General features: G+C 43.3%; 1 protein-coding gene across 1 annotated transcript; it reads right to left on the bottom strand.

The window, feature by feature from the left end:
- Positions 1-21,026: 21,026 nt before the first annotated feature.
- Positions 21,027-54,564, bottom strand: LOC119171635 (septate junction protein lachesin). Its single transcript, XM_037422422.2, has 6 exons — positions 54,241-54,564; positions 25,880-25,989; positions 24,936-25,167; positions 23,469-23,741; positions 22,178-22,465; positions 21,027-21,245 (listed from the first exon to the last, which is right to left on the bottom strand). Exons 1-6 carry the CDS (start codon positions 54,281-54,283, stop codon positions 21,112-21,114), a joined length of 1,080 nt encoding a protein of 359 aa, XP_037278319.2. The 5' UTR covers positions 54,284-54,564; the 3' UTR covers positions 21,027-21,111.
- Positions 54,565-72,089: the final 17,525 nt, after the last annotated feature.

Below are 72,089 nucleotides of genomic sequence, written 5' to 3'. Positions count from 1 at the left end.
AGAAAATAAATGTGCCTTTGTTAAAGTCCTAAACAACGAGAAGAAATACTCAAACCCATTTTATATAGCGAGTGAAGCTTGTTCCTCTCATTAGGATCTGAAAATCCCGACATTGATAATGGATCCCTTGCACTGGAGAAACTGACATACACCGAGCAGGTTGATAGGATTCGTTGTTTGAAATGTCCCACATAATCATCTTCTTTGACGACTGTTTATTGTTGTAGTTTCATGCAAGACTCTCCACCGAGCATAACCTCACAAATATTGAGTTTTTATAGCACCAGAACAGCTAACGGAAATCAGTGAAAATCCTTACCGGAGAATACGCATCGACAGGACGTTCAAACTTTGCTGAAGGAAAAATCCAACTCAACTTGGGCAAACGTCTGTGTGTGTTTGTGTGCGTGCAAGAGAGAGAGAGAGAGAATGTTGTCATCACCTTTTCGCAAATCACCTCCACAAGTACGCGTCCGGAATGGAAATCTTGAGCCACTTTTTGCGTGAAATGGGTTAACAGCTTTCAGAAGCAGCTTATTGAAACATGGAAAAACAAAATAGGCCAGCGACGCAGGAATGGTACGCATACTGGGAAGCAGTGTAGCCGTTTGTGGTGCCTCCTTCTTTTTCTTCTCCTCCCCCTCAATTTTTGTTTCCCACCATTTTGCTTGGAAAACTACGCTATGCTTTACCATCTTGCTTCCTCCTCTCTCTCCTCCTCCCCATGACTTTCGTTTTCACACCTTGCTATATTATACCATACATTGCTAGCGTAAGCGCCAGTGAATATTTTCTAAAATTTAGGAGTTATTGATCAATTGTTCATCTGTTTTCGATTGATTATCGCAACGCATAGGTACGTGCGTTCTGCAAGTTTTGAGCTGCTCCTGCTCGTCATTCTTCGCGTGCCTTTGCAAATCGTTGTTGCAGTATTCATTCCTTCGGCCTTGTGGTGAAACAATGAACGATAAAAGCTCAACTACGTCTGTGAAAGCACGCTTAATTTTCGTGCTTACCTAATCCTGAAAAGAGGGATCAGCCACATTTTTTTTTCCAATGCTCATACTCGTACAAGTTGTTCATTTTGTGTGACGACATGCAGTGTTTCATGGTGTAAAACTATTGCGTGGTTTATCGTTCGACGCTGAAGGCACACACACAATTCTAACAAAGCATTTGTGCACGCATGCATGACGCGCCTAGTTTTGGAATTTAGGCGAAGACAACCGATATCGATGGAATGGAGAATTACGCGTGTATTAAACACAGTTCTTTTCACCGAAGGCCAGATTATCATCGACCGACAACTGCTCTCGCCTCTGTGAGCGACATTTGTAACTGAAGAACACGGTCACCCGCTGAAGAGCTCAATTTTCGAAGCGGCTGTCTTAAAAGTCACGACTAAGTACCTGTGTGTTCTTCCCCACCATGTGTGATTCCGTCCAACTCTTGATTCCAACAGAACCAATATAAAAGAATGCTATGCCCGCTGCGAATCTCAGCGCTTCTTAGGAGCGAAGCTCCTTAATGTCGAGGCGTATGCTTATTGCGAAGTTCTGCTCGCGACACGCGCAGATGATGGCGCAATTTTGCATGGTACAGTGCTATTTATTACACAATTCTGAAATTTCATAACTTGGGGTCATTTTGACATCTAATAATTATTAATGGATGTTAATGTTAGTAAAGTTCATGTGTGAAAAATCGTCCCTCCTATTCAGAAGAGGCTCGTATACGAGCTGCGACTTCAATTCGTGTGAAGCCTATATAATGATTGACCGTTCGGTTTCCTAAGTCGGCGTGCGCTTCTATTTCTCAAATTAGGTTTTTAAGCATTTTTTCTCGTGACACAGTCGTTGCATACGGCTCTTCGCAGGCAGATCTTTGCTTGGACCGACTGCATGACTTTGTTTAGGCAAATCGATCTGCAAAGAAAAACTTGTCAGCAACTTTTTTTTTCATTCGAGCCATATAGATCTCTGAGAAACTATTCATTGCAAAGCCACTTTTAATGGTTTTCTTTTTCGTTTTCATTGCTCTCTCAAGCAATTTTAATTAACAATGGAGGACAAAGTGGCTAAAGCTGGTTCTTATTATATATTTTACTACTATCTTTCTCTTGCGCTCATTATAACGTTTTGCATACATCGTTTTACTTTATTTCTGAACTCTGCTGACTTTTATGAAACGGATCTTTCATGAAACGCACGCACGCACGCGCGCTTACAACGTGACGTCAAACTACAGAAAGACTCATTATTTTTACGTCTTGTGTTTTTTTTCGGCGCCTCAATAAAAAATTGATGTGGGCACTTAATACCCACCGTGATGCAGCGCCGAGTAGGCATGTGTCAGCAGCACGTTATTGTGGAAACTTTAACGCCGTTTACACATATTTACTCAGGAAAAGTTGTTACTGGGCTAAATGGTTCATAATGGTTAACATGCAATGTGCAAATAACGTACAATGTAGAGAGCAACACACACATGACATAATACGGGGCTCTTGTTTTTAGCAGTGTGTGTTCGTCTCTGTCCCTAACGTTGTTAGCGCTCACCCCTTCACAATCACAATACACCTGTTTAATTATAACCAAACGTATTTTCATATTAACGGTTTCCTTGTCCAATAAACTTCTCTTAAGTACAGAAGTTTTGGCTTTCGTAACCTTTCTTTTTGCCTTTCCAGTTGCTAATTTCTTTTTTTCGTATAGAAGTTTCACCTGCACTCGATGAAAGCTTATAGCGCTTTCGTCTTCCTTCATAAAATGTTTCTTGTAGGATCGGGTTTACATATCTGGATACCCGAGATCCCTTTACTCAGGTGCCGTCCGGACTTGGCAGAGATGCTTTGAAATTGCTTCGCCATATAATACAAGATATTCGGGCAATATATATTCGAGATACAGATGCGGGTTACTTCCCAAATAATTGTATGTGATGTGATACTTCCGAATTCTAGCATGAGACAATTCGCTACATTTTCGAATTTGTTTATATATTGTATATCGGTATAACGCTGCAAGAAACTCCTATATCCAAAAAAGTTAGCTTGGAAATTGCTTAACTGTTGCCGACTTTATCTTTTACGAAATGTATGTAATAGTTTTAATACTAAGATACATACAGAAAAAAATCTTTCTGCTGCTTAACATGGAAGCATTTATTGAGCTGCGCTATCGCTGTTTTTTTCTTCTTGAAAGTTCTGTGATGTGCCCCCCACAGCTAGTGAAGGGCAACCCACTAGCTGTTCTGCCCATTTGCAGAACAGCTAGTGGGTTGCCATATAATTAAAAGAACGCGATTTTGAAGGTTTCGCACGATGGCGAAAATACCACTTCGCTGTGCGACCTTGTTGCTTGTTGCTTTTGCAATAGCTGCTTATTCGACAGGCGTACAGCAGCAAGAAAGCTGGTCGCGATATTTTTTGTGACACATCCTGTACAGATTCAAGACATAACACTGCAATCACTTCACATATTCTACTCATCTGCCGGTGTAAAGGGTTCATTGACAATAAATTCACGTAAGCGCAGTTTAATAATAATAATAATAATAATAATAATAATAATAATAATAATAATAATAATAATAATAATAATAATAATAATAATAATAATAATAATAATATGTTATTATTATTATTATTATTATTATTATTATTATTATTATTATTATTATTATTATTATTATTATTATTATTATTATTATTATTATTATTATTATTATTATTATTATTATTATTATTATTATTATTATTATTATTATTATTATTATTATTATTATTATTATTATTATTATTATTATTATTATTATTATTATTATTATTATTATTATTCATAATGGGATGAATAAACGACAAGACTAGAATCATAGAATTGCAGCGAAAAATAAAGCCGAACAAACACAACTCTGCGAAAGGCTTCCCGAAAAACGGAAAAAGAAGAATCAGTAAGCTATCAAAAACTATTTTTAGACAGTTAAAATATGAGATAAAAACAACGACAGTGCAATGTGAAAGATTATGAAAGTGAACGTTTTATAGACTTTGCATTCTGTGAGCAGTAGGGTTGAAACAAGTTGGCAGGTACATGAAATGGTCGATTTTCTATCTGGTTAACTTACGCGAAATCTGAAAACTTCTACAACTGAGAAGCAAACGACAGTATATCACACCGTTGGCTAGTTTGTACAGAAATAAAGAGGCCGGCGTGATTTTGTAGGCAGTGGAGTGAAGGCAATGATATTAATCTGGCATGCAGTGTTAAAACGAGATCCAGAGACATTTCTTGCAAAACGATGATTTTAAATGCTTATGAATTTCCTGTGTACTTGCTCGATAGTGTCCCTGTCAGATTTAACAATGCTATTCCAAATCACAGAGGCATATGCAAGTTGAAAAAGACATAATGCGGTGTACGATTTCTGGAACGCTGTAGGAGAACTAAATTCTCGAAAGAATCTGCAAAAACAGCCTAGAGAATGAAGGCCTCGCGTAAGAGTGCGCTTAGTGCGAGCTGAAAAATTAAGCATGCTGTAAAAAGCGAGATTAATGAACTCATAAACCTTAAATAACAATGTAACAATGCGGTATTGATTAATTGATTTGTCTGAGGGGCTTAACGTCTCAAAAGCACTATATGATTATGAGAGACGCCGTAGTAGAGAGCTCCGGAAATTTCGAACACCTGGGTTTCATTAACGTGCACCCAAATCTGAGCGCACGGGCCTACAACATTTTCGCTTCCATCAAAAATCCTGCCTGTCTTCGATCCCGCGACCAGCGGGTCAGCAGCCTAGTACCTTAGCCACTAGACCACCGCGGCGGGGAAAAGACGCGGTATTACTGAGTACGGAAATGACACGATGAATGTATTGTGAGATACACTCGTGAACCTGGTCTTTGAGGTATTCAAAAAAGCTTTATTGTCACACCATTCAGAGAAACAATACAAATCTTACTGTAGCAAGTGACAGCGGTTAACTGAATGAATTTCCTGAAATATCTTGATGTCATCGGCATACAAAACAAATCAATAATAACGAATTGCGAAAGAAAAGTGTTACCATAAATTGAAAGTAAATAATAATAAACTCGTTATTGCAGATCCAGAAATAATACACAGAGATGGGCTTCCTAATTATAGTAAAACTTGATTGAAGAGTCCCGTCAGTAGAGCGATGTGGTTACACGGCGACAAAATAACTTTTTTTTTGCCAACGAACAAACCAGTCATTGACAATAAAGCTAAGTAAAAAAATAAATGCAAATAATAAGCTGAAAAAGGCCCAATAGCTTATCTTACCTGGAAATAACCCATATAATAACTGCTGCGTTTTTCGAAGTAAAAATAAAGACCTCTTTGGGTAATTCATTCAGCAGTTTGCGAATACTAAAAATAAAAATATTAATATTAATAATAATGTAACAGAACTTCACTTCATCACTGAACACAAAATACTCCATCTTCTTCTATCTAACTTCTTCATTCTTTTCACCCCTTCCTGCCTTTTGCCTTGTCTTGTTTTGAAATATTCTTCTTCAAAGCGTAGGCAGCACAACTTGCTTCGTTTTGCTCAGCATAGTTTACGTCCGTCATGGGATGATATTTTACTATATTTCCAATAGCAGATGAATCATATGTGTAAAAAAAAAACATTTGCCTTTTTTTAATGTGAAGCATTTCTTAGTGAACTTTGGCGACATTGAGCGTATCTATCTATCTATCTATCTATCTATCTATCTATCTATCTATCTATCTATCTATCTATCTATCTATCTATCTATCTATCTATCTATCTATCTATCTATCTATCTATCTATCTATCTGCTTACGTTTGGGTGCTCTCGTGGTCACCCCCTTATGCTGTGAACCTCAATTAGTATGGAAGGGTAGGATGGTTTGACGAATATGACGCACTGGTCAAGACATGAATATGGTGACAATCCCGTCGTGTACGTCGCCCAGCACTTCCCGCCAGACAGTGCCACATACCCACGGGCGGGTATGTGCCGCTGGTATGTGGGTATGTGCCACAGGTTGTTGATATACTTAGTATCTACGCAGGAACGACGAGAACCCACAAGCGCAATTTTAACGCGACAGCGCTAAGCACTACCTGACATTGGTAGCATCGACCCAAAGAAGGCACAGAATAAAAGAAAAAAAATGGCAGCATATCCACGGAGTGAATGATGGAGAGTGGGGCGAAGCATTCGTCCGTCCATGCGTCCGTCTGTGTGACCGTCCATGCGTCTGTTTGTGCGCCCGACCCTGCGTTCTTTCATGCATCCGCCCCTGCGTCCGTTCATGCGTCCATCCATGCATCTGTTTGTGTGTCCGTTCGTTCATCTATTCAACACTCCAAGTCCCACCATCTCGCATCTTTTTATCATATATTCCCCATATAGAAGCACCGCCATCCAGCAGACATTCCAAGGACTAAAAGAGAGGTGGCTCACGCACACTTTCTTACGGCTTGCGCTTCGCGTCTACTTCCCACCTTTAACCACCTCGAGTTCATGGTATATACTAGTTCACTGTATTCATGGCACTGCGACCAAACGCTCGCTAAACCTTTCGAAAACCAAGGAGGTTACGCCCAGCGAGTATAACGTAGCAACCTTTCCCTGTCAGATAGGGCTCAATTTACATGCCAATGGCTGCTAATGAGAAATGAGAGACAGGAGAATTCGGCTTTTACTTTCTTACGGCTTGCGCTTCGTATCTACTTCTCATTTTTAACCACCTTGAGTTCATTCATGGTATATACAAGTTCATTGTATTCATGGCGCTGCGGCTCAACGCTCGCTAAACCTTTCTAAAGCTAAGGAGGTTACACCTAGCGAGTATAATGTAGCATCCCTTTCTTGTCCGATAGTGCTCAATGTACATGCCAATGGCTGCTAATGGGGATCGCTGCGTGCGCGTTGACTAAAAGCCGAATGCTCATGTCTCTCATTTCCCATTAGCAGCCATTGGCATGTACATTGAGCACTATTTTTTGTTGTTAAACAACGCACAGAAGAAATCTCTCACTGGCGCCACCTTGGAGGTCAGGTGTTATACCTATTTCGGGTATGTGCCACTGGTGGTTACATACGTGGAACGCCCAAGCCAACACTAGTTCCCAAGAAAGACCCAATGTCCACGCGACCAGAAGATTGGCGCCCTATTACCCTGCTCAATGTAGATTACAAGCTCTTGGCTAACATTTTGGTGCGCCGAATCAGTCCATTTCTTGCAACATTAACCGCTCCCCACCAGGTCTGTTCTGTTCCGGGCAGAGAAATACACACCCATACGTGGTTAACGCGTGACATCATTCAATACACCATTAGCCGATGTGCGCAAGGACTGTTGGTTTCATTAGATCAAGAGAAAGCTTTCGATTTCATAGAACATGGCTACATACTAAATGTTTTACATGCATATGGATTCCCGGATAAGTTCATTGATCTTATTAACGCGATGTACACTAATTTAGAAAGTACCCTTTACTTAGATTCCCGTGAGAGTCACGCATTTAGAGTCACGCGTGGGGTCCGTCAAGGGTGTCCCCTCTCCCCAGTGTTATTTATCCTTGCAATAGAGCCCTTCTTAAGGGCCGTTGAACATCACCCGCAGATTCGTGGCTTACCTCTACCCGGTAACACTCAAGTAAAAGTCGCTGCATATGCAGATGATATCACTCTATATGTACATAATGAACAGTCGCTGCAGCATGCTCTTGATACATTCCATGATTTCGGTATTATCTCCGGTGCAAGGTTAAACTTTTCTAAAAGCCAGTATTTTTTCATTGGCAACCCCAGCGGTCGTATCAACATCACGTCGCCTTTACAGTGGTCTCCTGAGATTTCAATACTCGGAGTTACTTTCACTGTATTTGGTATACAGGATAGCATCTGGTCATCCGTTGTACAAACTCTTCTAAATGATATCAAAGCAGCCAGGTACTTCGAATTCCCCCTCTTGGAACGCCGATACTTAACACAAACGGTGTACCTAGGAAAATTTTGGTACCTTTGCCATTCTGTTAAACCACCGCTCTACGTCTGCAGGAAAGTGCAAAGCTGCATCAGTTCATTTTTTTGGTCTGGTGGCACAGAATTGTTATCGCGTCCAGCGTTAGCTCAACCGCGAGATCAAGGCGGTTTTGCATTCCCCGACGTTTCCGTCACGGCTTCTACATTGTGCCTCCGCACTCTATTGCGAATACTAAGCAATGATGACGTGCCCGCTCATACACTGTCTCGTTACCATCTGGGGCCATCACTACGTGTCTTCTTGCCGGATAGCCAAATAAACAAAGGTCCCCAATCAACTGAATTACCATCTTTGTATCGAGCCCTTCTGGCATTTCACCGACGTTTGGAAGCTACGTGCCCAGAGATAGAGGTGGCCGATGCTAAAGTTGTGGACACAATGGCCGCCCTTCTACGGCCCTTGGTGCCCCAGCATCGTCAATCTGTATTGAACCGTGCTTGGAAACCAATAACTGCCGCAGTGTTGCCAGGGCATCTCAGAGACTTTGTCTGGAGGTTGGGCTGGGGCTTGCTCCCCACGCGAGATTGGTTGCAGCGATGGCAGGTGGTTCGCACTTCCACTTGCCCCAACTGCGCCATGGTAGAGACCAATCGACATGTGACATTTGAATGTGTGGTTTCCCGCCTTTTTTTGGCGTGCGGTTAATGCTGGTTTTCGGGGACAGGGTGTGCGAACTTTCGTGTCCAACGGCCGATTTCCGCGTAGCCGCTTCTCCGCTCTCTTAATAGTTGCGGGGCTGTTCAGCCTTTGGAGAAACCGATGTGAGGCCGTAGCTGCCAATTGCCGCCGGCGTGCCTTGTGGCCGATACTGGGGAGATTGAGACGAGAGATCCTCGCGTTCCTCTCCGAAGAGCTTTTCTTCCTCGGGGAGCAAGAGTTTCTGCGGCATTGGTCGTGCCCTTTCGTCAAAGTGGAACACGAAAGGATACAACTCATTTTTCGACCGACTTGGTGCTAAGCAGCGCCCGTTGAGTTGTTGTATATGATTTCATTTGTTACAAATTGTGTTTCATTTGGATCTATTGTATCGTTATACCCTTGTATCGTTATATCACATTGAATTTTTGTGTACATGTATGCCAACATAATCATGTATATTAGAGCAAATGTCTTCACTGTAACGTAGTGATGTTAGTCGTGAAATATAGATGTGCAGAAGTGTATGTGCCCTGTTACTGGAATGGTATGAAGCCTTTGTGTTCTGTACATGCTGTAAATAAACTTTTTCTAAACAAGGGGCTTCGCCCCTAAAACTAGACTTAGGCAACGTTGACCCCCCCCCCCCCCGACAAATGCAAATAATAAATTTCAGAGCCCCAGCAGAAATCGAACCCAGGCATTCTGCGTGGCAGTCAAGCATTCGACCACAGAGCTATGCCAGCTCTCAGAACTACTTTTGAAATAGACGCTTATCTTCGTGAAACGTCAGTGGTTGCAGTGATGCTTACGCAATTTTTTAAACATGACATATGTATTCTTGCGACACAGCCGTCCTGTCAGGTTAACCTCAATTGTGGTTAAGTGCAACGCGCTGAAGTTGATTTATGTAGCAGTGTCCAAGGCCAGCATCTTCGCGAGCGTCAGCGCTTCATATCAGCTTCTGGTGTTGCTAATGCACATGTTCCAGTTGACATCGTCGCGCGAGTGCAAACAACTGGTTATATAAACATCTGCAACCCTTCAACATATGTCTGTGTGCGCAACATTTGTACATATATAGCGGCATTTCATGGCGTGTAGCTCAATACAAAAATTGGCCCCTTATCTGCATGTTACACTGCAGATGTCGTCGAGTTAACGACGATAGTCTTGCGTCTGGAGAGAGTGAACAGAACGTTCATTTGATGTATTGCGCAAGAAAATTAGTGAATGTTATTCTGGAGACGCTGCGTTAGAGTGCATCGCTACGTGTTGCGGAGGTGAAGGAGTTCATCGATTCACTTCACACGTGAGACATGAGCACTATCTGACAGTTATATTGGTAAACGAAACGCGCGGCGTACGCGCCCATCTCGGAGGCGATAAGGTGTAGAACGCAAGGTGGCGGGTTGGTGCCACCACTGTATTGTCTTAGCTAAAGCTCCTTGATGGGGGCTTTAGTCTTAGCAAAGCGTTGGAAACACTTGCCTTTTCGTGCAGACGTTGCATTATCAGCACAGCGTGATAAACGCTACGGTCCTCAGAATTACTTATGTATGTATTTTCTAGTATAGAGACACACATGCAGAATATTGACGTGTTGCTATGGTGCCTCAGATATGCGCAATAATTGTTTTTATGGACAATCGCACGAACATGGACGCTCAACCTAAGGGATATCGGTGGGCGCTGACGATGGGGTCGACCGTTTGGTGTCGTTTAAGGTATAGTTATGGGGCACAAACAACCAAATGTACAAACACACCAAAATTTTTACGTCGAAGGTCCCCAAGAAAGACTATCGTTTTTAAAATTAAAACACGGTCACCTTCCTTCTGCATGCTTTGCATAGCGTGAATTTACAAGGTACGTGGAATCTGCCTAATTTTCGTTTGGGCTGTATGTTGGCCGCTCGAATTTTCTTCTAAAAAATACCACTCTCACACTACCAGACCCATTTTAAATAAAGTTTATTCATTCTTGCTTACTAAAAAGATGTGCCATGTGCATGCTTCTAGATGTTGATTCTTTTTTTTTTATTTCAGGTATACTATGCGAAAAAAATCTATTACTGTTTTTTTTTCTTCTTCTTTAATATGCAATGACAGATTTTCCCCTGCCCACCCTGTTATATATTGTGGTTTAGAACTAAGACAAAATCGTCAGCGAAACGTGCCGCACGCCTGATAACACCGACTCAAGCACACATCACCTGACTGCAAACCACTTTTTTTGCTTTACTTGAATGCGAATGTTGTCATGATATCCTTGCCGGTGTTTTATATATTTATTTTTTGTTCATTTAATAATATAGCTATGTATTTATATACTTATTTATTTATTCTCGTAAAAGATCTGATGGTGTACTTCAATTGTCCACTTAAAGTGCATCGAGAGTGCGTTTCCGTGAAACAAATGGTAGAGGTGCTGCACGCTACCACTAATACAAGTGTTGCAAAAGATGAATAAAACAAAATGCTATCTGTGGTTTGATACCTACACGAAAGTGACATCAGCCCAATATTGCATAGTTTGCAAAATTTCATCTAATTTAATAGAGTAAATTGATTTGTCTGTTTACTCTATTTTATGCCTTGAAAAAGAGAAAGAAGCTACTTTGTTTCTGATTGTTTTTATCTCTTCTCTAGTCATCGCGCCAGAATCTGCCAATTACCATATGCAACACGAAGGCGTCATTTGATGCATTGACCTGCTTGCCTTTCTTGCAGACCCTGTGATTGGCCACAACAGAGCCATAGATTTTCCCTAGCCATCGCCTCTCTATAGATTCAAATTCCGCGCCAGAATCTGCCAAATGCCCTACGCGACATGGTGGCGTCATCTGATGCATATATCTGTTACCTTTTTTGCAGATCCTGTGATTGGCCACTACAGAGCGCATATCTTTTCCCTGGCCATCGCCACTCTAAAGATTCAAGTTCCGCGGCTAAATCTGCCAAATACCCCATGCGACATTGTGGCTCCATCTGATGCATTCACCGGCTACCTTTCTTGTAGACCCGGTGATCGGCCATAATAGAGCGCGCTACCGTTCCTTTACCGACTTCAAGTCTTCAAGGGGTAGTGCTACAGTGTAAGTACACTCTAGTAGTGCTGTAGTGCCCAGAATATACTTACGAGTGTGCCGACTGCGGATCGTTTCTTACGGGAGACGCTGGCATTGCCGATGATGCCTTCCTCCTGAGGCCATCAGACGGCGACACGCTAGAATTCTAGCCACCTTGTCCGAGCGGCGGGGTGCACCAAAAGCGCGCGCGGGCGTTGCATGGGCGTCTTTCGCGCTGTGTATGCTCTTCGGATGCGCGTCCGCAAACCCAGTCGGTTGCCGTGCAGTTGCGGGGCATTTCTGCTGTTTAACAGGCAGCGCATGCCTCCGCATGCCATTGCTGTGTTTCTTTTCTGTGCGCGTTGTTCACCCTTGCGTCTGTTCACGAATCTGGGATGTCGTCGCAGAAAAGGAGGGGTGAATACAGGCCCCCGCCCCTTTTTTTTTTCGCCCTAACAACGAGCGGGTCTAATCATTTAGTACCCCTGCCTATCCCGAACATTTAGCCATGCGGGAGAACAAGATATAGCGAAAGGATCGTGTCTCCGGCGGCAGTCGTTTGTGAGAAACATCGTAGTAATTGCTATATTGAGCAATCGTCCAAAATTACAGTCTATAGTGTCATCAATTAAATTGCCCATTATAAAGTCGCACCAAATTTTTTATCCTTTACTATTTATTTGCAACACTCTCGATCTCTTTTTTCACGCGTACAAGATGACTTATCGCTGAAACCAGCGTCACTGACACCGGCATTTCTGCGATATGAGCTGTTTAATGCTATCGCGTTAATATATTGCATTATTTTTGTTGCACCACTCGACAATGTCCACATGTGTACCGGGTGTTTGAAGAAATGTGTCCAAACTCGACGAAAATCAAGAAAATGCTATATTTACTGTAGCACTTGGAGCATTAATATTGAAAGTTAAATTATTTACTTTTAAAGAGTTCAGCTTACGTTAACGTTTTCTCCAATTTTATTCTTAATTTTTCGGGTTTATGTGTTCATCTTGTACATTATTGTCATGATGTTGGGATAGCCGGCTCTAGCGTAGCCTATGTTCCCATATTCTGCCAAATATAAATAAAAAATAAAAGAATCGAAGTTCTTCATACGAAGAACTCCTTTTAGTAATAGAAAAAAAACGGCTTCAAATAAATGTTGTGGCATGATGAAATGGCCAAATGCCATGATTTTTACTGCTGAATTTCGTTGAACTTCATTACAGTTCACGTTCTTCCTCAAAAACCACGCATACTTATTTATTTATTAGTAATTTTTCCATCAAACACTCGATATCGTGTACCGTCAAGTGAAAACGGTACGTTCGTTTGTAAGTACTACGAAAAAGTATTGCTTTGATTACCCTTTGCCCCCAACCAGCGTTCCTTCGATGGAGGCGAAAATGCTGTAGGCCCGTGTGCTCAGATTTGGGTGCACGTTAAAGAACCTCAGGTGGTCGATATTTCAGGAGCCCTCTACTACGGCGTCTTTCACAATCATAGGGTGGTTTTGGAACGCTAAACCCCACGTATCACTAAAGCAAGCAGCGTCACACAGCTCTAAGCGGGCTGGGAGGATCCATTTGCGTCTGCCGCACGCGCGCGTTGGCTGGAGTATCGGTAGAGACGCCGCGACACCACTCCGCTCGGCATAACATGGTCCCTGCGGCTATCGCCGTCTGGTGGCCGCCGGTGGAAGTCATCATTCTCCGTGCCCCCACGGCGCCCGCAGTCGGCAAACTAGTAGATATACCACGGGGCATGGATATTCTAGCTAACCTAGCATGGAGGAAGGAAACACTTCCGCTACGCCACGGGGCATACTTGCGACCGCGATCACGATGTGGGCATTTTGCTGTGGTGCATTGAGAACGCGTACTTTGCCAAATCAATTGAGACAATTAGGGTATATATCTCCTTTCTTCAAGAGGGAAATAACGGAGAACAGTCCCATTACAATTAAGTATAGCCACACGGACATCAGCACCTGGGAAGTTTTACTACGAGTCTTTCATAGAGCATGCATTATGTTTTACATATTCTCTTCTTTTTTCTACCTGTAGCAATCAATTTTTAAAAAGTGTACCCAGCAAGGAGTGCCGGAAAATACTTGCTTCTTTGTGCGTGCACTTGCATGTTACGTAATTGATCTCCTGCAGGGAATATAACTAGTACAAGTGTTGCAGAATTTAAATAAAACAACATAATATCCGTGTGTTCATACTTTCACTAAAGTGACATATCTGTGCCTAGCTATTGCATAGTTTCGAAAATTTTATTGCATTTAATGGAGTAAATTAACACCTTTATTTGATTTTTCCGTTTTTGCACCTTGACAGAGAACTTTTGTTTTCGTCTTTGATTTTTTTTATGTTTCCCTGGCACTCAACTCTCCAGTTGCGCCCTGTGTTCTGTCAGATGCGCTATGTGACATAGTGCGTCATCTAAAGCACCATGTGCCACAAAACTTGAAGATTCTGTGGTTGGTCACGACAGTGCACGCAATCCTTCGCGGACCACGGACTCGCTTGCAAGGTGAAGCTTCTTTGTCGCCTTTAGTTGGGGGTTGCCTTCACAATAGCATATACAACCCTCATTGGAATGACCGACAGTGCGGAATGTGACGTCTGCAGCACCGAAGAAGACATCGACCATGTGCTACTTCGTTTTCCTTGATTTGCCTCTGAAAGACAGAAGCTTTCTGACGCATTGCGAAAATTGGATGATCGCCCACTGTCTATGCAGATGCTACTGGAGCACCGTCCTCCTTTTTCGTCGGCTGAAAAGGCAGTAAACGCGGTCGTGCGCTTTTTGGGGACTACAGGCCTATGTGAAAACCTTTAACTTTTGTGTAGTGTCACCACTGCATATGCGTCAGCCCATTAACTGGCAATTCTTTTTTTCCTCTTTCTCTTCCCTTTCCTCTCTCCCTTTCTCATCTTTATACTCCCCCTTGCCATTGCCCAAGCGTAGGGTAGCAAACCGGGCATATGCCTGGTTAACCTCACTGTCTTCTCTCTTGTTGTTCTTGTCCTCCTCCTCGAGGATGCACTGGTAATCTGTACTTACCCAAAATATATATAGTATCACTGTGCGTAGCTCCTTCCTTACTTCAGGAGGAGAATAATAGAGAATATTCGCATTATTAAAAAGTGTAGCATTATTGAGATCGGCACCTGAGAAGATTTACTTCCATAGAGTTGTCAACCATAAGCATAGTGCACAGTTTGAACTTGCACTTTCATCATGAACTCATTGTCACCTATGGACATTCACCCTAGCAATGAACGTTGTGCGTTGAACGCTTTGAAGGAAGACAACAAGCAATTAAGCAGAGCATGGGTCATGTAGTATACGAGCGAGATATTTTCGTTTGGGTATAAATGCCGAAAGGTAGGCCTGGATCGGTGTTATAACCTCATGAACAGCCTTGGGAAGAGTAACCAGTGCATGTAAATATATGAATAATGAGAAGGCACTAATCTCTTGAATCGCTGAAGAGTCCCAATACATTCTATCATATCTACTCTCATGCGAAAAGTTTGATCAGAGCCTCGGCAATATCGGGTTGTTGACGAAGATTCGGTCAAGGTTTTCACCATAAACGAAATGCCTGATGGTTCAGTTTTGCCGAGAGCTGCATCAGAAACTCTATGAACACAAAATATTGGGGAAGTCTGCCATTTTAAGGAAATAAGTTTAGAAAAAGGAATGGATAGAGTTGAGGAACGGATGTAGCTGCAAGTATTTGGAGTGCTTTAGGACGGTGCGGCAAAGTATAAATGTTGCTTGACAACATTGATTCGAAATTCAGTGATCTATAATTAAAGCCAGTTGGTCTACTCAGATCAGTGTAAAGGATCTGCCCAATAATTCGTGCTCACAGATAATTTTCAGGCCAGCAACTAAGTTGATTATGAATTTCATACGACATAGACTCACCAGCGAGATAAAATGTGGGTACCTGAATAGTACTGGCTGTATTCATTATGCCACAAATTACACTTTTTTAAAATTTGTGCTTTATTTTTTTCCAAAACATATTGCCTGTAAGATATGCCCAAAAACCCTTGAGTGTGAACTTGTCTCTTACGTAATAGCTGTACTGCACGGTATGGAGCTACGAGATGCAGTCAAAGCAATGTACATTGCACGCGACAGGGATCAAGAAACAATCTTATATAGCTGTCCTGTATGTTCCAGTATATGTTTAACAAAGGGACACATTGAACAGTGCGAACATTTATATTTCCACCTTTACTTCTTAAAAGCTATGAAAATACGAATTCATCTACTAGTGAAAATTTTTCTGAGCTACTGCTCAAGAAAATTTTTCTTTTCAATTTGTACATATACACGACATTGTCATTACATCATTAATATGGCGTGTCACCCGCATTTTATATCAATGAAAAATGGGGTCCCACATTCACACACCTGTGTCTGTACAAATATGTACAGAGATTGAAAAATTTCAGGAAGCAGAATGGGGAGAAATGTTGAAGCCTATTTCTTGACTACTCTTATGGAATTAGTAAGAGATATTACGCTGTGTTCCTGCAGTTTTATGTATAAAGAATGCTTATGAACGTTTTCCAAGTGAGTCATGGCATAAGTGAAATTCACTTATTTGTATTAGCACACTGATAGCCAACACTCTGCAAGTGCTTTCTCGAATATCTGACACCACCATAGACTTCGCGTACAGATTTCAATCGGACATTACCATGTATATTTCATTGTCGAGTTTTATTTAGATTAAGAAACGTGATTGTATATTATACATAAGGGCAATTGCAAAGGTATATTAAAATAATGCAACATCACCCTTTAGTATATGTTAAGCAGCCTCAATTTTGACAGGAACAAAAAAAAGCCAGCACAGCACATCTACTGTGCTGGCTCTTCCCAGTCAAAAGTAGCCTTGTTGAAGATTGACCATTGTCAATTGCCTAATTTTGAATCTTTATAAGATGCTGATCGACATTCAGCAGATGGGGGACCCTAAAAAATTCTCAGCAAGATTTCATTTTCAGAAACATGAAAGCACTTCTCAAAGAAGGTACTAAAATAGAATGAGAAAAGTTTATTCCAAGTAAAACAAAATGCCACACACTCATGTCGAAACCGCACTGCGGTCGTCTTAGTCGTCAATCCAGACAGTACAAAAATATACGCCTTCCACAGCTTGTTGTGAGAAAATACAAGCAGTTGATCACTGACCAGTTTTTAAGCAGTGTTAGAGGATAGCAGCCATTGGCTTTCATGGAGAAGTTTGACAACACGTGGGAAGAGTGTGACACTATAATTTGGGAAAAGGAGACAACGGGAACTCTGAGCTCGCAGACAAGTGAATATCATTGAAGGGTCCATATTTTTTCCGATTCCCCCCTCATTTTAACCACCCTAAACTATACCATTCACCTCTGTCTATGCTCTTACTTCCCCAGCATCTACTTCTAGGTAGGGCATAAAGTTGAAAAAAGTTTAGACAACTACTCTGCCTTTTTATTTCTAATCTCTTTCACTACACATCAAATATCTAGAGCTGTAATGCATTCAAAATGCCCACTATGTAATACTTGACCAAGCAAAAATAGATATTTGTGCTCAATGCTCTGTGTCCCCAAATTCACCATAGGCTGTGATAGACTTGTGCAAGTCTAGACATTTTAACAGATGCATTTCATTTGCTCTATGAAGTGCAGTGTACGAAGGAACATGCCCTAAATCAGAAAAAAATGTGGTACTATGAAGTTAGTGTCTCCTTGTCTCAAATCTTCAATTTTAGTGGTACTGTTGAAGCAGATAGCTCTGCTAGTATTAAGGAATGGCCACACTCTATTCCACTGTTTTGCAGATGTTAAAGGAATTGATTAAAGATTATTTTGTCAATGGTCGTCTGTTCAAGCGTGCTTTGCTTCACCTGTAAAAGCCACGTGGCAGGCTCCTCTACACAGCCAGTTGATTTCCACATTGCGACATATTTGAATGAATACATGAATGAAATGTGGCACCTCTGGTACCACGCTGATGTGTATATACAGCATGCAAAAATGAGATTTTCCAGATTATACATGTCCAAGAAATCTGATTGAGAGGACAACGTAAGCCAAAGTCGGGATGAGTCATTTGAACAGAACAAAGTTTTAACATAAATAAAACAGTGAAAGTTTGAAAATACATTCAAACCTCATTATAACAAAATCAAACCTGTCATGAAAATACTTTATCTGAAAATTTGTTATAAACATATATTTGCACTGCTGTATCTGTGACTGACCTATTTTTCATTTACTTCGTTATAACCAATAGTTCGCTATAATAGGTTTTGTTATATCGAGGTTTGAGTGTACTTTATTTGAAAGCAATACAAACATGAATGTCTGTTATCACTCTTATGACATAAGTATAGGATCATGAGAACCAATTTCTATATTTTAACTAAATAAAATAAAACAGATTAAGCATTATTCCAGAGACTCCCTACACTATATATATACACAGCCTGTGCATCCTGTTCTGTGGAAGATATAACATCTCAGTCCTGAAATAAATCAGTTTCCAACCAATTGCAATGAAAGGCTTCATATAACAAGTCACAAAATAAGGAACACTTTCACAACGTCGCAGCATGTGAATAAAAGGCGGTTGCTGCAACTCTGCAACGTTTAGCCACCATCAGCAGGCCGTAGTACCTTTTAAACATTTCTCCATCTGCCACAACAGTTATGGCTACTAAGCATATTATTGCTTTATGTATGGGAACTCGTGAAAATGCTTGCCAGTCGAGAACTTGTAATATTTAGGAAGCTTGTTTGATACAACATTTGAGGACGTGGAAAAGACAGCAAATTTAGAAATACTTATAACAGTGCTCTTAGACTAAATAGTTCTGATGAACCCATTTCATTCATCAGGCTTCTGTGAGCCAATCAGCTTAGCTTTAGCTGTGACACGCATGTGTGCTGCGAGCACAAGCACAAAAAGCAGCTAATAGGCAGTCTCGACAAAACACAATGTGTTTCATGAACACAAATTTCTCAACCTCGTGCTCTCTTCTTCTATATTACACAATCTTATGGTAAGTCTATAAAAACACAGAAAAATAAGCTTCATTTTGTGGTCATTGAATGGTCATACAAACAATACTAACATATATTTCATAATTAAATCGTCTCATCACCCCGTTTACACGTACAATTACAGCAAACTGAAAAAAACATTATCCCGGCAACCTTATGTGTAAATTTAAAGCATGCAAACTTGAGAAATGGAACACGTTAATCATCTTCCCACATTTCAGCATATTCTGTTCAAGCATTAACCTTTCGCAATCTCAAGGACAACCTGCTTATTTGTTCACAATGCTCCATTTAAACTTGTAATAAACACAACATACTTCCTTACACTTTCAACATTAGGATATAATTATTGTTGTATGTTACAGAAAAAGGTACTGACTTAAAAACTTCTCGAAATGCAATCAATATTTCTTTTAATTTTACTTCCTGTACTGTGCTATTCATTTTCAGTTGACTACCTGTGCATAACATATGTTTACACACCTCCACATGGTTAGCACAAATATAGTTTGGGGGGGGGGAATTCATTGTTAATATAAACAGAACAAAACTTTTGGTATGTTTCAGTTTATGAGTGCTTGTGAATGTTCTCCTGCATGCTCCAACTAACCTGCTGATGTAAGGACATGCTGAATTCAAGCTTTTTAAATATATACATAAGGTTTATAGACAAGATGTGAGCAGAATTTTAGTATTGTATTTTTGCTTACAAAGGTATTTCACATGTTTAATCATGTGAGAACTGAAATAAGTAATATGTTATGTACATCAATAATTTCAAGAAATATCATGTACATGTTTGACAAACATCCTCACCGAAAAGATAAGAAACTATACATATGGCTGGCTTTAGGAGCAAGAAATGGACACTGAACAAAACAACTGCAGGCAGGGAGGAGTGGTATGATTTAAGTAAGCATCAAATGTATCTTAGTGAATAATTCTATCGCACAATTTTATGATATGCCTGCAGCATTTCAGCCTGATAGTCAAGTAAATCGGCTATACTAACTTCATAAAACATTTTTGCTGATGTTTTTCTTTCATGCACTCATGCCAATGCTGCACTCTGCTCTAAAGTCAAGCATCCCAAAGACAGTTTCTAAGTGTCATTCCACAAAACAATCTGAAGTACTAAAAAGCATGTAATTGACATTATAACAATGTTTCATCTTTCACACTGGGTATTTGTTTCCAAGAGGGGCAGTGTTGAAAGTTTCACAAAAGTAAATCAGAAAACACAGAATGCTTTGTTATCACAGCTCTTCAAGCATCTGAATATTCAATGTACTAAACCACATTGCAATCGTTAACTTTTACCCAAGAAAGCTGCAGTATAAAAAAAGATTGAAGTTTATTTATGTTGACATACTTTTATTATTCCCAGCTCATGTAAGCTTGTGAAAATTGCATTAATGCCTTCAATAGGGCCATTTGACAATATGAAACATGAAGATAATTTGGGTACCACTTCTTGCTGTAATGATTTCTAAGCTCTGTTCTAAAAGAACTTCATTACATGCTTTCAGTGTTTAATCCGATGGTGAGGGCTAGTATAGCATCGGTTAAATGTACTATTTCCATATTCTTACACTAGACATTCTGCTATTATTACTGGTTGCTGAGCTAATAGAGTTGTAAAAGCACGGTTGACTGATCTTATATGCTGCAGAACATTGTTCTTGTAATGAAAACGTGTCTAAAAGCAAAGCCTAACAATGTGCGGTGAACTCTTCATCTTTATTTGGACCATGACCAGAGGTAGAAATAGTCCAGTGAATGTAGCAATACAGTGAATAATACCTGGCAGAAAAAAAACGTAAACTCATGCTCTTAATTCCTATTATTGGCTTTTTATGGCACGCACTTCTTTACTACTTTGTTGAGAGCATAGCACACTATGCACATTAGCAGAGAGTGTTCCTGCTTTTATTATATGCTGATTAGCCACAGCCCACATGTGTTGTCACAAGGCATGTAAGAGACTTACATCCAAGTTAAGTAGTTAAAAATACACAAAAATGGTGAGCAATGTGCCTGTTATACATTTGGGTCTGCATAACAGCAGCTGTGCAGTAACTTCTTGAAAAGTTTGCTGTACACTTATACTTCAAAATTTAAAAACTGCTGTAATCTTTCTTTTCATTTGTGAGACATCACTTAAAAAAGAACTTGACATGAACTCTCAAGAATACTAAATCTTCTTGTTCATAAAAAAGGCTCATTTTTTCTTCACAAAAATATCAATATAAGGTCATGATGCTCATTGCTTGTTCATCGTAATGGCAAGTATCATTGAAATCATGACCAAGAAGCAAGCGAAAGAGCTCTGCAAATGCGAGGAACCAGACTGGTACGATTTGTCACACGCTGGCGGGCAGATCACGTTCACAGTTTCTGTAAATGACAGAAAAAAAGTGCAAAGCCAGTGAGAAATCTTCAAGCAGTGCAAATTATCAGAAATATTCTGGCCAGATTTTAACCCATTTTTGTGTGCAGTGCCATCGTAAACTATAATGACACCACATATGTAGAAAGAAAAATAATAGACCTGCAATCTGCTCTTACATGAAACATTATATGAGTGTTCTTTGTGTATTTAATATTTTTCTTTCTGATATAGCTTTCCTGTGAACAACTATGCTTGATCCAGCTCAAACAACCATTTTAAATAATGATTCAAGCCGTGCTCTTGTTGACACTCTGTATCAACAGTTTCAATGCATTGTCAGACAAATTTTAGCAATGCCAGGGAAGCATTTTAGTACACCCAATGTCATTTTACCTCTCTTACTCTCAATTTAAATAATGAAGGGGTCATTTTCCATACAGTTAAATTTCTTTCACTTGGTGTCATAATTATTACAGTATAGTAAAAAAAAGACAAATCACTTTTGTATTCCCCTACATGTAATCATCTTTTCGATCCATTTGATGCTGGTAGTCTGCATTGCACACAAGGACCTCTGTGCCTGCGAGGCAAAACCTATTGCACAGTTGCACTTTCTGAGAAAGGAAACACGTGGCATTCAAGCCAAGATTATTACAGAGGCCTTAATTTTTTCCTTGCTTTCTGCAACACATCAGCAGGGCTTCTTGTATGAAATAATGCATTTTTGATACTTTCAAACTTGAATAGAGAATCACGGGATAGTATGAATCTTCATAAACATACAGGCACCTATATTTGTACCAACTGTTTCCCTTTTCCTTAAACATCCAGCATCACCATTATATACTTACTTAGTACATCCGGCATGATACCATTTTATGCACTGTTCATGAAAGTATGCATATATAGGCACAGCTTGTAAGAAACTCGTACTCACCATATAACTCGATGATCTTCTCATCAGAGCCCAACTTGTTCAGTGCCTTGCATGTGTAGTTTCCGTACTGCTTCTTCTCAATGGCAATTATGCGCAGAGTGGAGTCGGTGAACTCATCAGCCGTTGAAAAGATGGAAATCTGGTAGTACTGATTGTCATTCAGCTGGTAACCATCTTTAAGCCACACGATGGACGGTGATGGAAAGGCTTCAATGTGGCACAACAGGTCCATAGGGTTTTGAAGTGCCTGGCCATACCTCGGGCGGTCCACAGAGACCACTGGTGCAACTGTGTGAATGAAGAAAAAAAAACACGAGCACTCGACAAGAGACCAAGAATTATGAATATACATGCTGGAAATAAACATAATTGATTGAATGAATAGTTTCATATATTGGCACGACTGACAGCATGTACAGACCTTTTGTATCTCAGGAAAACAGGCTCACTTGGATTTGCAAGGAACACCATGGCATAACTTACTAGTCTTGTATTCCAAATCACTTTCTATTTTGCCTGGTACACAAGACAAGCATTAAAAATTTAGATACCAGTACTCTTGAAAGGTTGCCCTAGTACTATCATAGGTTTACCAACACAAAATGAGGCTGTGCCCAGTCAGCCCTTGTTGAAAAAGCCCATTACTTGCTACAAACTCACAAGTTATGTGATAAATGTAACTGCTTTTTCAGGAGATACGAGAAGCCAAATATGGAACACATTTTTATGTTCATAACCACCTGGTCTATAGGTCTTGATTGTGAGTCGGTCAGCACAGTTCAAGAAGTGTGAACCCAGTACGGGAACTATCTGTCACTCCTGAAGGCAACAGCTCCGTGTCCTTACTTCGAATCACTAAGTACTGATGTAATCTACAGAAAAATACTTATGCAGGACTAAAATAAGTGCCGGTATTTACAAAGTACACTGAAAACCTATAATACAACACTACACAAGTACTTTGAACAGGATGCAATATGACCAGTAACAACAGAATAACTTTTGTCTTATTTTCACAAGCAAAATATGGAATATATAGTGTTTCAAACATTAAAAGCAGTAAAGCAAGAGCATCTTTTTAGCCAGCAGTGCAAGTGCTCCAAGCATCACATATAACAGTTAATATTGACTTCATGCCTCTGCCATTCAGACAGCCATCACTTTTCAAATCTGGTTTGATGCATTTCATCCAATGAATGCTACACTGAATACATAACAGCATCAAAGTTCCTTTTAATCCTATTATGTAAGTAAAGCAACAAGGAGGAGTCAAAAAGCAAAATATGCTTACATTCCACTTCAACACCAATGTTTCTACGAGCCCCATTGCCGACACCATTGTCAGCGATGCAGTAGTATGTTCCCCGGTCGTTCTTGCTGACGTTGAAAATGCTGAGGATGTTTCCCCGATAAACAGCACCCCCTGTGGGGAGCAGGTCATTGTTCTCCCGGCGCCAGGATATGTGTGGCGTAGGGTGACCCGTAGCATAGCACTCCAAAGTGATGTTCTGGCCTGTGCTGGCTATCACAGATCTTGTGCTGTTGTCCGATATAATTGGAGGCACTGTGAAAGAAGAAAAGGCAAAAGAGGTAAACTGAAAAAGCACTCAAGTCGCTTTGAGCATCCAAATATCATTGGGAACATGTGCCTACACAACATGAGCATTCCATTAATAAATGTCACTCCTCCATAATGATTTTAACTCTCATCTTGTTTTATTTAGCAGTTAGTTAGCTACATGTTTCTTGTAAGTGCAACTTTATGTGCAGTGTTGCTGACAATGCAGAATTTCAAGAGATGGTTATACAAACCTCATCCCAATACTGCTAGAACATGCAGCTGTGATATGCTGAGGCCATGTGATAACCCAGGACTATATTTCCCCTAGGCATGCTGATGTGCAGCATAAGTGAAAAAATAAAAGTAATGGTGAGGCTAATTTCTTTGTCAAACAAAATGAAAACAAGAGGAAATGAACCTACAAGGAGCAGCGAAAAGTGCTGCATTATTGTATGCACAAATACATGAAATGGAGGTGTGCTAACAGAGAGCCTTTCACAAATCAACCCCATTATACTACATGATACTCTGCCACAGTTAAAACACAGGCCCACGCCTTTGTTCATTAGGCCCCAACTTACATTGGACTAACACTGGTAAGCTTAGTATGCCATAAATACCAAACCAAGAGATTTAGAGGTTGGCTCTAGGGGTAGCTTGACTGGCAAAGCATTTTATGCACAATATTTGCATGTGCATAATGCTACAGTGATTCTGTTATATTTAGGAACAATGTTTTCAATCAAGCCAAAAGTTTATTTCTGCTCATACTTAACAGATTATGGCACTATTAGAAACTAGGGGCAGCTGCTGGAAAACCCTGGTTGGTATGCACATACAGCAATTTTGATTTTCATGTGTGCATAGCAAAAAACCACTGTTTGTTATTACTGTAGTATAGTGCTTTGTCTAATGTGCCTGTCTGTGTAGGTCTCATTCTGCTTAAATGGCCACACTGTAGATCATTTAGCCTAACAATGCATAAGCATACTGCCGGGTGAAACAATCTAATTATGATACTCAGCCTGTAATGCAATATAAAAGCACCATGAAAACTTTTTACCACACCCTTGACTGCGTTAAAATACTGTCCTACCTTTGTGCTGTTATAAATAACTGTAATTTTACGTGACAAATTTTTGACATTATAGGTGCTTCAAAGTGTCATGCACACAATTTTAAATGTCAAGTTAATACCTCTGACATGAACGTAGACATTTGAGCTGAGCTTGCTCGTGGGTCCCAGGATAATTTGGCACTGGTAGAGGCCAGAGTCTGTTTCCTGTAGCTTGGTGATCTGTAGTGTGTATGTGTTGCTGCCTTCATCATGCCGAATGGAGAACCTCTGATCTGGCACAATGGCCTTGCTCCCAGATGATATAAACAGGTTGTTGCTTGGATCCCGTTCATTGATCTTCACCCAGATTATCTGAAAGAACAAAAGCAAGTTGCCAAAGTGACTACACACTTTGCATGAATTAGGACATACAGTCCTGAAGCACTGTTTAAATGCAACGAATCCTGCATGAATCCCTTTTAGTCACCCCATGCTTTCTATTGAACCAAAGGGAATGAATTGGTGATTTCATTACTTCAGAAAAATAAAATGAAACAGGGATAACAATCAGCAAAGTGCTTCTGCATAAAATAGCAGATGTGATGACGGCACAGCCGGCGTGAATGGAAGTGGGGTTGAGTTTAGTCGAATTACAGCATGTCGATAGCGACGTAATGAAGACCAATACCTCAAATTGTTGTGAACAAGATGCCTAAGCTTGTGCAAGATCAATTTCCAAACTGCCCTACATGTCTAGCACCAGATTCAGCCGCTTATTAGGGTTGCTAAGTTATGCTGCCTAGATGTGGGCTGGGAGAAGTCCTTCCCTAGACACGTTCTGAAGAGAGGAGCACCCCGTTCAATCTTGGAATTTGACAATATTCAATGAACATCATTACAATGCTACTAAAGATCAATTATTATTATTCCCAATTTTGAGTTTTACTGTCAGGATCTCATAGTTGACGAGTCTGGAAAGCTTTTGCTGAATTAAAGTAATGAGTGTGAACAACTACACAAAAATATTTGATCTTCGTCTTTGCAGTTTTATTTTGAGGAATGTAAAACAGTGGACACAACTTACAGGGTATGCCTCAGCATACTGCACAGAACACTGTAGGTCCACTGTGTCTCCTATACCGACCACCATTTCTTTGCTGATGTATGATATCACAGGACTCTGCTGACAGGAACCTGCACAAACAAAGAAGAGGCCTTTCTGAACTGAACGTTTTATGCATTCAATTACAATATGATATATATGCTTTCAATGACATACGATGAATATTCATGCCTTTGTGTAAAAAAATTTCTTAGGTAACCGCACAAGCCCTACATAATTATTTTATTATTTTAACACAAAAGTGTTTTATGCCAGGGTCCACCACGACTCTACTGATCATGGAAGTGATGTTGAAAAATATATACTAGGAGATTTCAAAGGAAAAAACGAGAAGCAAGCATACGTTGGGCTGAATTGAACCAGCAACGTCTCGATTCTCAGCGCACGGCGCTGAACCCTAAGTCACAGAGCATACGTTGCCTGGAGTGCTAACGGCAAGCCATTTATATACACCATACACCATTTGGCAGTCCTCTGAGCTTCGAAACTTTAGCGCGTTTTCGTTATCAGAGGGGAGATGGCGCGACTGACTCTCGTTGGGCGCGCTCTAAAGGTCGGCACCTCCACGAAGCGCCGCCTCCACTGAGCGTGGTCTTTTCTGCGCGGGCGCTTATCAGACTCGTAATTCGGGAGAGGACGACGGTCACTTCTCACGCTATTGCGGCCTCATTTAGGAAAGGAGCGCGCTGCAGGCACCCGACGCAGGAAGAATTGTGACAGTTGTTCACGCTTCTCATGTGTATATTTGTGGGCTCGTTTTATGCGTCTTTCTGTCTGTTTAAGTGTCGAGCTGTGACCATTGTTAGTCCGCGCTCGTACTTGGTATGCTTATTTCATTCGTGCTTTTTGCTTGAGGTGTGCACTGCGAATTTCGAGCGCTTGCCGTTCTTAACCTGACTTTGCAATTTGTTGCTGTTGCTGAAACAATGCACCAACTACCTCTGTAAGGACACCATCCACTTCCGTGTTATACCGATTCCTACATAGAGGGATCTGCCATTCTTTTCTTGTATCAAAACACTATCCTCGTTGCAACAACCAGCACACCCACCCCGATGTAGTAAACGATGTAGTACGATGAATTATCGGATAGACGGTAGTACATATAAAGTTGGTTTGTCGGGCTAACAGTTGGCATTCGGTGAAGTAATGAAGTCGCACGCTACTGTGGCATCAGTACAACTTTCAGTTTGGCGGACACCAATCCGCTGTAAAATGCGTGAACGTTCATTCCAGCGACATTTTGTCAAACAGTAGGTACCTGACTTGGTGTATTGGTCACAGCGAGCTGCCGAGATTGATGCAATAATATTAAACAAAGTTTTTTGACCGCTGCCACTGCAAACGACGTGAATCTAACTCACGAAAATTATGATTCAACCTGCACGCTTGGCCAACGTTTGTGGCGTTTTTCATAGCAAAATATAGCGTGCGCAACGCTGACTCGAAATGCGGTACGTGTAGTGACTCAGACTATAAATATTCAACGCTGCTGCAGCGGTGGACAGCAGAGTCGTTTAGCAATGTCGACACTTTAAAAAAACTGGAGCAAATGTGTTCTATCCCATGATACCGCAAGGAGTATCACGTCGTAACACACATCTACATGACGCAGAATGAGTATGGACGTCAACAAAGATGTGAGTAAAAGAAGCAAAAAAACTGAAAGAGTCGCGGTAGTATTTGGAGAAAAAAATGAGACGCAATAATCTGGCCACTTATAGGCGGCTCTACGTAATTGCAAGTTTAAGTAAAAGACAGAAACTCAACCTTCTCATTTTATTTGTGTGTCTGTTCAGTGCGCGAGGACGGAACATTATCGAAGAGACCCCAACTTTACTAACAGAAAGTTACAAATATCTTGGCGTAACAATCACTAACAAACTACCTTGGTCTTCTCACATTGAAAAGATTTGTTCATCTGCACGTAGGAAATTAGGCATTCTAAGGCATAGACTCAGTAGTTCTCCCCCCAGTACTAAACTTCTAGCTTATAATACAATAAACAGGTCTGGTTTGGAATATGCATGTGAGGTGTGGGAACAGCATACTAAAACAGATATTAACAATCTAGAGAAAATCCAAAGGTTAGCCGTCCGTTATATTTTCAACCGATTTCGCCGGTCTGATTCCCCACTGAACTAATGCATGATAACAAAATTCAAACTCTAGAATGTCACAGGAAAACTGCAAGACTAAAACTTCTTTTCTATGTATCCAGCAAAAAAAAAGTGTACTTGAGCTATCAAAAAATATTCTTTCTCCGTTATCTTCGCGTCCAACTAGACGATATTATTCGCAAAACTTGACTCCTATCTTTGCTCGAACAAACAATTTCAAATACTCTTTCTTTCCTGAATGGAACGAACTACCACATCACATTTTTGAATCTGGTAACGCGTTAAGGTGCATTGAAAATTTTTTTGAAGTAACTTAGATCTTGTACCATAATGTGTTGTATATTTACCTGTTAGTTTGTGCCTCTTGTATTGTTGCTTTTTTTTTGGTCATATTCTCATACTGTACCACCCCCACTCCTGCCTGGGCTATTCTTAGCCTGCAGTATTTTCTAAATAAATAAAAAATAAATAAATAAATAAATAAATAAATCTCTATGCATTTCAAGTTCCATTCAATGTGACAAGCAGCGAAAGAGTAAATGACCGAACAACTATTAAAGTGCCTTGAAGTGATCTCTGCGACGGACAGACGACGCGTCTACATTGAGTTACACGAGTCTGGTTTCTTTCGTTCGCCCACGCAAATGTTATCGACCGCAGCGTCACGATGCTGGCAAGACCACCTCGGCTGCCATGCGCTCGCTGGCTCGACTATACCAGCACACCATAACACACCGACCAATCGATGAATAAGGGGGGGGGGGAGATTTGACAACACTGCAAAGAGGGAGCCATGCTGTACCAACGGTGGGATCATGACTCAGCTTAGGACCACCAAGCGAGGCGCCATCGCCGGGGCCACTCGCAGCCTTCGCTTTGGAATAGGTGTAAAATTGGCATGCCCCCTCACCGGCGTGCGCCCGTGACGCGCACGGTGATTTGGATGCGCGACGGAACACGCCGAAGGAGCAACAGACGCTGTCCGACACCGGCGGTGGGCCGTCCAGCCGAAAGTCGTGCCTACTCCCCCCGGCGAGGGCCGACGCGAGCTCGGTTGTTTGTCAGGCGGTCACTATGGCGAACAAAGAAACTGCGCCACGCATCCGCATGCATGAACACGTACAAATACACAAAGTTTCAAGAAAATCAGCGTACGGTACGTGCGTCCACTTTTGGGGGGCACGGACGAGTGTGCAGACTGACTTCCAGCACAGGTCTTCGCGAGGCCTCCGAATGCATTCCACAAAAAGGATATCAGGAAATGCAGCCGATTAACCGCGCTCTTTCTACGAATCCTTACGTTAGTCCACAACAGCATTCAGAGTAGTTACGTGGTTGACAGAGGTCATTTTAATATGTCGACGTGGGTGTTTTCACATTGAGGCGCTATCGCTTTGCTACAGCTGCGGCTGCATCGAACCCACAACCGTTGGGGTCTACCACAAAGCACCGCAACTAAGGACCACCACGGCAGACGCCGGCGACGTATCGAGACATGTATACGTGTCCGCATGCGCCATTGAGGTTGGCCGGTACATACTAACACCAGGTAAATCAAACTCTTAACAATGTCCCGAGCTTAAGCTCCGGGCCTCTTGTATCGAAACCCACAAATGTTGTTTAGCCGTCATAATGATCGACTGCTGACCCGCGGGATCAAATACCCGCCGCGGCAGCCGCATTTTCGACGGAGACGAAAATGCTCGAGACCCATGTACTTTTAGGTGCCCATTAGAGAACACAGGAGGTCAACATTTCGGGAGCCATTCGGCCGCTGACCCACAGGTCGCGGGATCGAATCCCGCCTGCGGCGGCTGCATTTCCGATGGAGGCGGGAATGTTGTAGGCCCAGGTGCTCAGATTTGGGTGCACGTTAAAGAACCCCAAGTGGTTTAAATTTTCGAAGCCCTCCACTATTGCGTCTCTCATAATCATATGTGGTTTTGGGACGTTAAACCCCACATATAATCATTTCGGGAGCCATTAACATACGGTGTCTCCAATAAACATATAGTGGTTTCGAGACGTTGAACCGAATCAACTAATCAATCAATCAATCAATTATTATTATTATTATTATTATTATTATTATTATTATTATTATTATTATTATTATTATTATTATTATTATTATTATTATTATTATTATTATTATTATTATTATTATTATTATTATTATTAACCTCACGGGTGCATTCCTTATGAAGAAGACTACAACAGCAAAGATAAAGCACGTGAAGCTTAGCGAGTTTTCACGACTGAGTGTCACTGAGTCACAGTTATGCTATCTACATTTACATTAATCGATATTAGTGAATACTTGTAGTATTTTTTCACATTAGCACATGTGGCTAAAATCATTCCAGATAATTGCACTTAATCCAGCTTCAGCCGCGGCGCCCAGTTGGCAGTGAGTTTCAGCTCGTGTACTCATTTGCGAACTCTGCGTGTCAATTCCCTGTTAGGCTGCGACGCACTTGCGCGTTTCCTGGCTGATCACAAACAATGTAAGGGCATCAGGGAGGTTATGCGATGCACAGGTTAGTCATGCTCGATTTCCTGGCGAGTATTTCATTTATTAATAGACTTGGCAAACGCGTTGTGTATCTGCTTTGTTACTACTATTCCTTATTTTCCCAAAGATATATTTACTTGGCGCCTCAAATATATATCTGGCATGGTAGCGTTCTAAAGCTCTGCGCCATGCAATTGGAGTGCGTCAGCAACGGAAAAGAATGACGCATCGGTCACCGTTCCGATAGCCAACAAAACACCTGTTACCAACCAGCTGTTCTGTTACACCATAGGTGACGCGCACTCCCGAAAATGCACAGGCACGAGCGCATGTCATGCCGATTGGCGCCACGTCGCACTACAGCGCAGCTGACAATCATCGTGCGTTCGTACGGGCGTGTTTCAGTATAATGTGCATATATGGCGAAAACAATAATGAAGCAGCGCACTCGATACAATATGCACTTGCACGTGCATATTGAGGCCAATGCCCTCTATAACGGCTAGTGGACGCACAAAACGTGTGTAAAATATGCTCTTCATTGTCCTCTTGCTACTGTCTACGTTGGCACAGCCGGGGGACAGGTTAGTAGCGTTGAACACCCCCCCCCCAAATTTTTGAGTTTGGAACGTGCATGTAGACCCATGCACTCATACAAATGCACGCACGAATGTAATTAAACGGTGATGAACATCCCCACCTTCCCTCTCTATCTGGCTACGACCATGGCAGTCTAGCTAGAAAGTGAGGACCCTAAAAGAATAAGTGAATCAAAAGCTTCTAATGAAAGCATATATAAACTTAAGTATAAAACAAGTGAACAGGAACCATTGCAAAGTACAGTGCAAATGATAGAGTTAGGTACACCCATAGCAGTACACAAAAATCACTAAAATACATCGGTAAAAAGACAGGCCCACAGTAGCCAATGGGCACTGTTCTAGTGAATTCAGTGTAACCCACACAAGCAATACAATTCTTTTAATGAAGTAGCGTACCGGTAAATACTTTATAAAAATTAGATTTTTATGCGGCAGTTCACATACAATGATTATGTGTAAGTTGGGGTTTTCTAAATTTTCTTCTTACAAACTTTTCTCCTCTTTTGTGTTGAATCAGAGCTGCTCCGAAAAAAGCTCGATTCAGCTCCCATTGAATACATCCCATGAAAATATTCATCTGTTTGCAAACTAAAAAGAAGAAAGACAGAAGGATGAAACTGTGGACAGATCTAACAGCCAAAAGGGACTAAAAATTTAAGAAATTTCTATCAGCTGAATACGATTACAGCACAGCGAATATCTCGAAAGAAAGAAGCCTTACATTCCTACGCGCTCACTGCCCGATGTTTTGTGTCTACATGCGCGACCATGCAATCGGGATGGTGCCAAGGACCTCTCGCTGTTATTCAGCACATCAGAGGGAGGACGCCCGTGAAACGATCTCAATGGGCGACCACGAGGTAACAATGGAGCACGACTCGCCAAGAGGTTTTCATTGCGATAAACTGGGAGGAGCAAGTTATAGATGGTGCTCCGCGAGGGGCTTCAAATGTGGGGTCATTGATGCAGAGTACATCATCTCGTTGTTCCCATAAGGGCTGGCTAATGGTGCAGTGCGATGGCGGTGACACCTTCAAGAATCCTATGTCTCAGGCTCATGAAAGAATTTATGATCTTATGATTCAGAACGCTATAGCTATGGGGGCATCGTGTAGCATGAAGAACGCAAAAGCAGGACCATGCAGAATTCATTTTTAAACCATTATTTGAAAACTTACTTTTTGGCTAATAATGCGTCGAAAGTATCTGATTATTCTGATGCATGACTGCTGCCCGGAAGTCACAGGACCGAAACCCGGTCGCAGCTGCCATATCTCAATGGAGGCGGAGCGCTTGTGTGTACTTAGAGTTAAGTGCACGTTCAAGAACACCAGATGGTGAACATTCCTGGTGCCTCATAATCATAATATTTTTTTTAATTTTCTTTCATTTCACAGCAAGGAATTGACAGAAATTTGACAAGAATTTTCTTCCATTTGGCTGTTCGATCTGTTCACAGTTTCATCCTTCTGTCTTTCTTCTTTTTAGTTTGCAAACACATGAATATTTTCATGGTATGTATTCCATGGGAGCTGAACCGAGCTTTTTTGGAGCAGTTCTGAGTCAACACAGAAGAGAAAAGTTTGTAAGAGGAAAAATTGAGAAAACCCAAACTTACGCATAATCATTGTATGTAAACTGCCGCATAAAAATCTAATTGTTACAAAGTATTTACCGGTACGCTACTTCATTTAAAGGATTGTATTGCTTGTGTGGGTCACACTGAATTCACTAGAACAGTGCTCATGCTGGCTAATATTGGCTACTGTAGGCCTGTCCTTTTACCGATGTAGTTTAGTCATTCTTGTGTACTGCTACGCGCGTATTTAACTCTAATAAATGCACTGTACTTTACAATGGTTTCTCTTCACGTATTTTATACCTAAGTCTATTTATGTTTTGATGAGAAGCTTTTGATTAACTTATTTTTTCGGGGTACTCATTTTCTAGCTAGACTGCCATGCTCGTAGCCAGATAAAAAGGGAAGGGAGGGGGGATGTTCAGCACCGTTTAATCACATTTTTGCGTGCATCTGTATGAGTGCGTGGGTCTACATGCACGTTCCAAACTAAAAAAATTCGGGGGGAGGTGTTCAACTCTACTAACCTCTCCCCCGGCTGTGCCAGCGTAGACAGTAGCAAGAGGACAATGAACAGCATATTTTACACACGTTTTGTGCGTCCACTAGCCGTTATAGAGGGCAGTGGCCTCAATGTGCACGTGCGAGTGCATGTTGTAACGAGTGCGCTGACTGCATGTGCACTGCTGCATTGTTGTTTTCGCCATATATGCACATTATTTTGAAACACACGCCCGTATGAGCGCACGATGATTGTCATATGCGCTGTAGTGGGACGCGGCGCCAATCGGCGTGACATACGCTCATGCCTACGCATTTTAGGGAGTGCGCATCAACTGTGGTCTAACGGAACAGCTGGTTGGTAACAGGTGTTTTGTTGGCTATCGGAACGGTGACTGATGTGTCATTCCTTTCCGTTGCTGACGCACTCCAATTGCATGGCGCAGAGCTTTAGAACGCTACCATGCCGGATATATATTTGTGGCGCCAAGTAAATATATCTTTGGGAAAATAAGAAATAGTAGTAACAAAGAAAATACGCAACGCTTTTGCCAAGTCAATTAAAAAGTGAAATACTCGCCAGGCAATCGAGCATGACTAACCTGTGCATCGCATACCCTCCCTGATGCCCTTACATTGTTTGTGATCAGCCAGGAAACGCGCAAGTGCGTCGCAGCCTAACAGGGAATTGACACGCAGAGTTCGCAAATGAGTACACGAGCTGAAACTCACTGCCAACTCGGCGCCGCGGCTGAAGCTGGATTAAGTGCAATTATCTGGAATGATTTTAGCCACATGTGCTAATGTGAGAAAACTCTACAAGTATTCACTAATATCAATTATTGTAAATGTGGATAGCATAACTACGACTCAGTGACACTCAGTCGTGAAAACTCGCTGAGCTTCTTATGCTTTTTCTACGCTGTTGTAGTATTCCTTGTAAGGAATGCACCCGTGAGGTAAATAATAATAATAATAATAATAATAATAATAATAATATTATTATTATTATTATTATTATTATTATTATTATTATTATTATTATTATTATTAAACATTTTTGTGACTACATTGGCTTCAAAACATTTTGTATTTATTTGGGAACTTTCGGTGCTTGAAAAGTTCTAGAACTTTTCAAGGCTGCCTTTTAGGTCTTCTTCTAATACAATTAAGCTGAATATTTAGACCCGAGCCAACATTATCAAAAACTGTTGTATCACTGTGCATTGGTGCAGGAACGTTCAAGCCGGTGTTGTTCTAGTCTTTTGGATGACGCCTTAATGTCGTGCAAACCACCACGTGACTGTTGGCTACTAAAAAAAGTATAATTTATGAATACAGCGAAATGTCCGTGTAATTAGTAGCAAATTAAGAATAATATGCTAGTACTTACCATCCCCTCCCGGCTATTATGTGATGATTATCGAACATTTTGTTTGGGTAATAAAGAACATCCAGAAAGGGCAAGACGGTGCTACAAACCACCGATAGACATTTTAGAGCAGCGCAACGCAAAACTTTGCGTTTGCCTTACGCACGCGTTGTCCGCCAATCTCTTGAGGGCTCTCGTTTAGTGACGCCCGCAACGCTACGTCCGCGACTCCCGCAAGCTTTACGTACGCCATTCTAAAGCTCTATATTGACGTCAGCAGTGGTAACGTCTGGCCACTGTGGACATTGGAGTGAATCTCACGGGTGAGCCAAGGGTGGTCCTGCCTCCCTTGTGCACAAGCTGTGTGTGTTGGGGGGGGGGGGACCTCTTGCAAATGTCCTCGCATTAGCTTTATCTGTTGAATATCATTTCTGCATTGCTTAACAACGATATAGAGCACATTCGCTTACCTAATGCAATTGTACCTTGTATTGTCTGCCTTTGTGTCCAGTACACTAATATAATTTGTGTGATATCATATGTATGTCACAACAACCATTCTAACGGTTTCCGAGAAGGCTGAATAGTACAATGCAATTACGAGAGCTGGAAACCCATGCTCGTCTTTTAATTTTACTTCGTAAGCATAATTTTATTTTTATATGCATAAAAAAGAGGCTACATTTCCCAAACAAAATGGGCGCCTTGACGATACCTGTGACCCACCTTGTTATATTTCTGGATTTAGGCCGCTGACTGTGGGTGAAATCATGTAAAAAATGCAATATTGAACAAATGTGACGAAACACACACCTTGGTTTAGTTCTTTCATAAAAAAAGACTCCTCTACGCGAAAGAAAGCTCTCTTTGTCGAATCTTGAATACAAACAATAACGTAGCTTTATATACTTTTCATTGAATTGACGGCATGTTATGTTTCACCACAGGACTCTATTTTTATTAGTGAAAGCTTCGTGCATATTTATTCCCGTATTACATGAATTGAACCACGTTCTCTGTTGTGTCATTAATTAAAATTCTATGGCAAGTTTTGTATTCGAAGTATATCTCCATCTTATGATTTAGACTTTCTCGGCACAACGACTATAATCTTTCTTTTCCTATGTACATTTTGCCTAAAGAGGCCTTACATTAATATCGTGTTCTGTGAAGACAACTTCTCATCTTCGTGATACTGCTCTATGTACATAGAATAAATGGTAGAGAAGGAAAGGCAGGAATGTTCACCAGTCGAAGATAACCGGTTTGCTACCCTACACGCACGGATGGGAAGAGGGAGAGGAAAGAATGGGAAGAGACAGGAAAGATAACACGTAACACAGGAGGTACATAAGCATGCAGTCAGTCACTTGTGATACGTGACATCACTGTCAAGACGGCTTGTACATGTTTGTTTTTCTTAGAAACCACAGCAGCTCCTTGGCCGCTTTCAGTTGCGATGCCCTCTGTGGATGGCATGTGGGCAAACGCGCTTGTCACTAACTTCAAACGATTCATTTCTGTCCATGGTGGTCATAGATTTTATTTCCTATTCTCACTTTTTGTTTCAAAGCGACGCAAACGAACTATAATTTGCATCTCCGTCATTGTCACAGAAGCGTTTAAGGCTAAATGTTATCAACATAGCTCATGGTAACATCACGAAATATACGGTTATCTCACTGCTCACTTTGGTAGCAGGCTACAGAGGGGTAATTAAACAATAATATACGTCTTTGCGCATATGTAGGCAGTATGGCTCAGGAGGTGCGGCTAGCTGCGCAAAACATGCTATTCCTAATGCAGCGGGGCTATAAAAACATTCTTTTTCAAACATTGCTGCATTGTTTTTTCAGGATTCAAGCTTGATTTCATCTTACGCGTAGTCCCTTTCGAGGCAGTGAGCCTTCTTGCCGGCAGGTGGCGATATTAGCCGAGCCGAAATTTCGACCACCATTTGAAGCAACCATGCACTGGTCGTATGGAAAACAGCCGCACTGCATGCGCGCATGCAGAGCGAGTACGGTAGCCTCCTCCTCGGCCGGGCAGTAAGCGAGAAATTATGGGAGAAACTGCACACACAGCGGCGCTCCGCAATGCGATGCCGCTTCACGAATTGAGCACAACGGGTCGGCCAAAAATGGAACACGCGCAGTTGCGGTCGTTGCAGCGCGCAGGGACGCGCACGATGCTGCGGCGAGACACGAAAAAGTTTCAGTTCTGAGATTTTACGTTTCAAAACAACGATACGATCATTAGGAACGCCGTAGTGGAGAGCTTTAGATTGTTGGGCAACCAGGTATTATTATTAGATGCGGAGCATCTTATACTCGCGCCTTGTAGTGCGCCGTCCGCGCCGTCCGCGCCGTCCACACCGCTTCTCGAACATTCGACAGCTGACGCGCGCGCATGCGCCGTCGCGCCGTCGCCCACTCTTCCACCATCTGTGCATCCCTTCCTCCTCTACACACCGCGCGCGCTTCACTCCTCCACCATTTGTGCACTCTTCCTCCTCTACACACCGCGTTCGACATCTACAATTCTCCTGATTCTCCAGTGGACGCGCATGTGGCGTCGCGCTTCGAGAACATTCAACAGCTGACAGTGCATGCGCCGTCGTGCTGTATATATACTCAAGGTCGGCGCTCGCTCGCTCAGTTGCCGCTCGTCGGTTGGTTTGTACGGCGCGTCGACGTCCAAGGTCGCGGTGAAATGAATTCCAACGAATCCACAAACACAATGATCGACGTCCCTTCGACCAGCGCCGCCCTTTCGCATACGTGTGTACGTGTTCACTCATTTAACACCCCCTCCTACAACCACGTTAACCAATTTAGCCATCGACCCAAGTAAGTCGCAATTTAACACCCCATTTCACAACCACGTTAACCAATTTAGCCATCGACCCAAGTAAGTCGCAATTTAACACCCCATTTCACAACCACGTTAACCAATTTAGCCATCGACCCAAGTAAGTCGCACTTTAACACCCCGTTAACCAATTATATGCTCCGCATCCTCCTCAGTGTTCCCCCGAGGGAAGCTGCGGGCAATTTTTTAACGTGCCCGTAAATCGAAGTGCACGGACCTCAAGTAGTCTATACTTCTTCTAAATGTTGCCGCCACAGCCGGGATTCCAATCCGCCACCCTAAAACGACGTCATCTTCAGATATGTGTTGTGTGACACTTCGGAAAAACTTCCACTACCTGGCGTTCTTTATCATTTGCCCACAGAACGAAAAGCGTCGAATCGGGACTATAAGTAATGCTACAAGGAGCGAAATGGGAGAAAGTGCTGCTTTTCGTCCTCGCAACAAATAGTCTGCGGAGCGATTAGCTGCCAGACGAGGGTGCCATGTACAAACTGAGGGAGCAACGGTGGAATCACAGGGATGCTCACACACACGCTGTGCTCGAAGGCAGCTTCGCAGCTTCTGTGCCAGTTGTTACGTGATAATATACAGGGCGGGTGGCGAGCTTTGGGTTGGGTGGAGTCAAGGGCGTCGACGTCGCTACAAGCACGTCAGTATGTCGACAGCACATATCTCCGTTTACCAGCATGGAGCAGGTCTATAGTGAAGGTTTGATAGCACGGTCTACAGTTAATGTCGAATCGGCATAATTTTGACTTGTGCGCTTACATTAGAACCAACATTACTTTTATCAGCCGGCTAGATTTGCTGTGAGATAACACGTGGTTATCTCGTGCAGTCATAGTAGTCGTCATACTAATAAACACATGAACACGTTGACATGTCATCACGTGTGGCCATCACATGAGATTTCGATACTGTTTCCACGAGTTAAGTCACTCCGCAGCGACCGGATGCAGAGCGCGCAAAGCGCACGAACTACGGCTCACCTGATGATCATCAATTACAGAAGACTAAGAGGAATAGAAAATTGAACGGATCGCCAAAGGTGGTCTTGAGGTGGCTATGGCGTGCAAGCTGTAAACGAGCTTGAAGTAGCAAAAAAAATGTTTTACAGAAAGGGCAACTTATTGCAAAAACGGGAAAATATTTTAAGCCGCAGAAACGTCATGTTTTCAGTTTTATAGCGTAGATGATGTAGGCTTTTTTTGTGATTACGTCTATATATTTTATCTTCATCAGACCCGCAGGTGTCCTGTCATACCAATATGACGGAAACGCGAAGCTCGAGCACACGCGCGAGAATTGTATACCCCCAAACGATTTTCGCATCGCCCAGGCCCTTGTGTTGAACTACTGCATGCGATAGATGTTAGCTATCATACTTTCTCACTGCAGTCAAGCCACTTTTAAAGTTACTAAGCAGATCATTGGTAACCGCTCAGACAAGCAGAACGCAGCTGAGTAAAGAACTGACGAACACGCTAAGGATTCGGGAGAGGAATGGATCGTAACCATTGAACAGCGTGCCTCCTAATCACATCGTGTTTCTAGCATGTACAACCCAAGCAATCATTATTGTCATGCTCTCATGAAGCAGGAGGAGAACTGGTGTTATATGTATGTGCGTTTACTTAGGTCATGCTGTATTGTTGAAAGTGATAACATAATTATACAACTACGTAACTACAGCGGAATTCGAAGAGAACCACACTGCAGCTTATATTTATGCGTCAGAATCATTTGGTGTTTCTGCATGTTTTCATGAAATACGCGACTGCAATTATTTCGTTTCTTGTCTTTCCTGCAGAGGTCGACTTCCACGATTGGGATCTTGTCTCATTCGAACACATTGCTCACAGCTCTGGGAGGCTTCCTGAAGCCCTGTTCTCGGAGGCAGCCTTGCAGTTGCTGTGCCAGTGGTCACGTGTTCTTAGACGGTGGTGGCGAGCTTTGGGCTGGGCGGAGTCTACGCACCGCAATTTCGCTACAAGCGCATCTGCATGCAGACTGCACCTACCATTGCTTACAAACGTAGAATAGGTATATACTAGGGGGGAAAGTGTATGCACTGCTATAGGAAGTCAGAACTCGAATGTATGCCACATCAGTATTTACGACTACCATCGGCACCCCCTCAAGTGCGCAACGTTAAACTAAAATCGCGCGAAACTCGGTAGAAGGCACCACTGGTCATCTGGGCGTAAAGCTGTCATAAAGTTGTAATCTGCTGAGAAATAAATGGAATAACTTGATTAATGTCCCGCAAGGAGCATACAAGCTCGCTTAGGGCTGCCACGTTGGGGTTGAAAGGCCCAGTCAAACAGCCGCATCGCGGGCTTGCTTGACGGTCCATTTCAAATTGGCTGGGCTGGAGCTATGCGAAGCAGCATTCGAACTTGCCGAGGTAGCATCGGGGTTTGCGTCTTTATACATAGTGGTGCACTCCCAGAGTGCGTGTACCACAGCCGCAGTCATAGTGCATGGGTTGAAAGCATCGGGCTAGATATGTAGGTTCGTGACATGAAGTATGTGCGGATATGGGCAAGACTGTTTGCAACTGTTTTATATTAATTAGAGCAACCGACACCCATTTCAACCCTAAAGCCATTCATTCCTGTTGTCACTCTGAAACAGCGTAAACAGGTCGCCACTCTTAGGCACATGTTACTTGGTCCGCGCTTGAAAAGAAAAAGCAAAAAGTTATATAAACTACTCCAAGCAATATAAATTACTCTCATTAGTGTATTTTTCTGCAATTGAAACACTTTAGGAGTATTCAATCTAATAATGCGGCTACGTGACTGTTCTAACGTATAGGCAATGGTTAAGCATTCAGTAAGATTATACGTGAAACCCAGCTTAGCCAGTGAATTGTACATTCTCCAACACTCCCTGACCAATATTGCAGTATGTCGCATAACGAAAGTAACCAAGTTGGCGAACAACGAGCGTATCGGCTACCCACTTATCCTCCCCGGACACTTCGCAACTGGCGAGAATGACGCTTACTGCCCTGCGTATTCTGCTCGGCTGTGAAACATCTGGAGGTGCATGACTATGCCAGTAATGAATGAATTCATCGCTCAGACTCGGGTGGCTTCCCTTTCCTACATGTATGCTGGTTTCCAAATTGTGCCTTCAACCACGAAAGGGCGTCGTACGAGGGTCTGGCACACAATAGGATGAGAGCAGCGTAAGGCCTTAATGCTGTCACTGGAAGACACAGCTTAGAACGCCACGACTCGAGGCCATATTTGAGTGCGATCTGGCAACAATGGCACGCCATTAGCGAAACGCGTAGGGGCCTCGAAAACGGAGCTTTAAAACTCGCCCGGCGTCGCTGAATTCGGTGAAAAGCTTAGAAAAAAAAAACACAGCAATAACAGAGCCCCGTCCGACCAACCTCCGTTCCCGGTGCCTACATGGTGCTAGCGAGAACCAGCATTGATATCACGGCGTCACACACGAGCAGGAGGAAAGCGTGAGCTTCCAACTATTGTACTCGCCTGGATTACGGCGATCAGCATTATGGGCACCCCCCAACCCTCCCCTCTCCGGCGCTTTACCCACCTCCGCCACCACTATTACCGCCGCCACACGACGCCTCGACCCCTCTCGGCGACCTCTTCTTCGCTGGGAGCGTCAAAGGAAACATGCCGTGCTGTTCCCTGGCTGCCGAGGCAGGCATCAAAATCCAGTCTAAACTGCCCCCCCCCCTCCTCGTTCACTTCCTTCGCATGAAGCGTGCATTCCCCGCCGGTGAAGTTCCCGCAGCTCCGGCAAGCACGCTGAAAGGAAGCTCCAACCGAAGGCGCGGAGCTTGGGACCGCTTCCTAAAGCGAAGAAGAAAGGCCATTGGAAAAAGAGAGTGGACGGTTGGGAGAGAGACCCTACATAAAGGTGCGCGAAGAAGGATCTGTCGGTGCTTGTAAGTGCCCGCAGTGAAACGAATAAAATAGAAAAAAAAAACAGCGAAGGTCGTCCTTTCACGGACACAGTCACCCACACTTTGTGGCCTCCTTCCTTCCTTCCTTCCGGACGCGCGTCGAGACAGCGCTCATCATGCCTCCGGAATGTTGGGGCGTTGCCACCGAGCACGCGCCCGTGCTGCGACGAACCGGCGAAGCAGAGGCTCTTTCGACACTGTTCAACACTACAACTCTCTCTCGAGACTCTACGCCCGACGGACTTATCTGCATAAGATGTGCGAGACAGTGCTATTCGCGCATGCATCACTGGCACGTCCGGACACAGGAGCGCCCTAAGATAAAAAAAGAAAGAAACGCAACGAAGAAAGGAAGCAGTAAAAGGCTGTGGAACGTCATGTCGCTAACTGCAGAGCGCAGTGATTTAGTCGACCACGAGTGGTAAGCGGAAATTCGGAATCAGACAATCACTTGGAGGGGCGGGACAACCTTGCTGCGCGCCGTGTTGTTTCGACCTCTCTTGGTGAATAAGAGAAAGGCATCACGAAGGAGTCCCGCAGCGCTCGTGTTATGTGATCGTAGCCGAAACATAGTACATGTGTACTGCAAAAATCGCACTTTCGTAATAGTACGCTAGAGGAAAATCTGGCGCTAGCAATGGCGTAAAGCATGGAAGGAGGGTTGAGGCGTGGTCGTGACCCCATGTGTTCAGGCAGCTTTTCACAATGCCTCCCCTCGAATTTTTTTTTCCTTTGAAACGTCATAGCTGAATTTCCTGATAAGAATAACCCACTCTGCGTGAAATTAACTCTATAATCTGAAGCCCTTCACTGTTGATCCCGAGCTTTCTGGAATCTTCCTCCCAATTACTTGTCCCGTTTTTGTCCATTCCCACTTAACATTTAGGTGAACAGTTACGACCTCTCCCAATTCGCCATCGTATTGAATTTCTGAAATATTACGGGGTACTTTTGACGTGCCGCGAACATTCATTGTTGATGGCTTAAAAATGAAAGAATTCTTAATAATCTACAATTATTTATCTCGACGATTCGCTGTTAGACGTTCTAAAACGGCGCAGAATGACCACGGCACGCGTAACAAAACACACAGAAGAACACAAGCGCCATCTAGCCTGGAAGAATATTTTACGGGCGATTTGCCGGAAGCACTCACACTCAAGTGTAAATGCGATTGCTTGAGTATGACTGTGTTATAGTTTAAAATCACCGGTGAACACAAAACTGTTTCACAAGGACGATTCCAGGGGCAAATTGTGGGGACTATTTCTAACAGGTGTGGAATACACACGATGTGGGATGAAGCTACAGCAAAACTGTACCTTTACTCTCTGTCACAAAAAAGTGTCATCACCTCTATTTCGTGGTTTACGCCGAAGCACAGAGCCGGGAATACGCTAAAGCCTATTTCTAGTTACGCTTAGGAACGAACTTTGCCATGAAACACGTGCTCACTTATTTTGTTTATTTCTAAATTTCATTTAATTTTTGAATATTGATATTTATTTCTATATAAGTAAAAAAAAATAAAGCGGAACTGTAAAAACGAAATGGCCGCCATTGACAAATGCACGTCCCCCCTTGTTTAAATTCACGCCACTAGGCGCTATAGTGTCTATGGGAGCTGCTACGCATGGCGCTTCAGCCAACATGGAAATGATGGGCCGTACGCGAGTTCATGGAAGCTTCGTTCTTTCAATTACGTGCGAAGGCTCCGCATGGCCTGCACCCGGCTTGTCACAAGATGAAGTTATGCAAAAGTTCAGCAGTCCCCGTTCACCACTCTCTTAGGCTGGCCAGTTCAATTCAGCTCACGATGTTGCCAAAGAGTCCTTATTTTATCCGAAGCAAAAGCCAAATCACAACAACACAACAATAAACAAAGAAAAATGCGTTCTAAGCAGAAAGCACGTAGACAAGACACATTCATGAGCTACCAATCATTTCCATGATATCTGAACAATCACAGCGCCAGAGTTCCTTCTAGTGGAGAACTTTGCGGTAATAATTACCTCCGCCTTCCCCTGATCCATAAGTATTCCCTCTTTTTTTTTCGTGAACACACGGGAAAGCAGAGCCAGTGGAATTCTTCGAACAATGTACGACTTGTCTGGACATTTTATTTGACACGCTAGTTCGTATAGGTTGTTAGACAGCGTGAAAATAGAATGACAAAAATAGTCTAACAATGGAGAAGGTGGTGCATATCGAAACGGTTAAAGTAGTACTAAATGTAACACACGACATCAGCGACACTTTTAAAACTAGTCATCTGTTCTCTGTGCGGCCTTCTCGCAGGTTTGGCGCTACTCTTACCTCTCAAGACAGGTCAACCTGACCATCAACACCGCCTGCGCTCTTTGATGTATCTCTATGTGCCAAGTGGACTTCAGCGAAGAGAGGCCACACTGCTTTATCATTTATGGTTAGGTGTGGCATTTAGATAATTGTATTCCTTTCGCATTTTAATGCTCGACAATGCTCCCTGCGATGCCTGTAATTGTGAGGATACGCTATATACTCCACACGCTGTGTGACTGTCTGGTCTACAATGTGTAGAGACAATCATTCGCGCCCATTATAGCGTGCCTTGATAATAGACAAATGTCTGTTGAATCTGTTCTAGCATGTCGTCGACAATGCACATTGCAGCAGAAGGTGACCAAGCAAATGCTGATGTTCTTGAGGAAGACGGACCTGGTCAAGCGGCTGTGAGAGGTATGTCTCGTTTCCACGCCAGCTTGATGGACCCTCACTGAGTAAGTGCTTGTCCACGTGCTGTGTGATGTGCTATTTTTGCCCTTTCCACTCGTCTTTTCAATCTTCCCGTCCCTTTCTCACGTGTAGGGTAGCAAACCGGTCATCCTGGATTGATTTACCTCCCTACCTTTCCTTCTGTACCATTCTCTTCTAACCTTTCAAGGGGTGCAGTGCATGCATGGCAGATGCTAATTTCTATCTGTAATTAGAAGATCATTTCTTCCATACCACTGCACCTACCGCATGCGTAGAAGCTACAGGAGACAGTTTCCTTGTTCTTTCCCCAATATATATATATATATATATATATATATATATATATATATATATATATATATATATATATATATATATATATATATATATATATATGTTGCACATGATCGTTTTACGCAGGTAACTAAAACCTTATCATAACACCATATGGTGAAGTCGCGCACATTTAGGACACGACACGATCGATCAGTCACCATCAGCCCAGCTCACAACCATATATACTAGAGACCTTAGCTCCACGCTTATTTTCAATCACGCACCTCAGTAAATTTCAGAGCCATATATATTTATAGCTTTGAGCTCCCGGTAAACATCAAAGGATCGAAAGGCCACGCCATTGAAGTGCTTGATTTGTTAAACTACCGGCCACGCCGGCAGGGTTGCCGTTGGGTAGCTTTGAAAAGTCGCCTTAACTCAAGCTAAATGTACCGAAAATATACATGCTATTTAATTTCATTGCCAAAGTGTGCCTATACTGTACAAAAGAGGTATTATGAATGGAGTTTTTAATATCTGGCAATAAATAATACCGTTTCGAATAAGGAGGGCAAAAGTAAGATCACAATTTCCCCCTCTAGCTTGATCATAAATCCACAAATAATATGCAAATAAAATAATAAATTACAAAAATTTCAGTTTGTCATGCATGTAGTTTAAGCAATAGATACAGGGTGATATTGAAACACTCAGGCCAACAAGTAAGCGCGAAAATGAAACCTCGAAGCAGGTTTTCATAGAAGCCGCGGGTTGAATGTGATTAGAAGCGTTTACATAATACCAGTCTAACTAGTCAAATTCAATTACGATTAACAGTCCAGCTTCACTTTGTCGCAGATACCTGTCATTCTTGTTTTATTTCAGCCAAATTCACAAAGGAACACGCGTTGCACTGCAGAAGTGGAAACATGCGAGTAGCATCCGCCTAAGCGGCGGGAAGCGTGAAACAGCGGGCTCGTATGCCAACACACATGTGACTTCCGTATTTGCGGGCGCACCATGCGTTGAGTCCGGTGCCTCAAACCTGCTGGTGGGTGGGGGACGCGTAAGCACATCGGTTGATGTGATAGAACAACATTTTAAATAGTGTACTTAGTATGCAAACAGAATAACAAACGACTACGTTGTTCGACCAAAATGAAGTTAAATGTAGCCAGAAAGTAGCGCCGCCAACCTGAAAAGTTTGTCGCCAAACAGTCATCAATTTGGCACAATGTAGCTACCAACGGCAACCATGACGTCCAAAAAACTCATTGCTTTCTACACAGCTTCTAATACCTCGAATTTATTTCGCCTCCACGGGGACCGACGCGTTATTATGTTTATAAACGCGTCGACTTTTTTTTTTTGTAGGAAGAGGGGTTTTTGCGCGTGGGAATACTTTTTCGTGTTTTTACATTCAATGGGTGCCTCGGCTCGCATTGGAGGGGACGTGCGTTGAGCCACCCAATAATCAGAAGCGTGGGAAAATGCACCAAACGATTTCAGTGCAGCCCTGCCATACCCCGCCCCTCACTGCTTACCCGCCACACTCATTGAACAAAAGCCTCCACTAAAGCCTTTTTTTTCAAGCCAGTATTTACCATAGCCCCGTATGTAAGTCAAACGATGTTATAATCAACCCCCTAGAGTGTGCCCTGAATATAAAGCTAGAAGGGTCCTGCAAGGTCATTTACGTCCATCACAACCGAGCACGTCACGCCCGAAGCGACAAGGTGACGACGCACACCGCCTGCTTCGCTGTGCATTGAAAACTCCCTCCCTCACGTATCTCCTATCTTTTGAGAACGCGCAAACATTTTGTAGCCTTTGAGGCTGGTGTGTGTGTGTGTGTCTGTAGTTTTAAGCCCCTGCAAATTCCCTTCGCACCTTCCCACAAAAGAATGACGTACACGAGCAAGCCACACCAACACGTGACCAATCATTCATCCAGACAGCCCGGTCACGTCGCATGGCGCCTGCCACCCAAAGCGGGCGTTCGCGCCCTGTCCGGTCCGGCTTAACAACGGTCTCTCACGCTCCCACGTGACGCGCTGCCATTCGCGATGGTGCCCTCTCCTAAACAAAGAAGGGGGGGGGAAGCGCCGAAGGAAGAGAAAGTGGTTATGCTATAGTCACAACCTGTGAAGTATACAAGCGAAACCATGTGCAGTGTGTGCGCATATATACCGAAGCTTGTTTACTTTCGCCTCCTCTAAAAGCTACAACGCCAGTGCGTTCGCTTCTGCTATCACTCACTTCACATTACCGCGAGCGCCAGCAGAATCACATCACCCAACGAAAAGCTACCGAAAAAGTTAAGAAGGTTGCTTCGCGCATGCTCTCATGGGCATACGACAATGAAAAACTAAACCTGGACTATTTAGTGTATTGGAGATTAGTGCGACCACCAAAGTTTTCGTGCGTGAGTTCCACCTGAGGGCAAACTACTTCCTGAAGGCTTCACATGGGCACGTATTCACAAACCAACCTCGGCCTTACCTCACGTTTTCAACTTCCTGTACTCTCTACATGCTTTATAAAGGCATAAAAATGGTAACAGGGCGAAATATGAGGACAAGACTGGTTAATGAATACTGGTCCAATTTGTTTATCATGCGCAATAAAAGTTTAATACCGATAAGGAAAACTCAAGGAAAGGTTGAGGTTGGTTTGTGAATACGGGCCATATAATCTGAACGGAATTGGCTGGGCTGACTGCAATGCTCAACAGCTAAATGCGTTTTGAGTGTTTAACAAAAATAAACAGAATTGGTTGACGCCACGTTCAGTGGGAATCGATGATAAGTGAAGCAAAAATGGGGAAGGGTAAATGTCGCTTTTAAATCAGCGCAACGATACGAAGCGGACATAAATTATGCCATACATGACTTAGGTATCATGATTATCAAGTTTGGACGTGTCATTCACATTATTCGTCTAGTCACGTCACTTGATACCGAATTCGGTATTTGTTGAGCTAGCGAAACGGCCGTGAGCACGCTATGAGCGTAGCATGTAGTCATGTTTTACATGATACGCATGTCATGATTATCATGTTTTCACCAGTCATATGCATTAGTCATCCATTCACTTCACATAATTACAAATTTAGTATATGTGAAGGTAGCGAAACGACCGCGAGCGCACCATGATCGTAGCGTGTAGTCATGACTTGCATAAAATGCTTGTCACAATTTCCATTTTAGGGTCTCTCACTTGTGTTGGCCATGCAGCCATGTCATACCATACCAGTTTTTCAACATGTCATGTGAACGGAACCACCGCGAGAGCACGAAGACCGTGAATTGTGAAGCATGACATTCGTGACATACATGTCATTATTTTAAGGTTATTACTAGTTACTAATTTTCGTCATGCAGTCATGTTACGCGATACCAATTTTGGTATCGATAGCATTATCGAAACGGCCAGGAGAGCTAAATATCATAGGCGGCTGGACGGACGGATGGACGGACGGACGGACAGATGCTAAATCACTGAAGTTCGCTGAGATGTGCTTCGCATTAAAAAAAACGAAACACTGGGCTTTTTTACATTCTTAGGAATTTCTGGGTCTCCATGTTTTTATGCTTTTTCTTGGTTTTTATTTTTACTATTTCTTCTAAATACGATTATGAAGCATGATATGAATATTGATCAAGCAGAGTAGTATTTATTGGGTACACAGTCTCTTTCCCTGTCTATTCTGTAAACCTCCAAAAAGATTTCTAACTAAAATTCAGCTTTTGTACGCCATACAGTTGACAATAAACAGCACACCTCCCTCGCTGTACTGATTCTAAGAAAGAACACCGCCTGCGTGCATGGACTGGAAGATTTCGTTCAGAACTTTCTCATTGGACATCACCACGTACAGCATAACCGAGAGAGCTTTCACATTTCCTCGAACGGTGTGCGTTCTTCCAATATTATGACGTGCTGATAGTAAATTTCACTACATTGCCTTAACTAACATCGTATGGATGATGAAGCGGCTGTGATAGTGATGTCACATTTTCACGCCAGTTTGATAGACCTTTACCGAGTAGGTGCTTGTGCACGTGCTATGTGATGTTTTTGTCCCTTTTCCTTCGTTATTTCAGTCTCCCTTTCCCACATGTAGGGTAGTAAACCGGTTATCCCGGACTGCTTGACCTCCCTACCTTTCATTCTCTATCATTCTCCTCTCTATTTCTCTCTCGCACGGGGGTTAAGTGATATGAAATGGTTTCATCGTTTTTTTTTGTTTCTTGCGCAAAAACGACGCATATATAGGAACCGGGCACTAACCGAGACATTCAGTTCGGGGCTGGCGCGGCTTAAGTGCAAGGTGGGACAGCAGCCTCCTCCGCCTTCCCACCCCATATAGCAAACAAAGTACAAACAAAACATATAATTTCCCTGCTCTTACCACCTGCCCATTCTGCCCCACCAAAGAAGCTCGCATGTCATGAGTGCACTCCCTTGCAAATTTAAAAAAAAAAAATCCTAGTGAAACATCGCGACTGTGGCAAGGACGCAAATATGTGACATATGGAAAAGTCGGCGATATCGAGCCCGTATGGAGTCATAACATAAACATTTCAAGCGGGGTGCAGGAGCGCACAGTACATGTAGAGGCACGCCACTGTATATGGCGCACTTTCAAACTCTACTTCAGTCGTGGCATGGTGATCGTCATACCTGCGCGTGAAACATACATAGCAATGGAATTCATCCCGGCGGAAACAGCTGGATGGAAAACACATGCGGCCCGTTTCAAAGCAAAATAGTGCTGCGCACTTTCCGGCTCAGAGTCATGGATGTAAAACATTTGTCGCAATTTTTCACGCAGGACGGAAACAGCGAAAGAAAGCTTTCCCTGAACGCCAGTGCGAAGCGCTCTTGAGTCATAACATTTTACGATAACTTAAAGAAAAAGAGAGAGGAAATAAGACAGTGCACGCAATGCGTCCTTAAAGGTAAAATGCAATATACTGCTCTTTTGTATATGCGTTTTCCCATTGGTCAGCCTGTTCGTTTTTGTGAACACGGGCCTAGATGTGTTCCGAACTCTGGTGTCCAGTTCGGAAGGAAAATTACAGCTTTGATAAACCAATTTTACCACTTCTGCGTTTGTACGATATGAAACTCCAATATAATTATGCGGCATAATACAGTGTGGAGCTCAGAAGGTTGCGAACACCGGGAATTATGTTATTTTACTTCGAATAACCAAAATCTAAGTACACGAGCATTTCGGCTCCTTCGAGATGTTCCCCCGACGACCACGATCGAACCCAACTCTTTCGTGTTAACATGCAAGCCTCAAGCAGAGTACCACCTAGATAGCAGGCCCTTATTAAGTCAGGTCAAACGAAATCCTTTCTTAGCTCCCTTCAGCTGTGACAAATGTTGAGTTTCGATCGCTGCAGACTATGGTCATGTACACTTCAGAGACAAACCACAGACTTCCGATGCGGATTTCTTTTGGTTTTAACGACCGCAAAAAGATGTGAACGGCAAGATGTGTCTCGGAGCAATTTATTTGTTGTAATACTTGGAAACGAGATTTCCTTGACGGCCTTGCCCTTTGCAGGGGCGACTGCTTGATAGCTGTCTCAGCTAATGGAAAATTTCAGTTGCTGCAGCCAAGGCAGCGTATTAGTAACCAAATATGGTCACAGTGCCGTCCTCAACCACGCTTCGAGAATGTGCGCGTTTAATTGGCGTTTTGAAGGGTGTGCTCTTTCAGAATGCAGATTTTCATTGCATACATAAACAGCAAATAAACTGATGGAGGAATAATAATAATAATAATATAATAGTTGTGCTTACATAAATAATAGTTGTGCTTACTTACAGGTTGCGCAACCCCTATATGATTGTGAGAGACCTCTTGGTGAGGATCTCGGGAAACTTCAACTACTCGGAGTTTCTTCCACGTGGTGCACATAAGCCCAAGAACACGGGCCTCAAGCATTTTGCCTCGACCGAAATGTGGCCGCCATGGCGGGGATTCGATGTCGCGACCTTTGCATGAGCATTCAAGCACCGTATTCACAAAACTATCGCGAAGGGGTACTCATTAGAGGGACAGGCGCTTGCAAACATATGTGTTTTCTAGGCATACGTTTAGAAGCTGCGAACACTCCCAAATCATAAGACTTGAATACGAACGTGGCATGGCAGGCAGATGCGGCTCGAACGCTCAAACGGAAATAACAACAATGAAGCATACATTCTATAGCCACCCATGCATAGGCCATTGACACTCGCCGAATGCACGGCAACGAAGGAGACAGGACAATGCCGTCTTCACGGTACATAATAACCAAGTAGAGCACGCGTTCCCATCTTAAACAAGTGGATTTGAGTCAAGTTCCGACAGTTATGTAAGTTAACAATTCTATGAAACCCCCACATGGTCGATTCACTTGATTCCATCAGTACTATTTTGCTCTCGACTTAAATTATTGTTCTTAAATAAGACTCGAACATCATCGGCGCTGGGTAGTGACTTGATGTGAACAGTAAGAGAGGATCAAGAAACAACGTGTAGTGCTAAAAAGCAATTCTCTTACTTGAAAATCTCAATACGTATAAAATGTGGAGTTCGTTCTCACGTATTACACTCTTGTATACTTTTGTATACTATATACTTTGCATCCTGAATATGTTTTACGAAAACCAGGCGAAGCGTGATTTTTCCTTAAGTTAGTCATATCGTGAATTACAATGTTATAAATTCAGGTATCATAACGCAAGATAACGCTACTTAGCGCTCCAGAGAAAAACAATATTTAAAATAGTGCGAATAACCACCGGCCTTCAGCGAAAGCAATTTGATGTTTTGTTGTTGGAACAGCGTTTGCGTGAACACGGCGTTGACACGCTGCATTTTCCGAACGCTGCATGCATATGCCTGCATTGCGCAAAGAGCGAACTCAGCGCAGGCATTGCTTTGCGCAAAGAGCAGAAGCTGTGGCGGCTAGAGGGCGTTTACCCAGCTTTGTTACGTTCAGCGAAGCATAGCGCGTTCGGCTAGCTGTACAGTGAACTAGAACATCATAGGTCCCTATTCGTGACTCAAAGTGAGCGCTCGCCACCCAGCGGCCGCGCCTGGAAACGGTTCTCACAGGGTCAATATTGAAAGGAGATATGTTAACACGTCGCGCGCATAGTTCCTTTATTTTTACCATGCCACACGCACACGCTCGAAAATGAAGAAAGCGATGTCCGAAGACCATTGCAGCGTCCCGCAATGCGTGGCATCGCGGTGGAAAGACGAAAATTAACGTATCGTTTTACCAATTCCCGAAGGATGCAGACGACGCACGACGGAAAACGGCGCAAACAAGAAACTTGCGCACTAGAAAGAAGCTGGCGGGAACTGCGGTAGTTCCAATCAATTCGCTCGACACGACCTAATTCTCTTCTGTGAGTTTACCATTACTTGCGCGTGTGCATTCTTATCAGTATCCGGGCATCTCTGAGCGCGGAATAGATAGTTTCGTTTACATAAGCAAGCGCTTTCTGAAATTTGATCCTTTAAATGTGCGGCTGTATTTTTCGCATATGATCGTTTTCTGCGCAGGTCGCAGTGCTACCCATTCTCCAATCAAACTGCACTAATCCTTCCTCCCGAAAATTTCAGATTTCGCATGTGTGTGTATACACGCAGCGCGCGCATATATCTGCTCTGGATATGAACTACTGCCAACACGAACAAGCTATTGTTCGGAAGTACACGACCCTATTTATTATAAAACTAATAACATTGACCAGCAGACGAAAAGAAAGGAGCACTCATATTATAATCGAAACTACGATTCGCCTTCTCTCAAGATACACTGGCCCAGGCATAAATCTGTTTTGCAATAAAATGAAGGCATGCGTATTCAGCTTTTTCACGGGACAACGGTACTTTATGGAATACATGTAATCGGCAGCACGAGTTGCTTGATAACTGTTATGGCCTCGCCTGTAGCAGCGTGGCGACGCAACGCTGAAGTGCTAGCACTCTTCGGAGAGGCCCGTTACACATCAGCATTTGCATTCTTCAACCTCGGAATCGCTAGACAAGCTCGATGTTTGCGAACACAGCGCAACTATTTCCTGTTTTTCCAGTGAAGTTCTTTATGGCGATGAGAATGAGGCGGCCAGCACCCTCTCGCCTTCCAGGAAGCAACGCGATTCGACGCCACAATCAAGAAACTTCAGCACAGAGCCAAGTGAAAGTTGACCCTGTTAGGCGTAGCCATCTTTGTTTTTTCCACCAGTGTTGTCAGCACAAGGAGCGTTTTCTAGAATTGCGAATTGCTAGCTACTATGCCATTCATTTTGTTGCGAAAGCGCGACGTGGAAGCCGGTAATAAAGCACAGCAGACAACGATGTGGGTTACGCAGATACTCAACATGTACATTATCTGGTATGTAGACATAGGCTCTTCAAATAGCGAGAAGCGTCGATCCCCCCGAGAAGCATATCCTTGAGCGCCCCTAATTTTACTCACTTCTTTTTGTTAGCAAAAATAAAATACATTCTGAACAAAGTTAAAAATATACTACCAATAATTGTGCTTTTGTTGCATTGATTCATTTAGCTTTTTCAATGTATATACACTGCTTTTTACCAAACAAGAAATGGCCAGGTGAGGTAGTCAAATGATTTGCAAGGTTTCTATGCAAGTAGATTTGCAAGTAGATGTGCTTAATGAATGCCTGCAGTATAGTTACACGTGTTTCTGAGTGAGGGTGCTAACTCAAACAGAAATTTTCTGTAGTACAAACGCTGGTACATTATTTTAATTGTCACGCGCATGAGTCACAAATGTAACCACACATTCATTAAGTCAATAAGCAAAAAAAGCACGTATTTCTCCCAAATATACATTCTAGCAGAAAAACGCGACATTCTCAGCCCTCCACATTCGAACACAAGAACAATATAAAACCTGAAACCGACCCTTTCGATAGTGCGTAATTATTTTGTAAAGGTACTTCTGCAGTCAATGAGTAGCGGCGAATACAATGCGGCTGTTCAATTGGGCACAGGTAATGGTCAGCACTTGAAAAGGCGGTGGCCTAAATAAAGAGAATGTCTGAACCACTTACAAGATTATTAGAATTTGTTCAGATGTTTCGTACGTTACCCATGCGGGGTGGTTTGGTAACTAAGCAGTTTGGATGCGCGTAGGTCTCCAAACGGTGCCAAACCACTGGAAGTAAGCAAGGTGCTGGCTAGTTCATGACGGTCTGCCATGTGCTCGAGATGAGAAGCCCAGACAAGACACGCCGCAAGTCTCGAAAAGTAGGTTCCCTTGAAACGTTCATCGCACGATTCGATCTTGCAGTTTAACTTATCCGGCTTATGCTGTAGCGTGTATTCTTGATCTGACGCATCGCAGCGCAGGAGACTGCGTTACGCAAACCGGTGTTTACGGACCATGCGACCTCAACACGCGGCTTCGGCAACACACGTCGGCGCGAGATTATATTGAAAGGACCGCAGAACATTTTGAAATAGCCGGGGGGTTGCGCGCACAGCGCTCGCAAGGCGCGCATTCCAAACCGTTGCCAGAAAATCGCAGAAAAGCAAGGATTTCGGCCGCAAGGCTAGGGGCCTCTTTGTCCCCCCTGGCCGCGGTTCTTCACCGGGAGGACTCACAAACGCTTTTCAAAAGTGAGAGAGGAGGAGGCGGACAGGAAGGGCCCTGCTCCTTCCTGCCGCGAAAACCGAATTCACTCGTGGCCGCATCGCTGCCACAATGGCTGTCCGCGATTCCTCCTTCTGGCACAGTGACTGGAACTCACCTAGAGACACCAGCGCAGCAACGAAGAAGATGACTGGAGCCATGGCACACAAGATTCAGTTTCGTTCGTTTTCACGTCCCACAGCGCCGGGATGCTGGCCGGCAGATTGTACACGCTGCTGAAGCACTGGCAGAAGCGGCAAAACGGCCGTTGTTGACGCGGCTGTGCACGTCGAGGGGTGGTGGCGCGTCGTCGTTGTGCTGGAAGCCGACTCACCGGCGAAGCCTGCCTTCTCTCTCTCTCTCTTTCACTCGCGTACAAGCAGGGCGTACAAGTTGGAGTTTCCTACTCTCGCACGAGAGAGCGCAAAGCGTACTGCTGAGGGTAGCAAAGTAAATACGCGAGAAGCAAGATGGAACCGGCCACGTGATCTGCGTACCTGTGAGTCACGTGACGCGAGAGGGGGCCACAGGGCGGAGAGAGAGAGGCCTTTTCCTGCGCCTCTGCGTGGTGGGGGAGAAACAGGAGGGTCTGTTCGCGTAGAAACGGCGATGACGAAGAAAAATATGAAGAGCGAGGCGGCCAGAAATGTGCGAACCCTCGAGGACGGTCCGCGTAGCACGAGGAAACGCACAGACAGCGGGAAAGCAGAGCCGGCTACGGAACCTTTGAGCAGTCCGTTGCCACCTGTTCGGCACGGAGGAGAGACGAGTGGCGCCGTCTGGATGTCGTGAAAAACATCTGCTCGCGGTCGAGAAGGCGCAGGCAGAGTTAACACGCTTTCGTACTCGGAGCGCTTCCGACGGGGTGTTTCGTGGGAATCGGCCAGCGAAAGTCTCGCCCGCCTTCGTCGCTGTCCCTCTGCCGTGTCTTGACCGACGCAGAAGACGAGGGTACTTCCGGACCTGCAAAGTCGTCATTCAAGACTCGAAAAGAACGCCTAAAAAGCAAGCATGTGTGGAGTTACGCAGAGCGCGAAACTCTCCTCTACGAAGTAGTCACGCTATCACTCAGGGTAGCGCGTTATGTCCGTCACTATTTCGCTCTGGGTGCACGTGCTTGTGTAATTTGGAAAACGCAGGAATGGAGTTTTGCTAAAACAAATTGTGGAAAAGCCTCAGTTCACTTGCCGATTGCTCAGCGCACCCTTAACACTGCGTTTTGTTGAGCATTCTTTAAGAAATGATAGCATCACGAGAGATCGCGTTCGGTATCCAGGAGTCACACTCACCAGTAACCTCAACTGGGAAATGTATGTTGAAAACGTGTTTAGAGGTGTACTGAAGAAATTGTCTTTTTTTTTTTGTAGAGAAAACTGCCTGATACTCCTACCACGGTAAAATTGAAAGGATATATAGCACTGGAGGCAACGAAATTGGAGTACGCCAACAATATTTGGAGCCCTTGGCTACAATATTTGACAAATAATATCGATGGTTCAAAATTGAGCTCTGCACTTTATATATTCCGCTTACTCTCGACAACAAGTCTACGCAAAAAGGCGAGCCAACAAAAACTGGAGCAGCGCCTCCAAACTGAAATTTATCGACCAACTATACCGTGAGGACTTAAAGTGATCGCGGGAACGTTATCTTTAGCATCCTTCCAAAGTTGCAGCCCGGGCGAATCACAATAAAATTTCTGCGCAGCCGCCTAGCCACCTCAATGTTCACAAGCTTGCTCTCTTTATTCGCGTAAATTTTCGTTGAAGTGCATCCTCTGCCGAAGCAGGCAATGCTGCCTTGGTGTATTCATTTACGAAACACAGTGAAATTATTAGATATCCAAATAGAAGTGATGTATACCCAAGATAGCTTGATATAATGCAGTTCAAGTGACTTCCTTGTATTGAAAATCTTTTTGAGTGTAATTATGTTGTATAACAAAAATATATAGGTATGTACTGGACATTGATATGACTGTCCAGTTGTGTACTTGTCATTTGTGTATTCTTGCAATTATGCCAAGCTCTTCAGAGTGTTACCATATACTGTCTGACTGTATTGTTTGTATTTCACTTCTGCGTGGACTCTCGGAGGGTCTGCACTATTTGTAAATAAATTAAATTTTTACTCGAAGAAGTCCTGCACAACGCTAATCATACTCCGTATACTGAGAGTCATTCGAGAGACACATCGATCTCGATGACAAAGAAGGGGAACCCGGCTGGATATCAATCGTAATGTCCAACGCAAACATTGAACCACCAAAATGGCCCATCATGAGTCACACGCAGCGCCATCGAGACGCCATCGAGCTAACCTCATGGCACCAGGCGCGGCTACATTCGTTATATAGGGAACACTCGAGTTCCCGACGGCACAGAGTGCCCTCACTGCATGTGCGTGCATGCGTGTCCTGCACAGACGAACTAATGTCACCGATGATGACTCACGCCCTTCGATCAATATACAAGGGCAGGTGGCTACTACACTTTCGCAAGGGAATAAGGACAGAAAACACGAGGCTAAAGTATAGTGCCTGTTCGCGTGGTCAATAAAGGGCAGGTATCCCGTTTACTTCTATTTTTGCCGCTGCTTCTCTCTCTCTCTCTCACCACGTACGCACACCTGCATTGAGCTGTCGGACTACTGGCCCACAGCCACTCGTGCTCGAATGCGTTGCGCAGCCTTCAGTATTAAGGCAACTGCCCCCCCCCCTCTTTTTTTGTTGCGTGTTTATATTTATAGTCTTCTTTATTTCCCTAGCAACTTCTTAAGCGAGTTGCTTTCGGCCGCCTAAAGAAGATAAACTGGAGTGGGCACTCAAATTTGGTGCGGAGAAAGAAAAGGAGTAACAATATATTGCATATATGCGGGCAAGTTGTATGACAGTCACATGCGAGTGGGGCCAATTCATACTGATTTATATATAGTTACCGTTCCGAGAACCACCCCACGGCTCGCATTTTTCTCTCTCTTTTCACCTGCGCCGCGTAGGGACGATCAGAGTACGCTCGCGGCACAGGAGCTAAATCAATAATTCCATCGCCACCGTCGCTGCCACCGAGCGCGGGAAATCGCGTCAGGGATGACTGACCACGCCGGCTCGTCTCTTCGTGGTGGACCGGTAACATGGACTGTCGCGGCGAGCCAGAAAGTAAAAGTATTATGAACCGGGCCGCAAAGACAGGATCACGCTCTTCTCCGCATTGCATGTCCATTCACGCAAGGCTTTCAAACTTCTGGCGACTTGTGCCTTGCATCAGAAAGAAGGCTTCCGAAATAGTGGACCCAGAATTAGTGGTAGCACGTATGCAAACAATGAATTAAGAAGAAAGTGGTGGTATACTTTTGGGGCACCCATGAATTTTGGGTATTCGCGAACAGACAAGGACGTATAGAAGAAAACTGACACGAATAGAGTGCTATACTTTCAACTGATCTTTTATTTTTGCCCGAACTGATAATTATATGCCGATCGAGTGGAAAGAAACAAAAAGAACGTTTTGCGGATTCACATCGCTGAACCAAGCACGTGTACGTCAAACTACAACGACATAATGAATATTCATGTAACTGCGGCAAATCAAGATATAGCAAAACTCGTTTTGAGAAAGTGATATACAGAAAATTGGCTAACGCACATATTTACTACTCTCGTTATTTCATACGCCTCTGTAATCCGCCTTGTCGTCTTACCAGGTTCCTTGAATAAGATTGTCGCGTTTTCGAAACAGGGCTTGCATCCACATATAGTCTTGGCAATGAATGCCCAAAATGACCTGATATTCTTTTCGAGATGATATGATGATGCTCTTTCAATTTCTGATTGATACATCTGCCGGCATCTTGTACAAGAAAGCGGAGTAGGGTAAACAACATTGTTACCACAGTTTACAAAATTTGTTCTATGATTAAGGAGATAAGTGTTCACACCCTTCCTTTCTGAATTAACCAGTCGACATAACTTTAGAAGACGTTCGGGAGCGGAAAAGAACACATCCCCCTTTTGACTTTCCTGCGATTCTTCTGAGATTGTGCTAAACGCCACGCATATATGGCGCTACGGTCGCTGTTTCAGCTGTACCACCACTATTGCCTTTAGATGATTGCTTCACCTTTCTGCTTAAGTCGTCTGCGAGGGATCCCAGCGTATAGATACTGGGTAACCAACTCTGCTCATCAATTGGCCTGCTTTACAAAACTGCCTTCCACCTTGTTGTTACGGGACTTCATGAGTGAGTTATTAAGACAGGATTGTACAACGGCGCACTTATAAAAAAATTGGAATGAGTGGAAGGAAACGGCAGGACATGCTTATCGCATCTTGGCTCATAACTCCAGCAAACTCGCTGTGATGAAAAGCAGAGTACAAAATCTAAAAACCTGATCGAACTGCCCTATAATTGCTCTTGGGCACTTCATGCGTCAACAACAATGGGGACAGGGCTTCCGTGATTGTGAATGTGAATTTAGAGACCTCACAGTCAAAACTACGTGATTCATTGTCTAAAGCAATTAAGAAATCCTCCACGAACGTCACGAGAAGAATATCAGGTCATTTTGGCATTCATTGCAGAGACTGTGGATTCAGGCCTTTGTTCGTAAACACGGTTACCTTATTCAAGGCACGTGGCAGGATGACAAGGGAGAATATATAGGTGTACGAAATGACGAGATTAGCAAATATGTGCGTTAGCCAACCTTCTGTATATCACTTTCTCAAAAAGAGGTTTGCTGTGTTGATTTGCCGCAGGAATATTCGCTATGTCGTGGTAGTGCATTGTGCACGTGCTCGGTTCAGCGATGCGAATCCACAAAACGTTCTTTTTGTTTCGGTTATTTCCGCTCTCTCAGTATATAACTATTTATTCGTGCGAAAATAAAGGATCAGTTGAAAGTAGTGCTCTGTAGGTGTCAGTACGCGCTTACTCACAATTCGTGGATGCAAACCAACTGGCCCACCAACGTGTTTTAGCTCTGGAACACGCTGACGCCCCTTGCGTATCCGCGATATAGTGCAACGAATAATGGCATGTGTATAAAGCCGGTATCAAAAAACGCGGATGCTGTGAATGTAGATGCTGTAGTTTTAGCATGACAAATGAATATGTTATAGCTCTTCAGCGCGTGAAGAGGGACAGTAACTGCTCAAAAAACTCCAGCTCATGTGAGCGATAGCGGGTGTTAAATGGCGTAGAGATTTGATTGATTGATATGCGGGGTTTAACTTCCCAAAATCACCACATGATTATGAGAAACGCCGTAGTGGAGGGCTTCGAAAATTTCAACCACCTGGGGCTCTTTACGTGCGTCTAAATCTGAGCACACGGGCCTACAGCATTTTCGCCTCCATCAAAAATGCAGCCACCGCAAAAATATGAACGAGTTGCAATCGAAACGTCGAGCTGAATTCCATATTCACCATCTCATTTAGAGTGTCATTGATATAAAAATATGTTGACACGGTTCATGACGGCGCGACCCAATGAATGCTGCCGACTATTGCTTCAAGTGCATCATGATATTGTTGATGCCCTTATTTTGTATGTTTATTAAACTGACTCATGAAGCAACAAATCAGAACATCGCATGTAGTGAGACAGTAGTACAGCAGTTTTCAAAACGTCTCATCAGACAGTTTATAAATATGTATGTGTTAAGCACTTGTTTGTGTTTTTCTGCTTGCTACAGGTTTTTCTGCTTGCTACTACAATATAGTACCTCGTGAAAGACGGGACGATGCCACTTCAGAACACTACAAATACAAAACAATGCGCCCCGATGGAGTGCAGTGCTCCCGAACGCTTCGCAGACAAACGATACGCTTCCCTCGCTGTGGTTCATTACAGCAATAAGCAGGCTCAGCGGTTATCGCCTGTGTTGCCGCTAGCGAACTGTGCGTTATTCCACAACCCTGTTAAAGAAGGACATCCTGTCATGCTGTGGTTGTTTTCACGCGGAACGGTAGCGATCACCACAATGCAGTGCCAAAGTGCCGCGTTTCCAGCCATCATGTCACGTGATATCGTTTGGCATTCCTGGTGAATCTGTAGCAGGCCGACAAACACCTATGCTTAATACATGAGTAACAAACTGTCGAGTTAGACGTCTTGCAAAATGATATTGAACATTCTCATCGAAATTTTTCCTAGCTTCTTTGCTTCAAAGGTTTAGTTATTTAGGCATGCCTAACTAAGCAAATACGAACACAAAAAAATTGCTTGACGTATCCCAGGCATTAGTCAGCAACCTGCACGTCATCCTGGAGTGCGTCCGCCTATTATTCAGCCCTGGCTGGAGATAGCTGGGGCACCCTGCATAATTCAGATGTGGGTTGAATGGAATGACGCACATCCCTGCGTTAACAGGTGTGCCGGGCGCTTATTTCAGATTTTTTTTCGCCATGAGTGGCATTTGTGTGAGCGCTCATTCACGCCGGCTTTCGTGGAGATAGCAAGATTGAGTTGGTCGCGAAATGTTCGAACTCATTAAATCTTGGTGTCATGCCACAAGCTTAAATATAGAGTTCAGGTTGAAAAGAAACCGCTTTACATCTTTCCTGAATTCTGCAGTCACGCCGGAAGCAATGTTGGCCACCTAGCACCTGATCCAGAACAGTAACTTTTCCGCCTATATGACCATTTCTAACTCGTACATTTGCGACACAAATGCGTTATGAAATACTTGTGACAAACGCGTGACGTATGTCAAATCACCCTGCTTGCAATAGACCTTAGGTTTTCTGCGTGATTCCAATAACAGTATCTAAGCAACCTGTGTGTAGTGTGAACTATACGCCTGTGGCTCGGAGTGGCTTTTACGAATGCTTGTTCGTCTCGCACCGGAAGTAGCCCGTCATGCCATAATTGTAGTTGGGAGGAAACATTCGCCCATGCATCTTCTGTCCGTACACCTTCACTTCAGTGTACAAAGGAAACTGTAGAATGTGTTCAATAGACTTCACAATTGCCTATTGCCAGAAGAAAAGGTCTTGGGAGTCAGGACACCGACCAAAACCACCCTCGGCACGGAAAGCTTTGAGGGTGTCGTTGCATTTCCTATGTATACAAGTAACTATAGCCACAAAGATAGATTTCAAACGGTGTCGTGTAACGTATTATTGTTGTTTTGTTTCTTGTCTTTGTTTCCTTTTGTAATTTCTCTCTTCTATCATCTTTTCTTCCCCTTACCCCTTTCCCCAGCACAGGGTAGCCAGCTGGTCTGAGAATCGCCTACCTCTCTGTCCTTGTGTTTTCCTTTCCTCCTCCTTCTCCGCCTCCAGTAACAGTATGGAGCGCACACACTAAGTCATCGTTTGAGATTGTGTCATACGGCCAAGCACGCTGTAGATCGAATGATCGATCGATACACAGACAGACAGACAGACAGACAGACAGACAGACAGACAGACAGACAGACAGACAGACAGACAGACAGACAGACAGACAGATAGATAGATAGATAGATAGATAGATAGATAGATAGATAGATAGATAGATAGATAGATAGATAGATAGATAGATAGATAGATAGATAGATAGATAGATAGATAGATGGATAGATAGATAGATAGATAGATAGATAGATAGATAGATAGATAGATAGATAGATAGATAGATAGATAGATAGATAGATAGATAGATAGATAGATAGATAGATAGATAGATAGATAGATAGACAGCAGGCAGGGAGGTTACCTGCTAGCAGTTACCGTGTCACAGATTATCACGAGCTAACACGAGTATTCTGGAAGCCGCATGGAAAAAGTGACTGCCAGAAAACCTCTCTAGGAGTCCCGAACAGCTCAACAGCCTCGTGAGCGGCAGCGGAAACAAGATGTCTCCCGCTATATGTCATCAAACCCCAAGAAAGTGGGCCTATAATGCCTATTTATCATCGATACTGAAGAAGCATTTTCTACACCTCATCGATTCAACCCACAGCAATTCTGCATCCGGTCTAACTGTGGAAATGCTGCGCTTTACAACTAATGTTCAGCCACTCAACTGTCTGCTTTTCACATTTCATCACTGGACACTTTCGCCTCTAGAGTAATTTGCACCTGTCATAAATGGGACGAAGAGCTGCATGCCACAGACCGTTGTGCTTTACTTTGCTGAAAACTACACGCAGCCTGTTGCTGAGTATTGCGTATGAGCGGCAACATGGAAGAAGGAAATAGGAGAGGAGGGGGTAGTATAGGTTCGGCACATATTGACACTGACACCACTCCGGAGACTTGCTTCTATGGCTTTCATGTGCCCTCCACCAGGCATGTCGCTCGGAGTTGACTCGGATGCTCATTGTTGCCAACGCCCTGATTAATATCACTTCACAAAATGGCTATCAATGGCACGTGTTCACTCAATGTATGTGAACTCTGGCATATCACATGAAGCTGTGTTTGCGGCATCGAGAAAACGTTTAAACATTTTTTGAGCAGATTTTATCGTGCCAGAATCTCCTAAATAAAGTGCGAATGGGCGCATTTCACGAAGTACCATAGCGTTTGCTGCCTGCGCACGTGGAAATATTACTGATGACTACGTTGATAAAGCGTTGGTATATGCTAGTTTATCTCTTAAATGTGAGTGTATACCACATACGGCAGAGTGACTCTGTGTTTGCTTTTTCCCTTTCGACCTGTTTCCTTCTCTTTCGTCTGTCGTTCCTATGCGTGCTACATTTCGCGCAGGTTGAAGATGTACCAACTCACTCAAACTGTCATTTTATTGCAGAATGCCTGTGTTGTGCAACCGTGAAGATTCTTTCACTGGCATAATTCACGAAGGTCTGCGTCCCTTCCACTTTTCCTTGTGCAGGCAACCATGCCGATGTGGTACGTTGTTTTCATTTCTACGTTTCCGGTCGTGTTCCTGCTATCAATTGTTCGCGCGCACGAATCCGTGACCCAGATGTCGGTAGGCTCAATGCGTCCTATTCTGCTTCCTCCCAGACGTCCGGTTGCGCAGATGACCACAGGCTAGTGATTGTTTTCGAGCAGGTGTCCATTTTATGTAAGTGTAGCTTACGCCGTTTGATATTAAACTTGTCACACAAAGGTAATGGACAATTAACGCCATACAGTTTCGAAAATTTCTTGCTGCTCGCCAAGAACTTCCGTTAGATGGGCTCGCACATCTCAGCGCGTCATGGCATTTATCCAGGCAGAAGTGTAGCGAGTAGGTAACGTTAAGGTAATAATTACACAGTCTAGACCAACGTTTATAGAACCTGTTTAGTTTGAAAACTCGCCGGTGTGGCACGGAGCTGCCGCAAGTGGTGGCTGGAAGGGGCGCTGCTGTCGCAAGAGGCTTCCGTCAGTCCAGCAACGTGCGCCGGATTGAGTGTGTGTTCGGCTGCGGTTACGCTTTCTTCGTGTGTTACAGTACTCGCAAAAGATTTGTGTGCTATTGTTCTCGCTGTAGCGTGGATGTTTGTTCGTTTGAAATGCTGACCTGTGTGCTTCTATGCACAAGCGGCTATAGCAATTACAAGTGCCCGCGACACTTTTGGGCTCCACGTGATCTGGCTCTTCGTGCTGCGTGGGATCGTGCTATTCCCTGTATTGACAAAAGGCTGCCGGAAAAATCATAAATCTGCGATGTGAATTTTCATGCCGAGGACACGTTGAAAGCTTACAACAACATTGTTGATGGGGAAAATGTTGAAAACGCTCGCGGAAATGAGCAGTAAACCGTGCGTATATTTTTTCTGCCTCCCGTGACATCTTCGTAGCCACAACAAAGATTACAGATCGAGGGAGGATAATCGAAGAACAATGTTTGAAGTGTGTTAAATTGCCACGTCAGCCTGAAAAGTGTGCGGATACGGCAAGCGTTGCACACACGTTGAATAATATTGGAAGTGTTCGTTTGCCGTTTGCGAGTTAGTGCGGCATTAGACAATTATAGTATACCGGGCTTAGCAGGATAACGAGCTTGCCGTGATAGTGGGATCGAAGTGTGCATGCGCAGATACGTACGTTACTCGTACCGCTTACCGTACGCTCACAATTTTAGGGGCGAAGCTCCTTATGGCGTGGGTTGGGCGTCCCTCGTATGTAACCACCAGTGGCACATACCCGAAATAGGTATAACACTTGACCTCCAAGGTGGTGCCAGTGAGCGATTTCTTCTGTGCGTTGTTTAACAATAAAAAATAGTGCTCAATGTACATGCCAATGGCTGCTAATGGGGAATGAGAGACATGAGCATTCGGCTTTTAGTCAACGCGCACGCTGCGATCCCCATTAGCAGCCATTGGCATGTACATTGAGCACTATCGGACAAGAAAGGGATGCTACATTATACTCGCTGGGTGTAACCTCCTTAGCTTTAGAAAGGTTTAGCGAGCGTTGAGCCGCAGTGCCATGAATACAATAAGCTTGTATATACCATGAATGAACTCAAGGTGGTTAAAAATGAGAAGTAGATACGAAGCTCAAGCCGTAAGAAAGTAAAAACCGAATTCTCCTGTCTCTCATTTCTCATTAGCAGCCATTGGCATGTAAATTGAGCCCTATCTGACAGGGAAAGGTTGCTACGTTATACTCGCTGGGCGTAACCTCCTTGGTTTTCGAAAGGTTTAGCGAGCGTTTGGTCGCAGTGCCATGAATACAGTGAACTAGAATATACCATGAACTCGAGGTGGTTAAAGGTGGGAAGTGGACCCAAAGCGCAGGCCGTAAGAAAGTGTGCGTGTGCCACCTCTCGTTTAGTCCTTGGAATGTCCCCTGGATGGCGGTGCTTCTATATGGGGAATATATGATAAAAAGATGCGAGATGGTGGAACTTGGAGTGTTGAATAGATGAACGAACGGACACACAAACAGATGCATGGATGGACGCATGAACAGACGCAGGGGCGGATGCACGAAAGAACGCAGGAATGGGCGCACAAACAGACGCATGGACGGTCACACAGACGGACGCATGGACGGACGAATGCTTCGCCCCACTCTCCATCATTCACTCCGTGGATATGCTGCCATTTTTTTTTTCAGATTTTACGTTACCATGTTTGCGTGGTGTACGTAGTGCACACAAACATAGCGACGCTTTCGGACGCCCGCTTCGAAGTGATTTTGGCGTAATTGTTGAAAGATACACTTCGTTCGCAACAAACAACTGTTTGAAATGCTTTCGCTTGCCTTCAGTTAGCTTTCTTGACCCAGTATTTTGAATGCGCTAGCGTAATTTTTTAGATACCTTCTTATTTCGAACGTCTTTAGGCCTAACTAGGAGCTCGATGTTGACATATGGACAACATAAATTTTCGCGCGTTTAGTGCGTGGTTGATATTCATTTACTTTTATTATAATAAAATAAACTTGTAACAATGCTGCGCGAGGTGATACCGGCGAACATCTCGTCTTCTTTTCCTTTTCACTGATCTTTATCTTATCAACCCCCGATAGGTGGCGCCACCCTCCCACCTGGTGTTCGTAAACAACGTAAACGCCATCCCGTTAAACTACACGACTTTGTCCGCAACGGACGTTTTCTGCGCGGTAACGCCATTCCCTTAACCCCGGCTATCACGCTAACGGTAAACTGTAACTGTCTACTGACAGCTCTGATGAAACTGCCATTTTGTTGCCTTTTGAGCAATAAAGGCCGAAGAGCGCACACTAGTCATTGAAAAATGTCCCATCGTCACGGAGAATATATCAGTGAGCGTTAGTGCGCATGTGTGTTTCGCCGAGACATTTAAATCTGACAGCCATGCTTTCAGAACTGACAGAATCGCTCGTGTGCGTTGACCCTCTGTGCACAGGCTGCGGGGGAGATAGCAGCTGCTTTGAAATATTAACCCAGACTTTATAAGCTGAAACATGTGTGCGCATGTGAACTTCCCGACCTCAATGAGCTCCATCTCGCAACTTGCCCAAATGAGCCAGCGAAAAAATTAGGTCGCGACGGGGCCTCGTCGTTATCGAAGTGGGCACTTAGTCGTGTGCTTGCGAGGTTTGATTTTGGGTTGATTTAGTCATGTGCTTGCGAGAGTGCCGCATAGCCAATCTGCACAATAACGTTAGCGATGTTACCTAGTCTTCTTGGCGTTTCGGGCACTTAATACGAATTGTACATATAATGGCATCTAGGGTTTCGTAGTAATGGTGGGTGGCTGAAGTTTTGGCCATCTGGTGTTCTTCAACGTGCACTGACACTGCACAGTGCACGGGCCTCTCACACTTCTCTTCTATCGAAATGCGACCGTCGGGGCCGGGATTGAACCCGCGGCCAAATAGGCATGTTGCATGTGAATATTGATCTGACAATATCACCGCGCTTTCACAGCCAACAGATCTGCTCGCGCGTGTTGAGTTACTGAATATGTAGCCGCAGGCTGTGAAAGAAGCAGCAACTGTGAACTCATAAACAGACCCCCTTGATAACGCGTAGTATTAATAACTTGAAACGTAAAATTAAACGTCTAAAAAAGAAGCGTGCGGATATGACTAAAATCGGACCATTGCAGGCTAGCCTCGCACAAGCTGTGCGTTCTTCTAAGGCTTATTATTTCCAAACAACTCTCCCAAACGTCATAAAAAATGACCCTGAAAAATTTTGGTACCACTTGACGGATAAAAAAAAGCCTGTATCCGAAATGTTAGTAAATGGATCTATTATTACGGACAAAGAGACTATAGCTGAGCATTTCAATATATACTTCCATAGCGTGTTTACTAGCCCAAGTGTATACCCATCTGGTGTTCCATCATTTCACACGACAGAGGCTGACTTTGTTTCGTACCCGGGTGTATTTCCCATGCTCTTAAAACTGAAAACTAAGAAATCAAGCGGTCCTGATAATATTCCAAACACCTTTCTTTGCCGATATGCTGAAGTGATAGCGAAATATCTTGTGATGATATTCCGTGTATCTTTGATATCTTCAAAGCTCCCTAGTGACTGGAAGGCAGCCCGAGTTGCACCGGTATTTAAAAAAGGTAACCGCTTGCTTTTTGAAAATTATCGTCCAATATCCTTAACATCAGCATGCTGTAAATTAATTGAGCATATAATCGCGCAACATATCACCGAATATCTTGAAAAAAATGCTGTCTTAACTGATTCTCAACATGGTTTCAGAAAAAGGTTTTCAACTGTGACTAAACTACTCACTATATCTCATTCCTTTGCATCTACTCTAGATAAGAACGGTCAAACTGATGCGATATTCTTGGATTTTAGTAAAGCGTTTGACAGGGTTCCTCATGACAGACTAATACTAAAATTGAACAATATTGATCTTTCTCGCATCTTAGTTTTCTGGGTTATTAATTATTTAAAAAAACGAATTCAGTACGTAGAAATTGGGGATCAGCGATCGGGTTGTCTTCCTGTCGCCTCTGGAGTACCGCAGGGGAAAGTCTTGGGACCCCTACTGTTCCTGCTGTATATAAATGACATTGTAAGTGTGGTATGTTCATCTGTGCAAATTTATCTGTTCGCAGACGATTGTGTCTTGTATAAGGAAATTACTTGCCCAGAAAATCAGCATGACCTTAATCACAGTTTGTTTAATGTTTTTCAATGGTGCAATCGCTGGGGGATGGCTTTGAACTTAGATAAAACTGTATGCATGCGTATAACCCAGGAGAAAAATCCACTTCAGTATACTTATACATTAAATGAGTCACCTCTACAGCAAGTTTCTGAGTTCAAATATTTAGGAGTAACACTCACAAGTAATTTATCTTGGAATGAACATATTGACAATATCTCCGCTTCCGCCTTCCGTAAACTGTCTTTCTTACGACACAAATTAAAAAACGCTCCTCCTGATGTCAAACTCCTGGCCTACCAATCAATAATCCGACCAAAGTTAGAATATGCATGCATAATATGGGACCCGTTCACACAGAAAAACGTCAATAAACTAGAAAGAATCCAAAGAAAAGCTGTAAGGTATATATACTCTAAGTTTCGTCACACTGATTCACCTTCTGAGTTAATTAGAGCTAATGGCATTGAGCTCCTTGAGTCACGACGGAAGACATTTAGGCTTAATTTTCTTTCCCAACTTCTTCAAAAACAAACAGCACTTGGCCCTACACAGTACCTGACACCCATATCGACAAGACATACGAGACACCATCACCCCGGAACCCTAACACCTTATTTTGCACGGACAGGATCATTTAAATTTTCTTTTTTTCCAAGAACAGTGGAAGAATGGAACCTTCTAAAAGACTCTGTATAAAGATTCACTTTGGTTGATTTACTGTGTGTAAACAGTGGGCTGGGTGTGTAAACCTGTACTTGTATGTTGAATTCTTTCCTTTTTCCTTTTCTACGTGACTTGAGTGCCTAACATGTACTTGCTACTTGTACCGTGCCCACCTGCCTGGACCTGTGAAGGTCTGTAGTATGCATTGAAATAAAAAATAAATAATTAATTAACTTAAATATAAACAGCATACTTCTTCGAAGCTGAAGCTCTCGAGACCGATTGGCTCCTTTCCGCATCTTGCGCAGATGAGCCAGCGAAAAAAGTCAGGTCCCGACCGTCGCTACCGAAAGGTGTCGCGACACACGCATAGCTTAGTCATGTGCGCTTGCGAGGGATGATATCTGCAAATGTGCTATGCCACTTAGTAGGTCTGTTAAGGGATGTTTTTAGACGTTTTTTTTTTTTCATCCTTTAACAGAAACTGTAATGAGTAATGCAAACGTTGCGAGCAGATCCCGCCTCATGATTCGCGCAGCTCCAACGAAGTTCTGCCGTTACGTATTTCCACAGAACCTACAAGAGCCTTTGGAGTCGTCCCCATTAGTTAAAAAACAATTGTTGTCAGAAATGGTCGCTTAGGCAATGAACAACTCTAATGCCTGTCGTGCTCAACTCGATGAGAGCCGCACCGCCTACCGATCACTGGGTGCCTGCTATATGTTAGCACAACATAGAACACTACATAAGGCTTTTCAGACATCCCTCCTTATGTATTAAACCTTCACGATTACCTAACGAAAAAAAAAAACTAATCGTTCTCATCCTTGCGTTTTCAAGCAATTAAATTATTGCGCGGATAGCAGCTGCACATGCCACGTTCGCTCCAGCTTCGTCGTCTGCTACGAGGGGCCTGTTGCACCACTTGGACCGGAAGCAAGATTGGTGCCGCTTTCAAGGCATGGCTGAGGCGGAGAGTTTGGCAACTGAACAGGTCCTCTAAACGTTGGTCTATACTACGATTATTGCTGGGCGACCAAGCAAGTATAACAAAGAATACTGGAGTCTACAGCGTATGCTCGTCATTGTTTTCGCCCCGGAGTGCCGTCAAAAATGCAGAGACGTAAACTACAGGTAGCGCCAGCTAGCGCGTATCGAGAATACGAATACCAAAAGTAGGCGGGCTCGTTTCCTGTATCACCGGTGAGAGTGCGCTGAACGTTGAGCATTTACAGCACATTCCTCCGTGATTTACAGTGACTCTAAAGGTGGATAAATGAGAATAGTTCGCTGGTATATCAATTGTAGTAGCCTGTAGGCTAAGTCTGTGGTATACTAGGATCTCATTAATCTATATCAAGTGTAAATTTCACTACGCGCCACCTTGAGCGAGTGGCAGAAAGAGCATCGTTGGCACTCTTACTTCGAAAAACTCACGCGTCATTTATCTTTAGGTTTTGAAAAGTAACACCAGAAATGATTTTTTTTTCTTTTACCTCTAAACCCGAGTGGGCACGTTTAGATTTACCGAAATCCTCTTACGGTAGAAAGAAGAAATTTCGGTAAATTATGGCACTGGAATAGAATTAGCCCAGACGACAGGCCAACGGCAATTATCACTTACAGATGAAAAGCGCATGCGAGTTGGTCGTCACTCGATGGTAGCAAGTTTTGGTATTTAAAGAGACCGATTAATTGGTAGGTGCTCGCTTTTGGGCTACATAGTGCATGCTTATAATCGGCAATAGTTTTCTCTCGTCATTGCGTGAAAAAAAAACAAAAAAAGACCAGTACATGTATGTATAAAATGTGTCATTAAAATAGTTGCAGCAATTACATGATTCATAAACTCGTTTTGTTCCTGCATTTATTTCGCGAACTTATCGTTGCTGGAACATTTATCGAAAGTATTCGCCGTTTCTTTCGGTATAATAAATGTTCCCACTCACTGACACATATCATGAAGCTATGAAATTTCTGATGGATTTACTGTTAGCCTGTTACATTCTCAGAAAGGCGGTATAACCATGCAGTGTGGGTAGTTCTCAGTCGCAATCGATATTTGTCTGTATTGCGATGTTAAGCAGCACAGAAATACGAGAGCGGGAAGAGCACGCACACGCGGTGCACACAAATACTGATTTGCAACACGGCTTCATTCGCTGAAGTATGGCTTCGGGAAACACCTGGATGCAGGAGTGCAAACATACATTTTGTTACTGCGGCAAGGAGCAAAAAAAAAAAAAAGAAAGAATTTCAGACACGCCCTTCAGGTCTTCAGATGAAGCCCACTGTCACGGCAGCATGACCTCCGTGGCCGTAGAGTAGCAGACTACAGAAACATCTCAGAGGTCGTTTTGACCTTGTTTGGTTTTTGTATTCAAACACAGATGGCGCAGCAAGTCAGCGTCGGCCCCTTGGCACGTTGTTGTTGCGTTTCAGCGCTTCAACACAGATGGCGGCACAGCGTTACGACGAGAAAAAGAGACAAAGGAGACATCAAAGTACTATATGGTACCCTGATTTGATTGATTGATATGTGGGGTTTAACGTCCCAAAACCACCATATGATTATGAGAGACGCCGTAGTGGAGGGCTCCGGAAATTTCGACCACCTGGGGTTCTTTAACGTGCACCCATATCTGAGCACACAGGCTTGCAGCCTTTTCGCCTTCATCGAAAATACAGCCGCAGCCACCGGAATGTGATCCGCGACCTGTGGGTCAGCAACCGAGTACCTTAGCCACTAGACCACCGCGGCGGGGCTATATGGTACCCTGAAATAGTTGTTGCAGAATACTCCAGAGACTCAGAAAAATTCACAAAATACAGCAACAATGACGGAGGATGGCATGGTGAATGCCTTCTCACTACACAAGAATTATGATTTATGATGTAGGAGGTACCCTGCAAGTGTGCTTGTCGCAGTTGTGCGTGTGAAAGGCCGCTCTTGTAGTTGTCCTTTTGACTTTGCAGTGCGTTGCGCGCAGGCCTGGCGGTTTTTAACACGTGAGTGTTATGAAAAAGCTCACATTGGCTGCGTTGACCCAGTGAATGCAAATAATAATTGTCAAGGTCCCAGAAGTAATTGAGCCCCAGCATTGTGCCTGACAATCAAGAATTCTACCTTGGGGTCACGACAGGTCTCGGAACTAATTTCAAATAGACCCTAATGTTTGTGAAACGTCATTTGTGGTTGCAGTGCTAGCTATACAGTTTTATCAACATTACATATGTATTCCTATGACGTCAATTGTAGTTAGGTGCAATCCACTGAAGCCGATTTATGTGGCAGTGTTCAGGGCTACCATACTCGCGAGCACAAGCGCTTGATATCAGCTTACCACTTGTTGTGTTGCTAATATTCATATTGCTTTTGAGAACGTTACGCAACCGTAGACAACACGTTACATAAAACATATGTGGTCGCTTAACGTATGTCAGTGCGTGCATTTGTACACAAAAAATACAACACCTCCACCTTCCATCCGAATGCTTCGTACAACATAGATTTCTGACTTACGTGGAATCTGCCGAATTTATTTCTTTAGGTAAGTTAGCACTTAACACTATAATAATAATGATAATTCCAGAGCTTGTACACGACGAAATCATGACGTTATTACGAGAAACGCCATAGAGGATTCATTTTCACCCCCTGCGGTTCTTTAACCAGCAAGTAATTCTAGGGACGCGTGTGCTGCTTGCATTTCGGGCGTACCAAAGTGAGGCCACTGTGGCCAGCGACAGTACATTGATTGATTGATTTGTGGGGTTTAACGTCCC

Source organism: Rhipicephalus microplus, chromosome 4 (genome assembly GCF_043290135.1).
Source record: "Rhipicephalus microplus isolate Deutch F79 chromosome 4, USDA_Rmic, whole genome shotgun sequence".
Classification (NCBI taxonomy): domain Eukaryota; kingdom Metazoa; phylum Arthropoda; class Arachnida; order Ixodida; family Ixodidae; genus Rhipicephalus; species Rhipicephalus microplus.
Note: the sequence above shows the minus strand (reverse complement) of the source record. Positions and strands in the feature narration are given on the sequence as shown.

Excerpts from the sequence above, each read along its gene's own strand:
- LOC119171635 (XM_037422422.2), bottom strand. The coding sequence starts at position 54,283 with ATGGCTCCAGTCATCTTCTTCGTTGCTGCGCTGGTGTCTCTAG. Across the intron at positions 25,168-25,879 it reads AGTATGCTGAGGCATACCCT|ATAATCTGGGTGAAGATCAA; the intron begins GTAAGTTGTGTC and ends TTGTTCTTTCAG. Across the intron at positions 22,466-23,468 it reads CATTGGTGTTGAAGTGGAAT|TTGCACCAGTGGTCTCTGTG; the intron begins GTAAGCATATTT and ends TCATTCACACAG.